At 41.1% G+C, this 66114-nt stretch overlaps 2 protein-coding genes across 4 annotated transcripts; both read right to left on the bottom strand.

Moving 5' to 3' along the window:
- Positions 1 to 10855: 10855 nt before the first annotated feature.
- On the bottom strand, positions 10856 to 44327 carry zbtb44 (zinc finger and BTB domain containing 44). Of its 3 annotated transcripts, none has more exons than XM_060912224.1 (6): positions 43998 to 44327; positions 33678 to 34764; positions 27692 to 27776; positions 26747 to 26898; positions 26184 to 26484; positions 10856 to 14081 (listed from the first exon to the last, which is right to left on the bottom strand). In XM_060912224.1, exons 2-6 carry the CDS (start codon positions 34735 to 34737, stop codon positions 13712 to 13714), a joined length of 1968 nt encoding a protein of 655 aa, XP_060768207.1. In that variant the 5' UTR covers positions 34738 to 34764; positions 43998 to 44327; the 3' UTR covers positions 10856 to 13711. The 3 variants fall into 3 exon arrangements, with proteins under 3 accessions (XP_060768207.1, XP_060768209.1, XP_060768208.1); XM_060912226.1 differs by lacking the exon at positions 43998 to 44327 and adding an exon at positions 33502 to 33584 and having other exon boundaries at positions 33678 to 33764; XM_060912225.1 differs by having other exon boundaries at positions 13958 to 14081; positions 26401 to 26484.
- A 751-nt stretch (positions 44328 to 45078) lies between these two features.
- On the bottom strand, positions 45079 to 60674 carry adamts8a (ADAM metallopeptidase with thrombospondin type 1 motif, 8a). Its single transcript, XM_060912982.1, has 9 exons — positions 59705 to 60674; positions 54407 to 54646; positions 52904 to 53036; positions 52179 to 52346; positions 50043 to 50338; positions 48297 to 48483; positions 47972 to 48144; positions 47450 to 47625; positions 45079 to 47338 (listed from the first exon to the last, which is right to left on the bottom strand). The coding sequence occupies exons 1-9, from the start codon at positions 60392 to 60394 to the stop codon at positions 46603 to 46605; spliced, it is 2799 nt and encodes a 932-aa protein (XP_060768965.1). The 5' UTR covers positions 60395 to 60674; the 3' UTR covers positions 45079 to 46602.
- Between the last annotated feature and the right edge of the window lie 5440 nt (positions 60675 to 66114).

Here is a 66114-nt window from a genome sequence, read left to right as displayed (position 1 = left end):
CATACAGCTTGATGTCATCCATGTAGAGGAGGTGGCTGATGGTTGCTCTCTTGAGCTTACTGCACTGTCTACCAGTAGCTGATGTTTTGCGCCTCTGGTGTTCCTAACAATTCCTTTCTGGGCCTCACTCATGTATTGTCATGTGCCTACTCATCTTATCTGCTGTGATGCCTGACAGGAGCTTCTGACCTTCCGTCAGACTTCCAGGTGAGTCCCATCCACATGCATCTGGTTCATCTGTGCTGCCAACTGCTCATGTAGTGAGGTTAGCTTCTTTAGCCAGTAGGCATGAACCATATCCGGGCCTGGTGCTGTCCAGGTCTTCATTTTTGAGACTCTTACTTGGATAAATGCTTTTAGATATGCATCTCTATGTTATGTTTCTTCTTTAGCAGAGTAGTTTTGTGTGTGGTGTTGCAACAGAGATGAGTGTGATGCAGTTTATTGCTCATTGTTCTGTGTCTATCTATTACTCTTGCTGATTTCCAGTCACCCTCATGCTTTTTTCAAGTGACTATTGGCTCTATGAACATTCCACCTGCATATTATCAAGCCAACTGTACTAACAAGGATGTTTAAGGTCTTTCCTATGGCTATGCCTACAGTAGCTTTTTCCACTTGAATGTTTTTTGATAATGTAGTCCCTGAGAACTTGAGGATGCTCCTTCTCCTTCACCATAATTGTTACTTGTAGCTTTAAATCTTCCCCACCAATGGCAACATCATTTATAAGCACAAAATCAAAATATATTATATGTGTAAATTTGAAGAGGATATATGCACTGGAAGTACAGTATAACAAAAGCAAATGTTTCTGAAAACTTATTTCCCTTCACAGTAATGTGTGGCAAGTGGCATGTTATGCATTTTACCCTCATCACACACAAAAGCTTGTATATAATTGAATGCTTCTCTCCTCATCTAATGTTCTCTCATTCTATTGTTTTGTCTTTACTACCCAAAATTGGACTGTGGCTGGACAAACAGAACGCTCTGCATTGCTTTAACACCTCGTTGGATTAACAGTAAAAGAGTGTTTATATTGACTAAAACCAAGCCAGGATATTTCTATTCATCTTCTTGGATGAACAAAACTTGACCTTGTTACTATTGCCTCTTTTTGCACAGGAAGTTTCTTGTTCTTATAATGAGCGAAGCAGACCAAGCTCAATTTGTGCATATATGGTAATAAACATACTTGAACACAAAAATGCCTGAGTATGCACTCTGATCCTAAAGTGACGTTTGAAATGAAAAACAGACCCATGTCTTGTTATTCACTGGTGGACTCTTTCTAGATGTCCCAGTATGTCCTGGTACATTGTCTAACACTCTACTGCTGGCCCTTAGCCTAATCCTACACAGGTGGATATATGTACATTCATTTTGTGCGAGGAAGTCAAAACCACCATCTTAATAACAACAGCAGATAAATATCAGATGAGCTATAACAATATAGTTGAGATAACCAAGAGCTGAAATTAACTGTTTGACCAAAATCAGCTGTGTTTGGTCCAGTTTGCTGGAATTATGGATTTTAGATTTCTAAAAAGAGCACTTTAATGGTGATTTAAGACCTTCTGTGCATATCTGAGGCATTTGTCTTGTCATTTAGACAAATTAGGAGCCAAACCTAACTAGGATAATACACTGTAAAGTTGCATATCATATGAGTATCTAGAGTTTTAGCAAGAGAAAGATGTCTGCCAAAAACAAAGAGAACACACTGTTTCCAGTGTTTACAGGGACTTTTGCGTACATCTGTTCATGTGTCTGTTCTGTTTAATAGGGCCATGTTTGATAGAAGACATGATTTTCTTGGCCTCCATCCTGGAACTTTTATTAGATGTTTCCACCAGACTGCAAGGGCTCCTTGGATTGTGGTCGATATACGAACACGGTAAATTAATCAAGGTGTTGAAGCAGTCCTGTTGAAAGTGGCAATCATTGTGGCAAGAAACTTGTGGAAATGCTTATATAGCCCCATTTTGGTCTGGACATAATAATATAAAGGCTTTGTTCTATAGTGTTCAGTATGTGCACAATCCAGGTACAAAACGTTCTTCACATGCTGTGAACAAAATCTTTGAAGAAGTGGAATGCATCGAAAGTGTCACAAGAATGATGGAAATCCACTATTTCAGCAAAATAACATATGGACTACTGCACCATGTTTTGTAGTATGATAATAATTCTTCTCCACAAGAAACAGGCTGTAGTAACCTGCTGTATAAACCTACTGCAAACAGATTCCAGCCAAGAAGAGCAGCCTGCACCGCGGTAATTTAACTGATTGATGGTTAAACAATATATAATGGTCACATGTCATAGACAACAAAACCAGCCAAGATGCCTCCAGTACTCCAAAGAGACTGGACTTATAGTCCCCTCTAAAAGTATTGGAAATGCAAGGGTATTTTTTTTTTCCTAGACACTAAGACATTTGGTTTTGAGCTCAAAAAATGAATATGATATGATGGAGCAGAACGAAAGCTTTAATTTCCTGATATTTACATCTAGATGTGTTAAACAAATTAGGACATGGCACCTTTGGTGGCAGACCACTCAATTTTTAGGTGATCAAAAGTATAGGAACAGACAGACTTGAAGTAAATTAAAATAAATAACACGATTTTAGGTTGCATATCTGTTGCTTGGTAAAAATGCATCAAGCAAGCGACTCACTGACACCACCAAATAGTTGCATTCTATTTTCAGTCTTGTACTAGTGCTTTTTTCAGTTGTTGTTTGTTTTTGGGGGGCAGGGGGTTTCTTCCTTCAGCATCCGCTTCAGGAGGTGAAATGCATGTTCAATTGGGTTAAGGTCTGGTGATTGGTTTGGCCAGTCTAAAACTTTCCACTTTTTTCCCCAGATGAAGTCCATTGCTGTGTTGACTATGTGTTTGGGTCATTGTCTTGTTGCATGATGAAGTTCCCAATTAGATGAGATGCATTTCTCTGTAAATTGTCGGCCAAAATGTAGACTATCAATAGACTTCAGAATTAATTCTGCTGTTACCATCATGAGTTACAGTGCTCAGCGTAAATGAGTACACCCCCTTTGAAAAGTAACATTTTAAACAATATTTCAATGAACACAAACAATTTCCAAAATGTTGACAAGACAAAGTTTAATATAACATCTGTTTAACTTATAACGTGAAAGTAAGGTTAATAATATAACTTAGATTACACATTTTTTCAGTTTTACTCAAATTAGGGTGGTGCAAAAATGAGTACACCCCACAACAAAAACTATTAAATCTAGTACTTTGTATGGCCTCCATGATTTTTAATGACAGCACCAAGTCTTCTAGGCATGGAATGAACAAGTTGATGACATTTTGCAACATCAATCTTTTTCCATTCTTCAACAATGACCTATTTTAGTGACTGGATGCTGGATGGAGAGTGATGCTCAACTTGTCTCTTCAGAATTCTCCAAAGAAAATAATTTCTTTACACCACAAAGGTGAAGGCTACAAGAAGATCAGCAAAGCTTTACTTATCAGTCAGAATACTGTAGCAAAAGTGGTACAAAAATTTAAGAAAGATGGAACTGCAACCATCTCACAGAGATGTTCAGCTCATCCACGGAAGTTAACACCTTGACAGGAGCATCTTCTGATGAGAATGGTTGAAGAAAATCGGCATGCAAGTTCACTGCAGTTATCTAAAGAAGTAGAAAGCCAAACTGGGGTGACTATTTCCCGTGACACAATACGGCGTACACTGCAGAGGAATGGCATGCATGGATGCCATCCATGAAAGAAGCCTCTCCTAAAGCCCAGGCACAAAAAAGCCCGCCTAGAGTTTGCCAGGGCCCATGCTGACAAAGATGAAGACTACTGGGACTCTATACTCTGGAGTGATGAGACCAAGATAAATGTTTTTGGAACTGATGGCTTCAAAACTGTATGGCATTGCAAAGGTGCGGAATACAAAGAAAAATGCATGGTGTCTACAGTGAAACATGGTGGTGGCAGTGTCCTTATGTGGGGCTGCATGAGTGTTGCTGGTGTCGGGGAGCTGCATTTCATTGATGGCATCATGAATTCACAGATGTACTGCTCTATACTGAAAGAGAAGATGCTACCATCACTCCGTACCCTTGGTCGTCGTGCACTTTTCCAACATGACTAAACACACATCTAAGGCCACTGTTGGATTTCTGAAGAAGAACAGGGTGAAAGTGATTCAGTGGCCAAATGTGTCTCCTGATCTGAACCCAGTCAAACACCTATGGGGAATTCTGAAGAGACAAGTTGAGCATCATTCTCCATCCAGCATCCAGTCACTAAAAGAGGTCATTGTTGAAGAATGGACAAAGATTGACATTGCAAAATGTCACCAACTTGTTCATTCCATGCCTAGAAGATTTGGTGCTGTCGTTAAAAATCATGGAGGCCATACAAAGTACTAGATGTAGTAGTTTTTGTTGTGGAGTGTACTCACTTTTGCACCACATTAATTTGAGTAAAACTGCAAAAATGTGTAATCTAAGTTATATTATTAACCTTACTTTCACATTATAAGTTAGACAGATGTTATATTAAACTTTGTCTTGTCAACATTTTGGAAATTGTTTGTGTTCATTGAGATATTGTTTAAAATGTTACTTTTCAAAGGGGGTGTACTCATTTAAGCTGAGCACTGTACATCAATAAATATTAGTGAGCCTGTTTCAGAAGCAGTCATGCAAACCCAAGTCATGGCACTATATCATGACTTTGACACAAAGTTTTGGATCATGACCAGATCCTTTCTTTCTCCATACTTTGGCCTTTCTATCACTTTGGTAGAGGTTAACCTTGGTTCCAGATTTTTTTTTTCTCCAGAACTCATCTCTGTATTTCTTAGTGAATTCCAATTTGGCCTTCCAATACATAGGCAACTGCAAATGAGTGGTTTACAACTTGTGGTATGGCCCCTATATTTCTGCTCTCAAAGCTAGAAAAAGCTGTGGCACAGCAGTTATGCTCATGTCGACATAGGAATAACATCCATGAAATGTATCAGTCAGTAGTTAGACCTCATTATAGCACAGAGACAGCACTGGTTAAAGTAGTAAATGACCTACTGTTGGTTTCTGATCAGGCCTGTGTCTCTCTGCTTGTATTGCTTGACCTTAGTGTAGCCTTTGACACCAATGATCATTCCATTCTCCTGGATAGACTAGAAAATGTGGGAGTTAAGGGAATGACCCTCTCCTGGCTCAGGTCTTATTTAACTGATCACTATCAGTTTGTTGATGTAAATGGTGATTTTTCTATGCATACTAAGGTAAAGTTTGGTGTTCCACAAGGTTCTGTCTAAGGCCCACTGCTTTTTTCTTTATATATGTTACCTCTGTGTAATATTATTCATAAACTTCCACTGTTATGCTGATGACACACAGTTGTATGTTCATGCAAAGCCAAATGAGAGACACCAGCTTAATAAAATTGAGGAATGTGTAAAGGACATTAGACACAATGCTTATTAACTTCCTTCTACTTAACTCTGACAAGACAGGAGTACTTGTACTAGGACCACATGCAGCTAGAAGTAAGTTTTCTGATTACAGAAACTCTAGATGGCCTTTCAGTTTCTTCACATGCAGTAGCAAAAGACCTCAGGGTGATCATTGACTTCAGTCTTTTGTTTGAAACTCATATCGATAACATTATGAGGATAGCTTTCTTTCATCTCAGAAATATTGCTAAGATAAGAAATATAATATCATTATATGATGCAGAAAAACTAGTTCATGCTTTTGTTACCTCTAGGTTGGATTATTGGCTTACTGTCCAGATGTTCCAATAAGTGCATAAACAAGCTCCAGTTAGTTCAACATGCAGCTGCAAGAGTCCTTACTAGAACTAGAAGATATGACCACATCATCCCTATCTTATCCACATTGCACTGGCTCCCAATCAAATTTTGTATTAATTATAAAATACTACTATCGACCTTTAAAGCACTGACTGGTCTTGCGCCACAGTACCTGAGTGAACTTCTGGTCCTTTATGACCTGCCACGCCTACTTAGATCAAAAGGTGCAGGCTATCTGTTGCTACCTCATATAGTGAAGGCTACAGTGGGGGGCAGAGCCTTTTCTTACAAAGCCCCACAGTTATGAAATAGCCTTTCAAGTAGTGTTTGTGAAAAAGACACAGTCTCAGTGTTTAAGTTTAGGTTGAAAGCATATCTTTTTAGTCAATTAGTTAATAACTTTTTATTAGGTAAAGGAATAGATCTGGAGGGTCCTCAGGCATAGAGTGTTTTGGTAAACTGGAATATATAGATGCTGTTCCCCCCTCCACCCACTTGTTTATTTGGGTTTGTTGACAGTGGAGTGACTAGCTGCTTTATGTCCTGGGTTCCCTCATGTCTGTGTTAACTTCTGGCTCTCCCCTTTTAGTTATGCTGTCATAGTTAGTCTTGCCGGAGTCCCTGCTTGCACTCAGCGCAAAATGTATACTGCTCTTAACCATTAGGTGACACTGGGCATACCTAACAACCTGTGTTTTCTCTCTCTCTCTCTCTCTCTCTCTCTGTCGAGTTACATGTCAATCCTGAGACACCAGTGGTGCTGACCTCTTCTCCTCAGACCTGCCTGATCCATCCTGATGCCTTATGTCTGTCTGGAGTCTCATCACATTGCTCCTGTGGAGAATGGCCCCATATGGACAGTCGAAAGTTGCACTTGGAAGATGGCTCTGGACAATTACAATTTTGCTATAATGGCTGAGGACTACAATTGACATGATAACTTTAGGACTGCAGTTGTCATGAACAGTTTTGCACTCAAGTCTCCATCAATGAACAGTTGATATTTTCAACAAAATAGACTTCATGCTGAAACTATATTGTATTTTCTGGTTACACAGTTATAGAAGCAAGTTATTTATAATCATGCTATCTGTTATCACTCAAATGAGGATGGATTCCTTATCCTCTCACAGTTTCTTCCTCATGTCATCTGAGGGAGTTTTTCCTTACCACCGTCGCCACAGGGATATCAGGGATCAATAAATCAGGGATAAATAAAACCTAAATTAGGGATAAAATGAGCTCATTTGTTTAAATTCTTAAATTTTCTGGAAAGCTGCTTTGTGACAATGTCTGTTGTTAAAAGCGTTATACAAATAAACTTGACTAGTACTGCTATATATTTCATAGATAGAAATGGATTTCATGCTTGTCTGGCAAGTTTTGGACAAAATTATTCAAGTTGTTCACCAGACCATTTTATCAACACTCAGTACTATGTTTTGCAGATATATGACTTTTCATAGCTGTCTAAGTGCAGTATTCTGGAGGGTTTACCATCTATCAGCACCCTGGTGCCTTGGTCTTGGAAGGAAATCATCCAGGATTATATAACTGGTGGAGTGAGCAAAGTAGGTGTCGACTCTTTTTGGCACATAATTTGCCTTTACAAAAATCTAATACATGCCATGTAGCAGATCTGATATAGTGAAAAAAAAATTAAGATAAATTTACCTTCTTAATTCATTTTCATTAAGAATTTCGTGTTAAAAGTATCAGTGACGACTTTGTCCATTTAATTCTCCAATATATCCGGACACGTCATCAGATTCTGACCTGTTTATTGGAGCACATTCAATTTCCAAGTCCACCAAACTCATCCCTTCATTCTTTTCACTCTCTGGGCTGACACAGGTCACAGAAATTAAAGGACACAAAATTACTAACAGGTGCTTGGAGTCCATGACCAACACTCTGTGTCGTTTAAACCTTATGTGGAAGGCCAAGGCAAAGTTAGAGCTTAAGGGTTTTTTTCCTCTCATCATCTGTTTGTGCAGCTGGACAGTGTGCAGTAAAGATTTTCATCTTGGGTCTCTCTCAGAATGCTGAGCTTCTACATCTGTTGTCTGAACTTTATAGGTTATTATAGCCCCAAATTAGAAAATGTTGGGACAGTATCTCATCTCATTCATCTCATTATCTCTAGCCACTTTATCCTTCTACAGGGTCGCAGGCAAGCTGGAGCCTGTCCCAGCTGACTACGGGCGAAAGGCGGGGTACACCCTGGACAAGTTGCCAGGTCATCACAGGGCTGACACATAGACACAGACAACCATTCACACTCACATTCACACCTACGGTCAATTTAGAGTCACCAGTTAACCTAACCTGCATGTCTTTGGACTGTGGGGGAAACCGGAGCACCCGGAGGAAAGCGGACACGGGGAGAACATGCAAACTCCGCACAGAAAGGCCCTCGCCGGCCACGGGGCTCGAACCCGGACCTTCTTGCTGTGAGGCGACAGCGCTAACCACTACACCACCGTGCCGCCCTGGGACAGTATCATGAAATTTTAATTAAAACTGAAAACAATGATTTGTAAATAATCGTTGACCTGCATTGCACACAAAACAATACAACAGCACATTATTTGATGTTTTCCCTAATGAACTATGCGGAGTTTGCATGTTCTCCCCGTGTCCACGTGGGTTTCCTCCGGGTGCTCCGGTTTCCCCCACAGTCCAAAGACATGCAGGTTAGGTTAACTGGTGACTCTAAATTGACCGTAGGTGTGAATGTGAGTGTGAATGGTTGTCTGTGTCTATGTGTCAGCCCTGTGATGACCTGGCGACTTGTCCAGGGTGTACCCCGCCTTTCGCCCGTAGTCAGCTGGGATAGGCTCCAGCTTGCCTGCGACCCTGTAGAACAGGATAAAGTGGCTAGAGATAATGAGAATGAGATGAATACTTATTTTGATTCTTGCAACATATTTCAAAAAAGTTGGGACAGTAAAGCATTTACAACTTTATAATGTTGCCATTCCTTCTCACAACACTTAAAAGAAATTTATGGACTAAAGACACCAAGTGATGAAGCGTTTCAGGTGTAATTTTGTCCCATTGGCTCTGCAAACAGGTATTAAGGTATGCAACAGTATGGGGATGTCATTGTCATATTTTTCATTTCAAAATTCGCCAGACATTCTCTATTGGTGACAGAGGGGACAAGCACCCTCTTCTTCCACAGCCATGCCTTTGTAATGTGTACAAAATGCTGTTTTGCATTGTCTTGTTGAAATATCCCTGGAAAAGTTGTCATCTTGGTTATATCAGCTAGAAGTGAATGATGATTCTTGATGCAGTGGTGTCTGAGAGATCAGAGGTCATGGATGTTCAGCTTAGGCTTACACACCCTTGCACTTTATGCACCAAAATTCCTCCACATTCTTTGAATTGTTTAATGATTAAATCGTTTAATGCACTGTACAGGGTGAAATATCCAAATCCCTTTCTATCTTTCTTAAAGGAACACTTCAATAACTTTGCTACACATTTGTTAACAAACTGGAGATCCTTGGTCCATCTTTGCTTCTTAAAGACTAGGCCTTTCCTGGATACTGATTTTGTGCCAAATCATGATTACAATCACCAGTTGACATCACCTTTTTCAGATCACATTATGATTTGTTTTACCTCATTATTGGCCCTAAATTGCCTGCCCCAACTTCTTTGGAATGTGTTGCAGGCCTGAAACACAGGAATGGATGTATATTAACAAATGAAATGAAGTTGACCAGACAAAACATGAATTATTCTATCCCCATTCACTGGATATGAGCAATCGTGTGCTCTGAGTGGCTACTCTACTACTAGGATATCAGCTCAAACAAAATGGCAGAACATGTTGCTGAACCAACCAAGGACGAAATAAAAACTCTACTTGAAAACAAAATTCCAAAGATTATCAAGTATATAAAAGAAACAGAAATAGCTAAAAGAATACAGTTCCCCTCCCCAATATCTCCTGTTCCACACTCCAGCCCAGTCGGTGGTGGTAATGCACCTTTGCCAACCGCCAAAAAAAACTAAAGAAGAAGACACCCCCCCCCCCCCCCCAAAAAAAAAAAAAAATACAGAAAAAAACTGAACAAAACATGGAATAAAAGTATTAGAACACATCTTTATTTTTCAAGAATTATAACATTTTTCACAAAATGCTAGTCATTTCACCAGTTTGTTTACATTTGATAAAATCATTTCCACTTAGAACGTTTTGTATAAAGTTTTTATTTATCAAATTTGCAAAAAATAAAAATGCTCTGCCCTGCGATGACCTGGCGACTTGTCCAGGGTGTACCCTGCCTTTCACCCGTAGTCAGCTGGGATAGGCTCCAGCTTGCCTGCAACCCTGTAGAACAGGATAAAGCGGCTAGAGATGATATGAGATGAGATGTTTCTCAAAATCCAGTGAATGTGGATAGAATAAAACAGTTTTTCCAAGAAATCGAGTCGTACATGGCTGATAGCCTACTCAGCGCTATGCGCCTTGTGAGCGATCAGCTCATGTACGACTCGATTTCGTGGAATAACGGTTAAATATCTTGGGTTCATACTATCTGCAATGAAATACAAGTCAAAGTAAATTTAGAAATCTCTGCTGTCTCTTCTTTGCATTTTCCTTACCATCCCCATCCCAACTTGTCCTTATTTGGGGTTGTAGATGGTTGCACAGTAGCTCAGTTTACAATCTTGTAATGTAAAGGTGGAGTCAGTCAGAATGCAGTTTGTGATTTTATGTAAATTTCTCCTCACATTCTGACAGATTCAATAAAATTTCTACCAGGGATTCAAAACTTCTGTCTCAAGGGTACCCAGCCAATGTATTTAAAAAAAAAAAAAAAAAGGACCAATTTATCTTAACTTACCTGCATCAAAATCATTGACTTTTACTGTAAAATTTTATAACTTATATTAGCTCACTCCTGTTAATACAATTCGTCAAAATTGATACATACATCTCCAATGCTACGTACAATAGCAGCAAATGTAATACGTCCTGCATATAAAAATGGTATTTACATACAACAGAGACAAAGCCATATTTTGCTAGGTTGTAACCATTTAATTTCAGTTGCAACTTGCTGACTTTACAAAACATCATTCAGCAAATCTGTCTTGGCATAAGGACCACCAAAAAGGTACAAAACAATAAAGGTACATTTGTCATTATCAAAATAAACACAAGCACACATATTAAACCAATAGTATAGCACTTCAAAAAATATTTTCAAATCACTAGCTACATCGTAAGTCTAACAGCATTCTGTCTACAAAATGGTATGAAGTCATATTAATGTATGTTTTAGCCATTAAAATATACTACAGATTTAATATCCAAGGCACAAGATACAAAAAAAAAAGAAAAAGGTTTGAGTAAATACCATTAAGACATTGTCACAAAAGCAGACACTACAAGGCTCAAGTCAAATAACAATTCACACTCACATTGCTATAAGAAAATGTACAAAATTTCACTTTAAGGTGAATTGTAATATAATGCAGGATCAGAAAGAGCATCATGACCATTAAAACACCAAGTTTTCTCTCTGTTGAAACATTTCAGACACTGAAGTTTGAATATTGTACATAAAAAAACAAACAAACCTGCAGTTCCACACACATCCAAAACATCCAACAAATAAAAATCAACCCATGCTATATTAATTTTGCTCTTATTTCATTTAGACTGGGACAACATGCAGATACCACAGAAAGAAAGCGGATACAGAAAGCTGTGTTATGGAAAATGCGTCACTATAAATGCTCAGACTAAAGACACTGGTGTTTCAATCTACCACAAACACCCTGTTGAGATATAGGAAGTGAGATTTGACCGAATGTATTTACTCAGTATACGGACTCAAAAGATGAAGTGATAGAATCAGCCACCATATCCTATATATTAATATATTATGAAGTTTGTTTTTTTTATTTTGTTTCATTTGTTGTTCATTAACTGCATTGTAGAAATGAAATGAAACTGCCGTACAAAGGACTTCATAAAGTCCTTCAAAAGAAATGTATTTCCTTGAGAACGTGCAAAAGCCAATCCTCCTAGCAATTATCCTTGTGTCCTTGATTTTATCTGTTTACTGTCTGTTGGCCTTGGCGTGCGCGCACACAAAAAAAAATTATATATATATATTATACACATACACACACATATATAAATCACATTCTTTTGCCATATTTGGAAAAACGGGTTGACATCTAGAAGCTGGATATTGCACAATGCATACCAAACAATTGACAGTTGGTTTATTGAGAACATCACACTGGAATGGAGCAGCTTTTGGCCAAATGATTGCCTTGTGCAATGTCAAATATAAGTGGGGAAGGAACCACTACCACCACACACACACGTGTGCATTTGTTAATGACCAAATTGAGCAAGTGCTACATACAGATTTCACAATCATGTCATATTTCACAGATTTTACTGGAAACATATTAGGTACCTATAGTTAGGCGTTATGGAGAAAAATTCCATTGAACAGCCTAACTAGTGGAATTGGGGAAAGATATTTCCTTTCTTCCATTTCATCACCTTCTTGCATGTACTGAAGTTCTTAATAGAAATGCTTAAATGGTTTCTATTTGTGAGGCATAGCTGTCAAAATCTAGCAGCGTGATATACAGTAGAAAATAAACTGGAGGGTTGGTGGGGGATTGCTAGCTTCTCTCTTTGTTACCCTAAATACAATGCATCTCTCAAAATGCCGACTTAACCTCAACAAATTTACTCATTTGGAAAAAGGAGACAACCAACAAAGGATTCCTTAAATGGACTCAAAGCTTATTTGACCAAATCAGGCTACACAGCACACCATACTGGACAACTTCTGCTTAAATAATAGCACAGTCTTTCACATTTCAGATTGTTAGCCTCAAAAGTTCAGGTTGCAGGCCAGGAAGAGCAGTGTGCTACAGTTAAGGCGCTCTGCTTTACAAGACTAAATACATTGCTTCAAAGGGACAAGAGGCAAGGAAAGGGGGGGGGGGGGGGGAATACAGGGTGTTTCAAAAATAAAATTGATATTATTTGAGATGTAAATATCCCAGAAACTACATACTCTAGGCAAAAGAAACTGAACAGGCTTAATGTTGAGCAATAGAAGATTTATTCCTCAAAATTTGAATGAGAAATTCAAAAAGGTATGTGGATTCCATGAACGATTTCACAAATTTTTGACTTGTTCGACTGTATGCCAACACACAAAATGCCTTTTCTTTTCCAGTGAATGGCATTCCTATACCTAAAAAGATAAACAAAAAACAAACATTCAACATAAAATTCTGACCAGTTTCCAAACATGGTGTGAAAATTTGAGGTCAATTGAACGAGAATTGGTAAAGTTATTAGATTGTGAAATATCATCAAATTTTTTTAAAACACCCCATATATCTTAGAGGAACAACTTTCCCAGTCACTGTCTAGCATGATCCAGCCTGACTGAATAAGGCGTAGGTGTAATCATCTCACAGCTTTTACTCATACACAAAATCCTTTGACATATGGCCTCATAGAGGGTCATGATTTAGCTGATAAAGCTTCAGAGGGAAAAAAAAAATCAATTAATTACAGGACAGTTAAAAACAACATCTAAACATTTCAAGTTTACAATGTCTGAATTTCAGAATACATGACATTTTAAAACAATCACAACATATAACCTTATGTTCCTATACAAAGCAAACGAAAAGAATAACATTCCTATAAAGAACTGTTCACAACTACATATGAAGCTTTTTAAAAGTCAACTATAATAAGTATCCAAACTTGCATTCCCCACACACAGTCCAGTGTTCACTTTATTTATTTTGCATTATACTGATTTAGGCCACAAGATCTGAAAAACACGTACACAAATTCCAAAATAATTAAATGGAATGTTTCTCATTCGATTGTAATTGACATAAGTGCTTTCTTTTGGTTCTGTCCCTCACCCTCTTTCTCCCTTTCCTCTTTCTCCGGCTCTGGTAAAGAGGTGACAGCTGTGGTGTTTTTTGCCTCCTCTCCTAGTGTTCCCTCCTCACTCCCATGGCCTGCTCGAGAGCCTGGTGAATTCTGGGCCATAGAAGCAGAGGGTCGCGAGTCGTAGTTCATGGTTGAGGAGACCTGGGAGATGACGGGCGTTTGTACTGAGGAAGAAGAGGAGGAGGAGGTGGCGGTGACATCAAAGGCTTGCTCCGTCATCTCAAAATGGGCCAGGTTCTCCTCCTCTTCCTCCTGCATGTGGCTCAAGTAGTCTGGGAGGAGGAACTCACTGGGGGAAACAGAGTACAGAAGGTTAAATATAGTCATTAGACATAAATTCTGAAATGACACTATAGATCAAATTCATTACACATTTTAAAAGCACACAATTTGAAAGAAGCAGTAGCAGACAGGTAACAGGTCATCAGTGAAGTTGCATCAAGCATCTTCAAAATCAGTCAGTCATCAGCTGCTTTTAGAGGTAAGAAGGAAGTGTTAATATTAGTGCAGATTATCCAAAATCTGTCACTCAGAATAGACGATTTATAAATTGCACTTTTTTATTTAATGAGGTAAATGATGATCCACACCACGGATTCTCAACCATAGGGTTGCCTGATATGCAGATGTGGTCTGAGCCAATTTTTACCAACCAAGTTCTATGCAGGTAAACTTCACCTACGGTGCCCTCCGAAAGTATCGGAACAGCAAAGCCAATTCTTTTGTTCTTGCTATACACTGAAGACATTTAGGTTTGAAATCAAAAGATAAATATGAAGTGATGGATCAGAATTTCAGCTTTCATTTCCTGATATTTACACCTAGATGTGTTAAACAATTTTGAACATGACACCTTTTGTTTGAACCCACCCATTTTTCCAAGCAATCAAAATATTGGAACATATGATGACCGAGACATTGACTTTTGGTTTGGGCCATGTTTCATCTATAAAAGACTGTGTTAGTTAATAAAACAACATGAAGACCAAAGAGCTGTCTATGGGAGAATGACAAGCCATTTTGAAAATAGGGAAAATGGATCACAGCCATTGCACAAGCATTGGGGCACAGCCAATACAATTTGGGATGTCCGGAAAAAGAAAGAAACCACTGGTGTAGTAACAGCCAGAGACTGAACAGATCAGCCAAAGAAAAAGCAGCAGTTGATGACAAAGATTGGGAGCGCTGTGAAGAAAAGCCCCAAAACAACAGTCCACATCACCAACAACCTCTGCAGGGCAGAGGTGAAGGTATCCACTGTTCAAAGAAGACTTTGAGAGCAGAAATATAAAGGAAATGCCATACTCATCAGCACTAAGAATCAGAAGGCCAAATTAAAATTCACAAACAAATACAGAGAGCCACAAAAATTTCTGAGACCAAGATTAACCTCGACAAAAGAGATGGAAAGACCAAAGTGTGGAGAGAGAAAGGATCTGTTCATGATCCAAAACACTGTCTCAAAGGCATGACATCGTGTCATGACTTGGGTTTGCATGGTTGCTTCTGGAACAGGCTCACTAATATTTACCGATGATGTAACTCATAATGGTAGCAGCAGAATGAATTCAGAAGTCTACAGAAACATTTACAGAAAAATGCATCCAATATAACTTCATCATGCAGCAAGACAATGACCCAAAACACACTGCCAACACGGCACAGAACTTTATCAAGGGAAAAAGTGGAAGGTTTTAGACTAGCCAAGTCAATCACCAGAACTCAGGCTTGTAGTACTCGAGTCCAGGACTTGAACTCGAGTCCAACTCGTGCTCTGATTTTAAGGACTTGTGACTTGACTTAGACTTGAGCACTGATGACTCAGACTTGGACTCGAACTCGTGCATTAACTGCATTCCGACTCATAAATTGGAGACGAGGACTCCGATTTTTTCTTTATTTTTTGAAACATGCCATAATAATTTGACATAACATTTATATCTACATTAATTTTTATACTAATTTTGTGCAAGAAAATGCACATCCACCTGTTCATGTGTCAGGTTCAGGAACAAACCAAATGTTAATGGCGCTAAAATGCCTGGAGAGAAGCCCCGAGGATTGTCCGTTTTGCTTATGCAGACTTCTCGTGCAGTGGGGAAAAAAAAAAAAATGCACTGCTACGTGTTCCATATTTAAAAGAACCATCGAGGAGACGACGGGGACAACCTCGAACTTCAATCGTCATTTGTCAAGACGAAGGAAGTGACACGCTATGTTCATTGCTCTGTTGATAGCGGGGCTTGCTGACCGATGAACTAGCTAGTGTTAACCCTCTCTCATGTTATTTGCCCTGTTGATAGTGGGTGGGGCTTGCTGAGCGATGAGCAAGGTTTGTAGTCTATTAACTAAAATGGGGCAGTCAAGCAGTAATGTTAATCCAACACAGTAGCAGAGACGGTTTCACATGAGGGCAGCAACGGCCACCGTCAAATGGTGCGGTTGGAGTCTTGTTCTCAGACTTGACTCAGATCAATAGTGGACTCGAATCGAAATTTTCTTTAATGACTTGGACTCAAACACTGGGAACTCGAGACTAGACTCGGACTTGAGGTTTAGTGACTCGACTACAACACTGCCAGAACTTAACCCAAATAAAGTACACATTTCACCTCCTGAAGAGACAACCCTAACAAGTGAAAGAAAAATGTGAAAAGCATCACAAAAGAAGATTGCTACAGTTTGTTAGTGTCAGTGAGCTTGATGCATTTATACCAAGCAGGGGATATGCAATCAAAGATTAAGTATTATTTATTTTAACTCTATCTGTTCCTATACTTTTGTTCACCTAAAATTGGTTGGTCTGCCACCAAAGATGCCATATTCCAAGTTTGTTTTTTCTTTTTTTTTTAAATACATCTAGATGTAAATATTAGGAAATGAAAAAAATTTGATGCACCAACTCATATTCATCTTTTGATTTCAAAGTTGAATGTCTTCAGTGGATACTAAAAACAAAAAGCACTGGTCTTGCCTTTCCAATACTTTCAGAGTGGACTGGAGGCCTAACAGTTACAGAACACAGAAACTGAACTGTTTTGGATTAATTAACTTTGTGATCATATAAAAGTAACAATGCATGTTTATAATAAGGCAAGACAGAAACGGAGACGAATGTTCCATGTTCTGATAAGTACAATCCATACTCACTGTGAAATGGTAACATATCGAAATGAGATGATATACTATGTCATTTTGAACACAGAGTACCAACTGTTGTGGGCTCTTACCCAGAAAGATTTTTTTTTTAAAGGATCCACTTACAAGCTCTCCCTCTCTGATGTATTACAATTAAACGCGCTACGTTACGGCACATGTGCAGAAGTATGAAATAACGTATGTGTAAGAGGTCCTGGTATGCTCTGTTCATGTTAACCCTCAGAGATTTGACAAAAAAAGTAGTCACATTTTCTTTTAACAAATTAACGTTTTTACTGTTTATAGCTCCGTTTAATGTTGTGGAACATCCGCAAGATAAGTTGATTCCAGTCACGTACGTTGTAGCAGCTATAAACAGTCGTTCCCTCACCCACCTGACTTTTTCCACTCTCTTGAAGTTAGGACAAAACATGCAGAAATGTCATATTACTGAGAAACTGGAAGGCTAATCAGTCACCAGTCACGAAGACACTCCTGTGCGAGAAAACTTACTGAGAGTCACAAAAGTGCCGATACCCACAAATCCATAAATGTTAAACACGGAAAGCTTCACCATATCAATGATTATACTTTCTTTGTGAAATAACATTTTTTAATCTACTGATTATTAAGCTTATGTTATGTGGAGTGCTTGGACTACAAGTCCCTGTGAATGTATTTTTGCTGTGGAAAGCAAAAACATTAGAAGGACGGCATTAAAGGTGACGTACCCTTTTCCACAAGCTGACACAGGTACGTGAGGTCTTAATGAAATGTCTGACACGATCTGGTCAAAATACCACAAGGATAAAAACACTACAGCTCCCTTCTCACCCTGTTCAAAATGGCTGATTTGAGCCTGTTCCTTTAAATGATCATGAGCCACTGCTCACCCCACCCTCCTCTTCCACCAGCTAATCAGGCAGTGTGTTCCTCATGAATATTTATTTGCAAATGCTGGTCTCAAGCCATGAGTGGAGATAGACAGATGAGGAGGCAGCATAATTCTAATGGGCTTGTGACATAAAAAGAGGAGCCAAATCTGAATGGCTTGTTGAAGCACGTTTTCTGAAACAGGCAGTTGAAAAGAAGCTGACTGGGTGTCTAATTTCAGAGTTTGTGGGTCGGTAGGCTCCAGATACCCAAATGTACGTCAACAAGCACTGAAAAAGTGAGTTTTCCCATAATGTTGCCCCTTTAATTGCTTGAATTTGAATTAATCAACACCTTCAGATTCGAGAATTCAACAATACTGTGGTAAACAATACAAAACCGATGCAAGCTGTTTCAAACTTTAAATAGACAGATGAAGGAATAAGTATTATTCTATCCACATTCACTGGATATGAGCAATCACGTGCTCTGATTGGTTACTCTACTACTAGGCTATCAGCTCATATACATAGTTTTCACTGACATCACGGCATTCCGGGGAACGCCCTCCAGCCGCCATCTTGTGGGGCAAACAAAACGGACCATCGCTATTACCGGCTACGTTATCTCGGACGAATTTATGAAGTTATATAGTCAGTTTTCTAAAATAAAGATCAATGTTGGCAAAATCAAGCAAACGGAAGTACAGTTGTGCTCATAAGTTTACATACCCTGGCAGAATTTTTGCTTTCTTGGCCTTTTTTCAGAGAATATGAATGATAACACAAAAACTTTTTTCCCCACTCATGGTTAGTGGTTGGGTGAAGCCATTTATTGATAAACAACTGTTTTCTATTTTTAAATCTTAAATCATAAATAATTTTTTTTGACAACAAAAAACATCCAAATGACCCTGATCAAAAGTTTACATAACCCAGTTCTTAATACCGTGTATTGCCCCCTCTAACATCAATGACAGCCTGAAGTCTTTTGTGGTAGTTGTGGATGAGGCTCTTTAATTTCTAAGATGGTAAAGCTGCCCATTCTTCTTGGCAAAAAGCCTCCAGTTCCTGTAAATTCCTGGGCTGTCTTGCATGAACTGCGCGCTTGAGATCTCCCCAGAGTGGCTCAATGATATTGAGGTCAGGAGACTGAGATGGCCACTCCAGAACCTTCACTTTGTTCTGCTGTAGCCAATGACAGGTCGACTTGGCCTTGTGTTTTGGATCGTTGTCATGTTGGAACGTCCAAGTACGTCCCATGCGCAGCTTCCGGGCTGATGAGTGCAAATTTGCCTGCAGTATTTGCTGATAACATGCTGCATTCATCTTTCCTTCAACTTTGACCAAGTTTCCTGTGCCTTTGTAGCTCACACTTCCCCAAAACATCAGCGATCCACCTCCATGCTTTACAGTAGGAATGGTGTTCCTTTCATCATAGGCCTTGTTGACACCTCTCCAAATGTAACGTTTATGGTTATGGCCAAAAAGTTCAATTTTGGTCTCATCACTCCAAATTACCTTGTTCCAGAAGTTTTGAGGCTTCTCTCTGTGCTGTTTGGCATATTGTAGGCGAGATACTTTGTGGCATTTGCTTGGTTTTAACAGAGCCCCTGATTTTCCATTTGTTAATCACAGTTTGAACACTGCTGACTGGCATTATCAATTCCTTGGATATCTTTTTGTATCCCTTTCCTGTTTTATACAGTTCAACTACCTTTTCCCGTAGATCCATTGACAATTCTTTTGCTTTCCCCATGACTCAGAATCCAGAAATGTCAGTGGCTGGATGAAAGATGCAGGAGTCTGTCTGGATCCCAGAAACTCACTCAGCTTTTATGCACACACACTGATTACAAGCAAACAGGTCACAGGTGAGGATGCTACCTTTAGTAGCCATTCAAACCCATTTGTGTCAACTTCTGTGCATGTTATCAGGCCAAAATCACCAGGGTATGTGAACTTGTGATCAGGGTCATTTGGGTAGTTTCTGTTGTCATTATGATTTAAAAAGAGAAAACACAGTCGTTTGACAATAAATGGTTTCACCCAACCACTAAGCATGAGTGGAAAAGATGTTTTTGTGTTATCATTCATATTCTCTGAAAAATGGTCAAAGAATCATAGATTCTGCCAGGGTATGTAAACTTATGAGCACAACTGTATATAGATATTGGACGACATCTCACGACAACGGTATGCAGCCAAACTGGCCTTGATTGGGGGAATTGACTGACCCCTACGAAGTGGACAAAGATGCATTTTCAAGTGACTATGCAGGGCTGCCATCCATATCGTACCCTGATATTATGAACTATTTCGTGAATAGTAAAAGTGCCTACACACTTGACGACCTCAAAGCATACAAGTCGCTGGAGTCATACAATTATTTTGTCTGTGGCTGGGTCCGTGAAGTCCACCATATAAAAACAAGTGACAGTCATGTCCTAATTACAGCCAAGGTATGTAAACATTGGAATTTTAGAGCTCTCAACACTGCATATAAATATATGTGTGTGTATAATATCGAGTTGATTTAAATCAGAATTGATTTAAATCAGAAAGCTGCCCACATTTGCGCGAAGCTGCACAAATGTGCGCAGCTTTCCGATTCACTGTTTTTTTCTCATCCTTATACTTTCTATGTTTCAGGGACTGTAACGGATTTGCAATTGATTGTTTATTTAAACAACTTACCACTTATAAAATGATCGGAGCAGACTTTGCTTTGTTTGGAAGGCTGATAATTCTTGCGGTTGATTCTCGCAAGCCATAGATTTCTCCTTTGTATGCTGAGTTTGTTTGCTCACCTTCGTGCTCCCGTACAGTGGGAATTCCATAAAAGCTCCACTTGACGTCATCATCTGACCTATTACGACAGCCGTGAATACAACAGGTGTACACCATTGCTAGCTTAAAATAGCCTGCCTGGGTTCTTTTGAAGACTTTGTACTCGCGCGTTACAATGTGTGCTCAGTGACCCGTACGGTAAGCTTGACCCGCAAGATGGCCGCCACTACGGAATCCCCGACTCTGTGACATCATGTGAAAACTATGTATACTGCGAGTAGAGAAAAACACAAATGGCGGAGCGTGCTGCTGAACCAACAGAGGACAAAATAAAAACTCTACTCAAACAAAACCGCTCAAAAATACAAAAAAAAAAGGAATAAAAGAATCTGATTGTAAAAACATTATGGCATTTTTCACAAACTGCTACTGTCATTTCGCCAGTTTGTTTACATTCTAAGCAGAAATTATTTTGTCGGATGTTTTGTACAAAGTTTTTATTTATCGAATGTGCAAAAAGTAATAATAATAAAAATGCTCCATTTCTTAAAATCTAGTGAATGTGGATATAACAAAACAGTTACTCCACTCAATCTCATCGTACATGGCTTATAGCTGACTTGGTGTTACGCACCTCGTCGGCTATCAGCTCATCTACGACTCGATTTTGTGGAATAACTGTTAAATATACAGTGGACTGTGCACTATTTGACAGCGATGCACTATAAATCTCCAAAGAAGGAGTTGTATGAAAATAAAAGAAGAAAGGGAATGGAGGGATGAGGGACCTGTAAATTGGGGTCACATTATCATTATGGTTCTACTTGAAACCCTCATAAGGAAACACTGAAAGGGATAACCATACTGTTAACTAATAGAAATGTTCATTACATTTATATTTTTGGACAGATTAGCTTTGAAAAGGAATTAGATTTTGAAAATGAATTTTTATTTTGTCATCCATGTCTGGCTGTCCATGAATTTTAGGGCATTTTATGATATGTTTGGCTATTGTTCATCACAAACAAATAGTTCTTTTATGATTTCCACTGAGATATCATGGTAAAATTTTATTTTAAGTCAAGTTGGAATTAAAACAAACAAACAAACAAACACAAACAAACAAAAACAAACAAACAAACAAACAAACAAGTGAATACATCATTATTTAATACTAACTGCTTAGTATTGTTCTATAAATGGTTTGTTTGATGGCTTGTGACCATCCAACTTCCTCTTGATCACATTCCAGAGGTTTTCAGTGGGGTTCAGGTCTGGAGATTGGGCTGGCCATGACAGGGTCTTGATCTTGTGGTCCTTCATCTACACCTTGATTGACCTGGCTGTGTGGCATGGAGCATTGTCCTACTAGAAAACCTAATCCTCAGAGTTAGGGAACATTGTCAGAGCAGAAGGAAGCAAATTTTCCTTCAGGATGACCTTGTACATGGGTTGATTCATGTGTCCTTCACAAACAAAAATCTGCTCCATTCCAGCCTTGCTGAAGCATTTCTAGATCACCGATCCTCCACCAAATTTCACAATAGGTGTGAGACACTGTGGGTTGTAGGCCTCTCCAGGTCTCCGTCTAACCATTAGACGACCAGGTGATAGGAAAAGTGTAAAAATGGACTCAGAGAAAATGACCTTACTCCAGTCTTCTACGGTCCAATCCTTATGGTCTTTAGCAAACCTCAGCCTGGCTCGTCTTTGCTTCTCATTGATAAAGGGCTTTTTTCTAGCTTTGCATGACTTCAACCTCACCCAGGAGTTGGTCTCAAACCGTCCTTGCTGTGCACTTAACCCCAGCTGTCATTTGTCATCCTTTTTGTAGGTCACTTGATGTCATCCTACGATTGCTGAGTGACATTCGAAGGAGTTGATGATCATCCTGGTTTGTGGAGAGTCGTTTTCACCCTCTGCCAGTCTGTAACTTTTTTGTCCCCAATATCTGCTGCTTGACCTCGTTCTTATGAATGGTCATCTTTTAAATTTTGAGGATGGAAGCAACCTGACACTCACTGTATCCCTCTGCCAGTAAAGCTAGAACTGAGCCCTTCTTTTTCCTCACTCAGAACTTTTCTTTTTAACTCTTTTGGCATGATGAATAGATATTTTTGTATTCCAATTAAATTGAACGCACTACTAGCACTGTTTTTGCCATCCAAACTGGTCCTATTGCAAGAGGATAGTGATGACCACAGTAGTGGTTTTTATACTTTTCCTCATTAAATAAGATTCGGTTCAGTTGATTGCCTAATCAGTACCTCATTAAGTAAAATGAGGTGTGCTTGTATTGGAATTCCAGCACAGATACTGGAATGAAATGGCTGCCGTACACAGAGATGCTGATTTAAGAAAAAAAAAAAACTGGAGTGGTCTCTTAATTTTTTCCAGAGCTGTGTGTGTAAATTTTTATTTTTTACACAGACACGAGTGTTTTACTGGGAAATATGCCACTTGTATTTTTCATACGAGCTACATCCAGGACATGTAGAACCAAAACCATGACAAATCTCTATAGGTCACTCGTGAGGAAATCAAGGAATTGTTTTGATAAATTTGGGTACATTTTGTTTGTGTCAATATAATAAAAAGAAAATTTGCTTAAAGATATGAAGTTTATCATCTCGTGTTAAAAAACTCACATTTTTCATGTGAAATATATCGCAGATCTGAATGACAGATTTCCCGATATTTCACTCTGATGACATCACTCCTAGTGTTTTTCCGCTGACTAGACACGCATTGTCAAAATGGTGAACCGGTTCAAAATGAAAATTCTTTTGATTTTTTGTTTTTGTGGATGTATCTATAGATTATATCATATACAGTGCCTTGATATATTCATACCCCTTGAACTTTTTCACATTTTTCCACCTTACAACCACGAACTTAAACGTTTTTTATTGAGATTTTATGTGATAGACCAACACAGAGTAGCACATAATTGTGAAGTGAAACGAAAATGATAAATGGCCTTCAAAATTTTAAACAAATAAAAATCTGAAAAATGTGGTGTGCATTAGTATTCAGCCCCCTGTACTCTGATACCTCTAAATACAATCCAGTGCAATCAACTGCCTTCAGAAGTCATCTAATTAGTTAATAGAGTCCTACTGTGTGTAATTTACTCTCAGCATAAATACAATTGTTCTGTGAAGGCCTCAGTGGTTTGTTAGAGAACACTGAAGAACAAACAGCATCATAAAGACCAAAGAACTCACCAGACAGGTCAGGGATAAAGTTCTGGAGAAGTTTAAAGCAGGGTTAGGTTATAAAAAAAATATATATCCCAAGCTCTGAACATCTTAAGAAGCACTGTTCAATCCATCATTCAAAAATGGAAAAAGTATGGCACAACTGCAAACCTACCAAGACATGGCCGTCCACCTAAACTGACAGAGCGAGCAAAGAGAGCACTGGCCAGAGAAGCAGCCAAGAGGCCCATGATCACTCTGGAGGAGCTGCAGAAATCCACAGCTCAGGCGGGAGAATCTGTGCACAGGACAACTATAAGTCGTACACTCCACAAATCTGGCCTTTTTGGAAGAGTGGCAAGAAGAAAGCCGTTGTTGAAAGACAGGCATAAGAAGTCCCGTTCGCAGTTTGCCAGAAGCCATGTAGGGGACACAGCAAACATGTGGAAGAAGGTGCTTTGGCCAGATGAGACCAAAGCTGAACTTTTTGGCCTAAATGCAAAGCGCTATGTGTGGCGGAAAACTAACACTGCTCATCACCCTGCACACACCATCCCCACTGTGAAACATGGTGGTGGCAGCATCATGCTATGGGGATGCTTTTCTTCAGCAGGGACAGGGAAGCTGGTCACAGTTGATGGGAAGATGGATGGAGCTAAATACAAGGCAATCCTGGAAGAAAACCTGTTGGAGGCTGCAAAAAAGACTTGCGACTGGTAAGGAGATTCACCTTCCAGCAAGACAATGACCCTAAACATACAGCAAGAGCTACAATGGAATGGTTTAGATCAAAGAATATTCATGTGTTAGAATGGCCCAGTTAAAGTCCAGACCTAAATCCCATTGAGCATCTGTGGCAAGACTTGAAAATTGCTGTTCACAGACGCTCTCCATCCAATCTGGCTGAGCTTGAGCTATTTTGCAAAGAAGAATGGGCAAAAATTTCAGTGTCTAGATGTGCAAAGCTGGTAGAGACATACCACAAAAGACTTGCAGCTGTAATTGCAGCAAAAGGTGGCTCTACAAAGTATTCACGGAGGGGGGCTGAATACTAATGCACATCACATTTTTCAGATTTTTATTTGTTTAAAATTTTGAAGACCATTTATCATTTTCGTTTCACTTCACAATTATGTGCTACTCTGTGCTGGTCTATCACATAAAATCTCAATAAAAAACTTTTAAGTTTGTGGTTGTAAGGTGGAAAAATGTGAAAAAGTTCAAGGGGTATGAATACTTTTTCAAGGCAGTGTATATATAAAAATATAAAATAAAAAAATAAAAGGTTCTCACTATTGTAACAGAGAAACATGCATCTCTACACAAATTGCAGACACACTCTCTCAGCAATTGCTCTCTCTTTGGACGCCTTTGCTTCATATCTCAAGAAAGTGCCAAATTATTGCCTCATTCTTGCAGGCTTGTTCACTGTTTATTTGTGCTGGATACACACAGATTGGACAGGGAGACAACGATGGAGAGAGAGGAATGGGTGACGAAATAGTGGATGCTTGTGGTTTAGGAACTGAAGACTCAACATTTCCAGGAATCTAACAAGGATGCTTGTTCAGGATTAATATACTGGTCCTAATAAGTGGTCTTTTTTTAGACCACCACTAAGCTTTTAAGAATTGGTTTACAATAGTTGTCCATTCTCTCCTTCACACCTTTGTATGTAACCAAGTGTTCAAATCCAAGTCCTTCAAATATGGTATCGTTTCCCTGCCTACTCTAATGCTGCTCTTTACAGTGACTCATTTCCTAATAAAGCCCATTTTTAAGAACATTTCAAAACCACCATCTGGAAATACAACACATAACTGTTTCATTGTATCAGTGTTATAAAATACAGATTTGCATCCTGGGAACTTAACATCTGAAGACCCCATATACTGCTGTCAACTGAAAGAATCCGTAATCTTTTGGGATGCGCGTAACCCAAGGATAAGAACATTTTGATGACCATAATGAAGACTGTAGATCAAATAATGTAGAGATCCAAACAATAAAATGCAAAAACGTGTGCCACGTCATAGAGTAAGAACGAAATTATGAAACCTAAGAGCAGGTTCCTCATCAAAAGAAGTGAGGGAGGGTAGATTGGTGAAAGAGATTTCTGATGAAACAGCAAAAATAATTTTTAACTTATAAAGTGAAAAAGAACAAACCGCTTTTCCGCTTCTAATACTGGGATTTTGTAAATGAAAGATGAGATTGGTCGAGATTAATTACTTCATCTGTGTATACTGTATTATAGTGTATATTGTCATTATAGACTAAATGACATGTCGCGCCTTAATCATTGCCATTTTAAACCCTCATGACTGACTAAGCCTACATTGGGGTTTCTGTTCGCACAGACATTTCTAATTACGTTCAACTCCTCCTCACCTGGTCTGGAAGTAGTTTGCTAGCTCTGATGCCTCATGGTTCAGACTCCTCAGGTGTACGATTAAATTGCCGGAGTTGGTAAACATGGCGCCGCACGTTTTGCACTCGTAAATCCGAGGCTTGCGGATGATGTGGCGGGACACCCTCATGTGGTGCTTATATTCACCGAAGGATGTGAATGTGGCGCTACAGATCTGGCACCGGAAACAGCGTTTACCTTCATGCTTCAGACGGTGCATCTTTAGGGAGTAGGCCCGTGTGAACTTTTTCCCACAGCGGTCACACTGGAATGGCTTAATGCCTGCCAAGCAAATGAGTCACAAGAAAGTCCACAGTTTAATATTTGAATAGTTTAACCGAAGCTTTGATCCAAATTTTGAATGTATAGATTGGAGCAGTTCTACTCCAAAGAAAGCCACAATACCGCCAATGAAAGCAAGCGCATTAAAATTCTTCATTTTTGTTTCTTATAGATTATCTTATCTTTCTTATAGATTACCAATCCTGAAGGGATTGATACCAAAAGGGACCCAAAGCTAATTCTGGAAAGCTCTTGCTCTCACCGGAGTGGATGAGCATGTGCTGTTTAAGGTTCTGGATTCGAGTAAAGCGAACTCCACATGTGGGGCACTGGAATGGCCGCTCTGGCCCGTTGAGTCCCGGGCGTGTGGAAGGGCTGATGTACAGGTGGTAAGGGTACTGAACATTTTCCAACCTACAGGACAGTAGGGTACAGAAGGAAAGAGGAAATGAGAGAGAGGAAAGAAAACACAAAAGACAGAATAAATGAGGAGTCATGAATACAAAAGAGACAATGAGAATAATCAGGTCAATATTTGAGATGCAAGAGCATTTGGAAAAATCACTGTTAAAAAAAAAATCTATTTCAATTCGATAAATTATCAAGTTCAACTCCTTAACCAGATGCTTTTCCAAGTTTAAACAGTGTGCATGTGTAATACACAGGCTATTAATAATTACTAAAAAGGTTATAGGCAAATAGTTTAAACTGGCAGCTTGACAGTGTTTTTATGCTTCCAAAGTTCCACACATTGCAGCCCAGAGAGGTTTCAGACTAACATATTACACGTTTACTCAGGCATATCAAGCTATCCTATAAAAATGAAAAGTTCATTTTCAGAGATGTACAGCTGTGCTTCTTCCTTTTGTTTTGCGTCACGACACTTCACTTTTCTCCCTGTGTTTCTACAAAATTCAAGAGCCAACAACTTTCCAGACAGCAAGCCAACTAGCTTCTGTTCCTTTGGCAACAAACCTTGCCAAAGTCTAATAGCCACGACAACACCGCGTAAGCCACCTCCACTTATAAATAAGTAGAAGATGGAGACTGAAAGGATGAAAAATTATAGCCCTCCTCTTAGTTTTTTTTTGTAAATAAAACTGTAAAAGTGAGACATCATAAAATGATACTTTGTTTAAAAACAAACAAAACAAACAAAAAAAAAAACAAAAAAAAAAAACACTGCAATCTTGCAAAGCAGATGTACCTTTCGTCCTCCTCCATGTGGCCAGTGGTGTTTGGAGTGCCCTGGATGGACTGGAGGCCCTCGGTCACCCCCTCATCCATGGAGCCTAGGAGAGCATATAGCCGTTTGTTTTCATGTCTTAGAATAATGAATAAGATAAATATGAATAAATGTAAATTCTTGTGGTTAGGTATATAGAATTAGGTAGCCAAATATGATTTAAAAATATTTATATCACAAACAGTATTGTGCAAGTCTTAGGCCCTCTTTTTTTTTTTTTCCATACAAACTGTTATAGATTATGACTTCTTCTACATTATCGAGTCAGTACAAAAACATTTTAGAGTTCCAAACGTTCATTTTCCAGCACAAAATTAAATGTTACAGAGGAGAAAAAAAATTTATCTGAGCAGCATATTACATAAGAGAGCACTTTCCAGATTAAAAAAGAAAACATAATGAAGGCTGCTGGGTTTTGGTGCAAAATTAAGAAGCGAGTGTGACAAAGTGTCCAGAAGAACTGTGGCTGGTTCTGGAAGATGCTCAGTAAAACCTACAGCTCATTTCCTCATAAAACTGCACTCACTGTCCCTGAGACTATTTTTTTTAAAGCAAAGGGTCGTCTCACACCAAATATTGACTTCGTTTCATTTATTATGGCTTACTGCTGTTTATAGTAATGTTGAAACATTTCCTTTCATTATTTTTTAAGCCATTTTTGGTCTACAGCTGACAATGTTATGGAATGTTATGATGTCAATGCATGGTAGAGCATTTCATGATGTCTGGAGAGCAAGTCAGTAACAGTTCTGGCAACCATAATGGAAAATATAAGGGCATACTGCTACTTTAATTGGGAATGTCTACGGTCAACCATGCGGAACACTGCAGACATGAGCAGGCCTTCACATCATTATGATCTACCCTCATATTTTACATACAATCTATTGCATACTTAACTGTGGACAATTTAAAAATGTCATGAACTTTGTGTTCCATTTGAGATGTTCCTCTTGAATGATTTTGGGAGCTTGCTCGATTCAGAATTGAAGCATAACATGTTGCCAGTGTTTTGGTGCTCTGTGGTACTCTTTGCACATTGGTAACTAGTGCAACTTATCAAGGTTTTGAGGATGTTAACACACACAATGAAATATCGTACCAGTCAAAAGTTTGGAGACACCCAATTCAATAGGATTTCTTTATGTCTTAAAGTAATGGTGGTCTGTGGTTTCTCTTAGCTGAGCGGTTCTTGAAATAATATGGATTACTACGGTTGTGGAATAGGGCTATTTACTGTATTATCATCATTTACTATTTGATCTCAAACACATTAAGAAGGCAAGAAACTAGTCCACTAATTAACTTTTGACGAGACACATCTGCTGATTAAAAAGTATTCCAGGTGACTACCTCATGAAGCTGGTTAAGATAACGCCAGTAGTGTGTAAAGCATCATCAAGATAAACGGTGACTACTTTGAAGACTCTAAAATATGAAACATTTAAACAAACACTTTTGTTATTTCATAGGTTTGTAGAACAATACTGAAGACATCAAATGTAGAAAATAGTCAAAATACAGAAAAACCTATGAATGAGTAGGGGTGTCCCAATGATTGGTAAATTTCACGTTGAAAAGTTTCATCTATGCAGATAATTTGCATGGATGCAAACGGCGAGCCTTTTGGCGGATGCCGCCTTTTTCACGGCTGTCTGGGGGACTTGTGTGAATCATGCAGATCCGATGAGTTTTTTTTTTTTTTTTGAGGGGGGGGGGGGGGGGGGGGGGGTTGGAGTGTCTGATTATAATTTCATCAAAGTAAATTCTGTATTAAAATTACTAAATAAGCAAATGCCGTTACAGTCCATGAAACATAGGAAGTATAAGTATGAGAAGAAAACAGTAAATCAGAAAGCTGCGCACGTAAAGCCAATTACGTAACTTGCGTTGGACTGATGGAAATCCTTGCGCGTGCAGTGAAGTGCAGCCAGCAGCAGATAATGGCGCGCAGCCAATTGGCTTTACGTGCGCAACTTTCTGATTTACTGTTTTCTTCTCATACTTATACTTCCTATGTTTCATGGACTGTAACAGCATTTGCTTATTTAGTAATTGTAATACAGCAGGGTTTTTTCTAGAAAAATTTAGTATGAGGACGCTCACCATGGCGAGGGAGCGAAGCGGGGGGGGGGGGGGGGGGGGGGGGTGCCAGTTGTCGTCCCCCCCCCGCCGTGCGAAGCCTTTGAAAAATTGAGGCTACAATGGGACATTCTGAGGCTATCTGAGAGGGAAATTGTAACAAATTGTCTGTCAACACTGAAAAAGAAAGAAGTAATCATCTTCTGCCCTGGACAGTCTTTGGCTTTCTTCCGCTTCGTGCCGCGGGAAGACATCTTTAAATGCCCAAGTGTCAACAAAAACAACTCGCGAACTACTTGTCAAAAGCTCCCGCGCCGGTGGGTGAAAGGTCATTGAGTCTCGCTCTACAAGTCAGCTGACCTTGTATGTAACCCATGTCAAATCTCGCGAGAGCAGCCGCGAGAAGTAAACAAACATGGCGCCTCAGTCTGGAAAACGCCAATTCGGATCGTTTTTGCACCGTCTGGTGGTGTATCTACTATGATTGGAATATTTTTGGAGTAATTATAACGTATTTGATGATCAGACACATTGTCACGTGGTGTTGCTGGGATGTTTTCATGGAGAAAAGATCGTTTTGAGAGATTGCATGTTGTGCAGTAGCATACAAGTGCATGGCCTCAGTGTGACTTGGGGTTCAATCGGCATTTCGGTAAGAGGGCGCACGCCGAGAGTAAGAGGGCGCAGCGCCCCTGTTCCCCGGTTTAGACGAAAGTCTGATACAGAATTTACTTTGATGAAATTATAATCAGACACTCCAACGCCCCCCCCCCCCCCCCCCCCCAAAAAAAAAAACCTCATCGGATCTGCACGATTCACACAAGTCCCCCAGACAGCTGTGAAAAAGGCAGCATCCGCCAAAAGGCGCGCCGTTTGCATCCATGATTTGGCAAGTGATTTTTTAAATACTTTGTACTGCATAAAAAGCTTACCTACCCAAGCTTTCAACTCTATCCAGAGTCTTCGTCGGGGGAAATGACGTCACTTCGAGCATGCATTGCGCATGCCCGAAAGAATGTTATCCCAAATCTCCGGAAGCTGGTACCAACCACCATCTCAGTTCAGGGAGGGCTTGAGGGTTCTGATGTGGATGGTTTGTCATACGCCTTGTTTAAACCAGTCCGGCTCCTGGTCTAGAATTTTCACATTGTCTAGCTGTATCCTGTGTCCCATGTGGTGTTTGTGAATATGTTGTGATACCTCTGATGATGTCAAACTTGGGCGTCTATGTTCCATGAATCTGGTTCGAAGACATCGTTCGGTTTCACCAACATAAGAAGCATTACACTTCTCCTGGTCACTCCTCTCACACTGAATGAGGTCCACAGGTCCACATCGTTCACTGGCAGGAGTAGGGTCCTTAGGGCTCACCAGCAACTATTGTAAAGTGCTGGAGGGCTTGAAATGCAGTTGTACCCCACACTTCTGAAACACCCGTCTTAGCTCCTCTGACAAGTTTTTGCAGTGTAACATGAGAAACAGTTATGGGTTTGGCTGTCACACCCTCCTGTGTTTCAACCATTGGTTTAGGCTTCCTACCTGACGAAGACTCTGGATAGAGTTGAAAGCTTGGGTAAGCAAGCTTTTTATGCAGTACAAAGTATTAAAAAAAAAAATCACTTATGATTGGTAAATTTATCAGCACAAATCAGTTACATGTACTCAGGCACCCCATTTCAAAAGCAGGTCTTAGACAAAAATTACGTAGCCAATCGTACTCGGGTTAATGAGTAATTTTTCTTACTTTCGAGCCAAGTTGTAGCCCTAATGCTGCTGCTCAATGACAACTCATCTCATCTCATCTCATTATCTCTAGCCGCTTTATCCTTCTACAGGGTCGCAGGCAAGCTGGAGCCTATCCCAGCTGACTACGGGCGAAAGGCGGGGTACACCCTGGACAAGTTGCCAGGTCATCACAGGGCTGACACATAGACACAGACAACCATTCACACTCACATTCACACCTACGGTCAATTTAGAGTCACCAGTTAACCTAACCTGCATGTCTTTGGACTGTGGGGGAAACCGGAGCACCCGGAGGAAACCCACGCGGACACGGGGAGAACATGCAAAGTCCACACAGAAAGGCCCTCGCTGGCCCCGGGGCTCGAACCCAGGACCTTCTTGCTGTGAGGCGACAGCGCTAACCACTACACCACCGTGCCGCCCCTCAATGACAACTTAAAATAATAATAATTTAAGACACTGACTTTATTTATACAGCTTTCCTTCCATTAATGGCTTTAATGTAGTTGCAACCATCTGGTTCTCTGCTGTCAACAAACCCTTCTGCCATTAATTAAGGCTGTGATTATTAGTTACAATTTAGAGTCACCAGTTAACCTAACCTGCATGTCTTTGGACTGTGGGGGAAACCGGAGCACCCGGAGGAAACCCACGCGGACACGGGGAGAACATGCAAACTCCACACAGAAAGGCCCTCATCGGCCACGACCTTCTTGCTGTGAGGCGACAGCGCTAACCACTACTATGTCTATGTGTCAGCCCTGTGATGACCTGGCGACTCGTCCAGGGTGTACCCTGCCTTTCGCCCATAGTCAGCTGGGATAGGCTCCAGCTTGCCTGCGACCCTGTAGAACAGGATAAAGCAGCTAGAGATAATGAGATGAGATTAGATAAATACGGAGGTGATTATAGAAAAATCCCATGCTGATTGGTTGAGAAATTCAGACTATTTCTCGATAATCACCTCGAGCGATTTGGCAAAATGGTAGCCAATTGTTTCGTCACTGTAAATGAGGAAGAATTACAAACTATGAAAGAAAATGCTGTTCCTAAAAGCGCTAAAGATGCTACGAGGTTTGGTCTAAAACTATTCAAAAGTAATGTGAAATTGTGATTTATTTGATTTCAAAACAAAAAAAGTATTTTATGTGACTCGGTGCAGATAAGTGACAAGTCTGCGCCGCGTCTTTCTTACCACTTTTGAAGTTTGAAATAAACTCCATAATATTAAATTTTTTAAATAAAATCACCTTCACGCTTGTACTAAAACAATTATCCACCTCAGGCTCAGTGATTATCAGTGAACAATAACCTTGACTTTGTCTCCATTATTATGCATCGAGATTCACTTCACCTTCGGTAAATAATTGTTAATTATAATGGGCTATGCCGAGTCTGAAAAATTATTGATGTGGATTTCTATACGAGACACATTTTTGCACTAAATCAGCAACAAAAATAAACTTTCTTACATTAAAGACACTACTGAAGGCAACTGCTGTAGCCTGATCTTAATGGTAAGGAAAGGGGTACGTGCAGGCGACTGACCAAGCGCTATTTGAAAGGGGGTGTGGTGTTTCAAGTTTCTTTTTTGTAATGTTTATTTAAGTAGTGTCATTGGATTGGAACATGGAATGTTGGTTGGATTAGTCAGTTTAAAATAAAAATAATAATCATAATTTCAATTAATTGATTCATTTCAATTAAAAAAAGTACCAGTCAAAAGTTTGGACACACTCAGTTTTTTTTTCCTGTATACTGACTATTTTCTTAATTGTAAAAACAACAGTCCATCATTAAGATTAAGTATCTTAATTAATAAAAAAATAAAGAAAAACCATTGAATTAGATGGTGTCCAAACTTCTGACTGGTACTGTAATTGTTACCCTACTACCTTTATCACGCACTGCATCAAGGTATACTAAGGCTGTAGTGGACATACCAAAAGGGAACCCAAGATATTTCATGTTTTGTCTGGTCAACTTCATTTCATTTGTTACACATCTCCATTCCTATGTTTCAGGTCTGTAACACATTCCAAAAAAGTTAGCATGGGGTCAATTTACCGCGAGTGATGAGGTAAAACGATTAACTAAAAATGCATTAAAAGTGTCCTACCTATGGATGAAGACTGAGGGCTGATGAGCAGATCCTCCTGGGTGTGCTCACTGCCAGGCACATTTTGCTGGTCAGTCAGCGAGCCATGCGAGGCACTGACTGGCTGTGATGCCTCTTCGTGTGCCTCTTCGTCACTTAGCCTCTCCACCTTCACTTGCACATCCTCCTCTTCCTCCTCTACCACGACTGTCCCACCCACACCCAGCGCCCGAGGGCCCTCACAGGACAAGTACTCCACAAGTGCCCGACTGCCTCCATCTTGTCCGGATGCTGCACTAGACTCCAGCAACCCCTCAGGAAGTTTGGCTTTTTCTGAAGTGAAGCGGCGGTCTACACCAAATGGATAAGTCCAAGAAAAAGCAAGGGAAGGTTCCAGGGTCTGAGCAGAGCTCTCGGGGAAGGACGATGATGAAGGTGAAGGATTTGGGACTTGTGGTGAGGAAGAGGAGGTTGGTTGTGGGCTGGCGAAACTTTTACGCTTGCGGCGTGACTCACGGCACACAGGGACAGGCCGCTCAGGTGCACTGCATTCTGAAGACACTGGCGAGGGTGAAAGTGCATCCAGGGGAGTCAGAGTGCAAGTTGTGGCGCCTTCTGGAGCTTCCTGGGGCCGGTGAAGAGTGGCGGTGTTACTGGAAGCTGAGGATGAGTTCCACAAGATGCTGGACTTCATAAATTCTGAGCAAGTGTTGGCCACTGCAAACATCTGCATGTAGCTGGCGGCAGCCAAGACATCGATGATGTTCTCCGTGCTGATAGACAGTGTGGATGTGTAGGCATATTCCAGCAGTGGAGCGAAGCCCGCTACTGTAACATGGTGGAGGTCCAGAACTGCCTTATTGTCCTCTGCACTGGCTTCGTCCTCGCTTGGCTTCCCCGAGAGCTTAGCTTTGAGGAAGTCGCTGCAGCAAGCCAGCACCACCTTGTGGGCAGAGAATAGCTGGCCCTGAACACGGATAGTAACATCGCAGAAATGGCCCTCGCTGCGCAGCGAATTGAGCTTGTCCAACAGCTCTTGACTGTGACTGGGTGAATTGTGTGTAAACGTCTTCACTCCCATCTTTGTCACTGATAAAGGATGGATTTCCTTGGAGACAGAAAGAGATTTAATAGAACAGCAGCTAAAATGCTCCACTAAAATGCAACAAGCTTCGTTAAAAAGAACCAGTGAACATCTCTTGGAGAAAAAAAGAAGCCAATTTTCTTCATTTACTCCAAAAATATTACAATGCCAAATTAAAATATTCTATCCGAGTTTGACCTGACCCACAGCTTTATGTTTAAAATCAAAACCCAACTATTATCCCACAAAATTCTTTCCATACCCAACCCTTTCCAGAGTGCTGCTGCTTTAGTTCTTTTGCACTCATGCTCGCTCAACTATGCTGTAATGTTGGCCATGACACACAACACCATATGTGACTCTAGTGTGCCTGGTGTTCAAGTTAATTAAAATAATTATTTAAGTTAATAAAAGTACAAGGAACCCTAATTTGAGGGGAAAGCAGACCAAAATTCATTAAAATGGGAAAATAAGCTATAAATACCTAAAGGGAAGATTATAACATGAACCAAGCAAGACCAATTAAAAAAAGTCCAAAACACACTGACTCATGCAAGTGAACTGGTGGATCCCATTAAGTCTGTAGAGCCATCTTACAATCTAGCCCAAACAAGCATGTCAGAGAGGGAGAGAGGTTTTACATTCCACTGATCCCCATGACTCAGTTTTTTAAAACCGGAATCCGTATGATGCTACAGGAAACAGATACTCTCCAATGATTATGTGTTGTGGAATGCGCAACATGGAGATTCTGCAGTTCTACGGAACTCAAATAAACTGTAGAATAGCGATATTAAGATCTGTTTAATATCACTGCTGCCTGATTCACATGACAGTTAACTGAGGAAAGGCCAACTCTGACATGCTAAGAAACTAACGTTCTCAAAATGCAAGTGAAAAACAATTCATACTTCCACTGTGTATTGGAGTTAGAAACTTATATTTTATGGTTTTAAGTCAAGAGTGAGGCGGCACAGTGGTGTAGTGGTTAGCGCTGTCACCTCACAGCAAGAAGGTCCGGGTTCGAGCCCCATGGCCGGCGAGGGCCTTTTCTGTGTGGAGTTTGCATGTTCTCCCCGTGTCCGCGTGGGTTTCCTCCGGGTGCTCCGGTTTCCCCCACAGTCCAAAGACATGCAGGTTAGGTTAACTGGTGACTCTAAATTGACCGTAGGTGTGAATGTGAGTGTGAATGGTTGTCTGTGTCTATGTGTCAGCCCTGTGATGACCTGGCGACTTGTCCAGGGTGTACCCCGCCTTTCGCCCGTAGTCAGCTGGGATAGGCTCCAGCTTGCCTGCAACCCTGTAGAAGGATAAAGCGACTAGAGATAATGAGATGAGAATGAAGTCAAGAGTGTGGCTGACTAATTGTAACCGAGTCGGGAAATTCTTTTGGAATTCAATATCCGTATGCAGAACAGCCAAATCCTCCGCGGCAAAAGAATAAATGATTCTGAGGGAGAAAACTGACATAAAAGAAGAAATAAAGTCTGCATTGTAATGAAATTTTTTAAATCAATTCTGCACTCTAGTTACTTAAAGGTAGTGTGGAGTAGAAGTACACTGAGTGTTATTCGAACAATTCAGATTTGACCGATAATCTGCACTGTTTACAAAAGTCACGGAATACAGATTCATGGAAAATAAAATATAACAAGGTACGGATCGTTTATTCACGGCTATGCGATATTTGTGAAATATCAATAGTAAATTAATAAAGTAAACAAATGCAGGTAAGATATTTTAATTGTCAACTTTGGCAGGCCAAACATTTAATTGTTTCAGACTTCTTAATTTGTTTTATCTGTGATACAGCATCCGTATGAAATCCGTAACCAATCTGTAATATACTGAAACATCCGTGACCAATCCGTAAATTGCTAGCATCCGTGATTTTCCTTTTTTAATTATAATTCCGTAATCCGTAGTCCATGACCTATCCATATTTTGTCAACCACCGATATTCTGTTCTAATCCACTGATGTATTTTATGCCATGAATATTTGTTCGATACACCTTGCTTGTACACACAGGATGAAACTGGTCTTAAAACCCACTTCCATCAAAGCTCTGATGTATTCCATAACTTAGCAGCAGAAGCTTATTGAGAGGTTGTCAGTATTGGGCCAGTATCAGTTAATGGCCGATACTCATTGCTGTGATATCAGTATTCAAAGTCCTTCCTGCACCATACATGGCACGTTTGGTGGCACCGATCTCCATTTTGTAGCCCTTGGCCTCTCGCCTATATTACATAGCTAGGGTTACGGTGGGGGGCTGGTCCTCTGGTAACCGTGAGAGTTTGACTCCCCACTTGCATCTGTATTGTCAGATAGCAGTAGGCACCATTTTTATGATGGTCTTTGGTATGACTCAACTGTAAGTAGACCTCATGATCGAGAGGCGGACACACTAACCACTAGGCCACTCGCCGGTGTGATATCAATATTGTATTTTATAAATTCATGATCTCAAACCAAGCTAGATTAATAATCCACAACTGAGATTGTTTTACAAAAGATAGATAACCAGCTAGAACACATGTATGAGTAAAGACCACAGACGGACCATAACGTTAGAAAAGTATAGAAAATAGTGACGGGGTAGAGTGACATTACCACCCTGAAGTTGTCCCAGAGCATTTTAAACCTCCAAAACCATAGCAAGTTGCCAAAGATTATGATTTCTAATTTGTTAATGAATGATGGCATACTTTTTAAGTGTTTGTTAAATTTAATGTTCTGAACATTCGAAAAGCATTATAGCAGCTATAAGCAGTCATTCCCTTTCTTTTTTTTCCCATCTGTTGTATAGGTAACAAAACAAAGTGTAGCTTGTCATATTACTGAGAAATCAGAAAGCACAATGTCCTGTCTGTCCTGAAGACTCTCCCGTGATGGAAAACAACTTCTTAGAGAATGTTTCAACATCAACAATTTTTAATCATTTGGCTTAAATTATGTGAAGCGTCTGCCATACACGGACCTGTAGGTGAGCCGTTACTACAGAAACAATAACATTAAAATAAGCATGTTCATAATATCTTCTTTTTTCGGCAGCTCCCGTTAGGGGTCGCCACAGCGGATCTGTTCCGCATATTTGAGTTGGCATAGTTTTTACACCAGATGCCCTTCCTGACGCAACCCTTCCCAAGCTATCCAGGCTTGGGACTGGCACCAAGTATGCAATGCCTTATAAAACCCTAGTGGCTGGGTATTTTACCTAATCTGCATGTATTTGAACAGTTAGGGAAACCGGAGCACCCAGAGGAAACCCACGGGCAGAACGTGCAAACTCCACACAGAAAGTCGGCCGTGGGGTTAAAACCTGGAACCTTCTTGCCATTGTTGCTTAAGCATGTTAATATAAACCAGTGATTTTAATTGCATCCAGCACTACTATTAAAGAAAACTGATAAACATTCTGACCAATCAGATTCAATAGTGCTGTGGTGTGGTATGGTATAAGGCAAAAAAATATCATCACAAGCTGAAGAGAAATACAAAAAAGAGTAACAGGTGTTGGAACAAACTGGGGTGGGTTTCCTAAAAGTCTCAACACTACAAGCATCTTAACGAGGAGACAACCATTGCGATGCTTGCTCAACCATTTAACGATGATCTTTGTGCTACAATGCTTTTGGGAAGCCCACCCTACACAAGATATTTGCACATGCGTAATTCACTTTCACATGCCAATATAGCCACACTTTGAAGAATATTTTAATGCGCAAAGGGATTTTCTGATCGCAAGATCGAAATCTACATCCATCCATTATCTGTAGCCGCTTATCCTGTCCTACAGGGTCGCAGACAAGCTGGAGCCTATCCCAGCTGACTATGGGCGAAAAGCGGGGTACACCCTGGACAAGTCGCCAGGTCATCGCAGGGCTGACACAACCATTCACACTCACATTCACACCTACAGTCAATTTAGAGCCACCAATTTACCTAAGCTGCATGCCTTTGGACTGTAGGGGAAACCAGAGCACCCGGAGGAAACCCACGCGGACACGGGGAAAAGATGCAAACTCCACAGAAAAAGGCCCTCGCCAGGACCCAGGACCTTCTTGCTGTGAGGTGACAGTGCTAACCACTACACCACCATGCCGCCATACCTGTGCTTAATAGTATGTCAAAATAGATATCAGCAACAGGCAGCCTGCTCTGGTCTGTGATCCCTGTATACATCTCATTTACTGTATGTTTGCGTAAATGAACTCTGTGAACACATCATACAGCTCCGCATGAGCAACATCCCACATCTAATACACTTCAACATGAATGAATACAGCCTTTTTTTTTTGTCCTGTGAGCTTTTCTGTGTGCAAACTCCACACAGAAAGGCCCTCGTCGGCTGCTGGGCTCGAATCCTTCTTGCTGTGAGGCGACAGTGCTAACCACTACACCACCGTGCCACCTCGAAATCTATACATGGCGCCTAAAAGTTTTAACGTTTTCTAACAAGGTCACAGTAACTCACTCACTTACTCAGTCTTGTACAGGCTAGGACATGTGAGGACTTGCACAAAGTGTTTAAAGACCAGCAGACCTCGTGCGAAAGAATGAGCCAGTCCCTCTGGGCTGAGAAGAGCCCGGGTCTGGTGGACGGCACGGGGTCATACGGCCGGAGGCTTCTCAGCTGCCCCGCGGTACCCGGCTCACTTGGGTTTGTGGTCCCTGCCGCTGCCTCGGAAAACCAAGGTCATCTGCTAGGCACCCGTTTGCTGGCCGGTATCTTCGTAATCTGGAGATCGCCCAGATAAACACATCTCTCCCCGCTGCCGGAGAGGGGACCCAGCCAGTTTTTTGGCGCCGGCAACCCACCAGTCATGGTGAGGGCTTCAGTGGTCTTCTGCAGGTATTTCATGGAGGCCAGTTGGGACTTACTGGCCCCACCCACAACCTTGACCCCACTACCTGGATTCAGTTTAACGTCGTACCCAGGACTAAGGGCGCTTTCACACCGCTAGTTCGATTATTTGGTCCGCACCAGGCAGTAAAATTGTTACATTGTAGCATACAGACTGCGTGTGGTTCACGTTCACACATGCAAACAAACCAAATTGGTCTGAATGACGTTTCGTCATCTTCCGGTGGAAATAAGCGCCAATTTGGACTTTCACAACGGAGTGACACGTTCGCACACTGTGCTGGTCCTTGCTTTTTATATCGTCAACATTACCCATTCTTGGCAAAATATCCAGTTCCGGAATGAGTCGCGGCTGCAGCTGGAGAACAATCTTCGGATATACTGAATTCGCCGAAGGCGTATAGCGCATCATTTCAGGCAGAAGAGATGCGCTATTTTCACCAATGCTGTCCTGCTGATGATGAGACAAGCACCTTTCCAAAGACCCACAAGGTAGGCTATACTCCGTTAGCCTGACAAGCCAGCCAGCTTTTACTGTAGAATCTGTTATGCTGTAGGTTAATACAGGGCAATCTGAATTTCCCACTGACAGAATGCTGACAGAGATGGAGCACGCGCGTGTGCCTGATGCCGCTGCTTACAGGACGTTATAATGATCACATTGTGTAGATGCTCACATCATTATCTTTATAGTTATTAAAATAGCTACTATTCTTAGTGTGGGCAGCCTTTTACATTATATCCAGTGTAGACACACCCCACTTTTCAATGAAAAAATGTACGTATTTAGACCAGAGTTGGTCCAGGTTCGCGTTCTCACCAGAGGTTGATATTTGGTGCGGAATCAAGCAGACCGAGACCACTCCTTTTTGGAGATCTCGGTCCGCTTGATTTAGTGCGCACCTAGGGTGACCAGACGTCCCAGTTTTACTGGGACAGTCCCGATTTGGGGTTGCGTGTCCCAAGTCCCGACAAAAGTCTGTTGGGACACGGATATGTCCCGGTTTTCGCCACTCACGACATTTGCGACTGAGCAGCGTGGGAATCATTAGCGGAGAAATGTCTGCATTTACTATTTTGATGAATTGACAGGAATCGCAAACTTTCCTGGTTACTGCCCCCTGGCCCTGTGGCATGGGTGTTTATTTAGCCACATTATTCCAGACAACAGAACGTGTTGCCATGCAACAATAAAATAAACATTAACTGGCGCAAATGTTCTTTGTCTAGCAGCAGTAATGCCGCAGCAATTATGCCGAAAAGAAAATGTACCTTTTCCAAAGATTTACAGGGCACCTACCCCTTCCTCCGAGAGGTGCAGAACAATGCGCACGAAGCCTACTGCACACACTGTAAGTGTTCCTTCTCCATAGCCCACGGCGGTAATGCCAATATACAGGATCACATTAAAACGGCTAAACAGTTGCCTTAGCTTTGTTCCTGTGTTTTGTTCTTGTACTGAGTTGGGTAGCCTATGTTGCAAATGATGTGCACTCCTGTGGGGGCTTTCCTCGGGCTGTTGCCCCTCTCCTCCTTTATTGCTGTTTTGTTTGAGTGTATATTCTCAAATCACTTGTCTCTTTTTTGTTTCTGTTTAACATACCATTCTGACAGTTTGGCCATATTGTTGTGTTGAACAGCTTGTTGCACCTTCCATTAAAAAGTGTTCACTTTTGTACACATCATCTTGCTTTATTCATTCAGTTGTGGGGAATGGTTAGTAAGGTTGATTCTGACCTAGGCTATGTTGAGGTCACATATCTACTTTTTAAGTTCATGCTATAGTGAATACAATTTTAGAGATATAGCCTACATGTGCATATGCATTCTTCTTGGTGTTCTCACAAACAAGTGAAATAAATCAGTTTAAATGTGGCCTATGGACATAGCCTGGCCTATTCTCAGCCATTACAAAATCTGTTGTCTGACCATAATTTAACTGATCTGTATACCACTATTCTACTAGATAACAAAATGCCTGTTTGTTTTATTTCATGTGAGATGTTGATAAATGTGAGCTTCAACAAAATGATAAGAGCACCTCTCTGAGTGTCACGTTTACGTAAAAAAAAGGTGTGCGTGCATGAGCATGGTCGCGCTCAAAAGTGTCCCGGTTTCAGACTAGGGAAATCTTAGCCTGGGCCCGCCCATCCTAAGTGTGACGCAACACGGGGGCCTGTTGCGAACTTAGTCTGGCAAGGCAAGCTATCTCCAGCTCTTCCAAGCTCCCGAAAAATCAGGAGCCAATCAACTTTGAGCATCTCCAACGGCCCTGGGTAGAGGCGTGTTCAAGGCAGTGACGTAGTAGAACTGCGACCGGAAGCCATAGATTGTTTACAGAATCTATGCCGGAAGCGCTTCATTCACTAGAAACATTACGAACATGGAGCAGCGGCAAGCCTTTGACACAGTGGTAGATGCTGTATTGAAAGCATTCAACAGGAAGTTCTCATTGAAAACGGAGCAAAGAGCAGCCCTGGAGGTATTTATCTTCTCCCTGTTACTCAAGCAGTTTCCATCGCATCACATACGTCAGAGGAAAGAGTGATGTGATTGGTTTAAGCTTCGTCACAGCCTTTTCTGGCTTCGACCAGTAGCAAACTGAGGCATTTCAGGGAGGCGGGTCAACCACGGGCTTTGGGAAACGGTTGGGCTTAATATCTTTGCCAGACCAATGCTCGCAGAGCTTTGAAGTTGCGTTAGCCAGACTAGGGAAATCTGGTCACCCTATGCGCACCCGAGTGCGATTGATGCTTTCACACCGACGAAAACGAACCGAACTTAAGCCTAGGTCACAACCGGACGTACGATTTTTTGGCCATGCAATTTTTGCCGTTTCCCAAATCGCTGAGTTTTTTTTTGTTCATGGAGAAAGACGCGGGTTGGCCGTAAGTTTGTCTTGCAACCTGGAAAAAACGTAAGCGCCCGTAGAGTTTGTTTGACATGACAAAGAACCTCTGCGGCCGGTCTGCGGCCAGTCTACGGCTCGAAAATCAGCACGTCACACACGTGTTCTCCGTGCGTTTCTTGCACGTAGACCGGCCGTAGGAGCACGTACGGCTGGTTGTGACCAAGGCTTAAGGGCCTCTGCATGCTCTTGCGACAAGGCTTTCGCAGATAGCTTTTCGCAGACAGTTGTAATTTATCGTTGAGCGGGGTGCGCGATGTTATTCACCGCCACAACGCAAGGGGGCGCGAAGTCGCTAGGAGTAGTTGGTGGGTGTAGTTAGCGGAGTGTTTATCCTCTGGTTACTTATGATGACTAGAACTGGAGTTGTATAGATGTACGTACTTCCTCACTTCCTCGATCAACCGCTCTTCGTGCTGCTCCATCTTCGCTCGTGTTTTTAAAAATGGCGGTCGTGAAAACAAACCAAACCGGGAAAGTAGGGAAGCGGAAGTGCGTGTACAGCGGATGTAGAGTGGACCAATCAAAGCCCTCTTGTCTGCGACGCTGTCTGCGAGGCTTCTGCGGTGGTCACAATTTTTGGGAGGTGCGCGCAGAGCGTCTGCGAAGGGGGGGCTACGCAGACGCTATCTGCGAGGACTGCGTTGTCAGCATAAATTGGCCTTAAGAGCTTTTGGTTCAAATGGACTGTTTAGTGCACACCAACTGCTGTTGGTGTGAAAGCACCTTAAAAGTAACGAACTAGACAAAATACCTCACGGGGTTAATAAATCATTAACACACTGGACTTGTATTTTCAAGAGGTTGGACAGGGGCCTGTAAGCACGGCATTTACACATGGCAATGAAATTCTGTGTAACACCACTGCCAGCATGACTGTGTGTAAAAAGAAAAAGGAAAAAAAGAGAGAGAGAAAGAAAGAAAGAGAAAACAGAGTCCTTAAACTTGTAACTTGTGGATTCAGGTCTTGTGAGAAGAAGGCCTGTTTAGGGAAAGTTGAAGGGGCGTGGCTGTGTGCGCGCGAGCTGCTTTTGTTTATGCGCTGATCCTGAACAGTAAACTTGCCTCGAGTCCAAAGCGCACGAGCTTCACTCAGCTCAACTGTCGGGTTTGTGCGCGTGTGCACGAATATTCATCATTTCTAGCACCTTCTCTTTCCGGAGTTTATTTTAGCCTAGCTTGAGGCGACGCTCAGGCAAAACTGAAACGGCCTCTTTGAACAACTTAATTCCTGTAAAATAATAACGAGGAAAAAAACAAGTACAACTAAACGACTGTCCGTACCGCTGCGGGTGAGCTCATGACATGTCACAGAAAAGTGATAAACAGCCCTAATCTCCTCTAACTAGCTGGTTAGCTAACTCATTAGCTTGCTCGATGAGTAACATTATGTGACGCCGAGCATTAAAAAGTCTAACTCTTTTCACGGCCCAGCAACGACATGATACGTAAAGGATATATTAATGTCTAATTTACTCACCTTTTCACGAAAGCAGGATAAACACGAAGGTTTGTCAAGAAAAAAAAAATATATATATATATTACGTGAGCATGAAGCTAACCAGAGAGCTATCCATATTAGCGTGGGCTAGCTAGGTCGGCTGTGGTATCATTGGTGCTGCAGTTTCAGCAGGAGTTCGCTCCCCTTTTCTTTCAGGGGGAAACGTCACATTCCTGCCCGTCGTGACTAACTGCTGTAACTTGTACCGAGAAAAGTCTTTGAAAATGTACCCGGTATATTAAAAAAATATATCTATATCTTGCCGTATCGGAGCTACAGCTCCTTTTCTGGGCCAGTTGATGTTTACATGTTCTATCCCAGCATGCTGTTCGCGTAGCCCTCAGGATACTACTTTGACTGACGAGCCCAAAAGGCTCTGGCTGACTCCCAGGGAGCTCCTAATTTAAAAGTGGAACCACGTTTAATCACAATCCGCATAAGTGCATTTCTGTAGACAGGAAAACATTATGACAATCAGTTATCAGCATCATGTAAGTAAATCTGTACGTGCTGAATTGTATGTGAGTCCATCAGATAGTGGTTTTATTCAGACACCAAATGAAACAACACACTGAACATGTTCAGACACATTTTAATTAATGATTCCAGTTCATATCAGTTATATAGGACAGCAACAAGAAATAAAACACAACTTGGGTGTTTTAAGTTAGAAAAAAAAAATAAATACCTTAAAAAGGAAGCTATAACAATAGCATCATACAGACCTTCACTGAAGGGATAGAATGCTCTAGTTTCAGATCTACATAATTTCAGAATATCTCATTCAGAAGGAATGCAAATCTTTGGACTAACACGTTTAAATTAGGGATTATGCAGTTGTTTTAGTTTTTCTTTTGGGTCCGAGCATAGAGAGGAAACCGTTTAAGCGATATCACATGAGCAAGAGTGTCCTACTGAATATCAGCACAAGTGTGATTTGGCCACAGGTAATCACAGCTGTGCTGATATTCAGTACAGGAGCGCAGTTGCGAGTGTTATATTGCTTTTATACAACAGTTCTATAAACAAGAATATCGAGTAACTTACATTTCAGACAAAATATGGCCAAATATTTTGTTTATTTTTGTTTCGTCAATGAAAATACTGTAGTTCTCAAGAAGCCACAGCTGGATAGAGTGGTGCGTGTTGCCAGCAACGGCCAGACTGACTGATGGCCTGTACTAAGTGTTGGCATGGTTTCAATGTAACAAACTATTGCTAGACTTGAAATTTTACGTAGGGAACAGACAAGCGGAGTGATGCACAGAGTCGAATGTACCAGTGTGGTTATACTCTTGGAACGCAGATTGTCTGTTGTATAATTTAATACATACTCTCTACTATTGACTTTGTTCAAATACTCATTTATCTCCAGCTCAAAAATCTGAAATGATTTTACCTATAACTGAAAAAGAGCCTTTTATTCAGTTGAGCAAGGTCATCACGCTCTTTGCTCTACACTACTTTATAAAACTAGTCTCAGATTTTTCTTTAATACTAATTCTTAGTTTGTGATGTATACATTTGTTTATATGTTTTGTGTAACAACAGATGGCGATAGAAAACACATAGCAAAAGGTGGCTTTCGCAAAGCTTGAGGCCATACCTTAACATAGTCGTTTAAAACAGTATGATGGCCTGGCTATAGTACAAAACAGAATTTATCATCTAAATCAAACAAGTTCACCGTGACACTGTAACAAACTAGAAAGCAGCTCGATAATTTTGAAAGAAAGCAGACAAAATGTTAAAAGCAGATACTTAGAAGTGAAATGCCCTCACTATTCAATAGCTCTCACATTGGCCTAGATGATGTCTGTTTTCCTTATGTGGCTAAGGACTGTACTAAATTCCAGTGTTGAAATGCATAAATCTGAAATAGTTCATATTACCCAGCATTAAATTATGAGAAGTGTTAACAGTTAATAAACACATTGTTACAGAATACAAACTGGCAAATAAATTAAACATGTGAAATAGCGCAGAAGCATGTGTATGAAGAATTATCTACTAAAAAGGCAGTTGGATTTGGACTAAGCCTAAAGAGAGAAACACTCCTGCTTTCTGAAGCCGGTAGGTTCATGTCTCAGGTAGCTTTAAATTTTGACTCAGTTAGATAATCTATCAGTCTCATGTGGACTGAAATGCACTAAAATGGAGGTATTTGACCAGTCATATTTGAATAAAATTCAGCAGGTTTTGCAAAGGTAATATTCCTTTGTTGTAACGTTTAAAACGGAATCCTTTCCTTTACTATTACAACAATTTTATGGTTTGAGGTAGATCTCAGTGGGGCAGGAAAATATATTCAATAGTGGTTAGATGATTAAAAGGTAAAACAGAAGAATATGAATAACAATGAGAATTAATCATATAGAATAAACCTCATATCTAATGCCGTTATTAGGATTGACAGGTGATTTCTGTACCCATCTTGTAAGTTACAATTTCCTAGCTTGCTTTTGAAGCATCATCAGCTTCCTATTTAAAAGGGAAGGTGTTGTTCTCTTAGCTCTCTTATCCACTACCTGCCCTATGGATCTTAAACCTCTGATACCACCTGTCCTGTTCTTTGTTGCCTGTTCTAACAGTCCTGGTAAAAGCACTCTGTGGAAACAGCCTCTGGCCGTTTATCTGGGTTGCACTTCTCTGGCTCCACGGTCTTGCCTGTGTAGTCTATGCACAGCACGCTGCGCTGGCGCTCACCGGCACCGCAAGTCCGAGAGCAAGTTGACCACTGTCCCAACTGCCATACAGGACAGGGCAGATCACCACACGGTCGGATGTCGGTTGGCCGCAGCTCCATGTCGCATGAGAAAGACGGGGCTCCTGTTCTGTCCTGACACTCAACACTCCTCCTGGACCAGCCAGCACCACAGCTCTTAGAGCACACAGACCACTCACCCAGGACCCATTCGGCCCCTCCAAATGGTAGGATGACATGTGGGGAGAGGCTCCTCTCTGCCTCTGGCTTGCTGAAGGGAAGGTCCCGGGGCAGGTAGAAGGTGTATTTAACCCTGGGTGGTGAGGTGTCACCTGCTGTTGACAGAAGCTGGATGGTGATGGTTTGTTGGAGTACCTGGAAGCTGAGAAGCCGCTCCAGAGTAGTGGATGAGCCACTGTATCGAAGGACAGCACCACGCACTGGAATGTCCTGTTCAGCCGTGGATACTGAGAAATTCCCGTTGAGAATGTAGGTTTCATCCTCGGCCTTCACTGCCAGGTAGTTACCATCATGCTTGATGCCATGGTGGCTACGCTGCTTGACGTCAATGTTGGTGGCCCCAGCAGGAATGGTAATTATGTCATTGTATCCAAAGCTGTGGAAATATAATACTATTTGTAAAAGAGCTTCATTCTTTTTATACCAGCAGAAGTACTTTTCCAGCTGTTCCAATCTTGTAATATTTTGAGAGGTTTTCTTCACTTACGTAGCTTTGTTTAGAGTGCCACTGATTTTTCGGCAAGTTGCCCCGTTTCCACCACAGACGCCACACTTGTCCAGTCTAAGATTGGAGCCTATGACCTGGTCACAGCCAGCCTTGATGCACTGTCCTTGGACACAGATTGACGTAGTATCTGGACCGCAGGTTGTACCATCCACGACCTGATTAACAACATCAACAGCAGATGTTTTCATGTGCTTACAGTTAAAAGTACAAAAACAGCTGTTCAGGATCTACATTTCAACAATGTACAAAATATCAGTATTAGGAAACTGAGATTATAGACAGGATTATGGGGCTCAGATTTCACATTTTGCTACAGAGCAAATATTTAATGCTTTTGAGTTTAATGGAGTGCAGAAATATCATCAGTGCTGTAGAAAGAAAGGAATCTCAAGAAGGATTCAAATATCAAGTTTAATAATTTGTTAGACACAGTGAGAAAGAACAGGTCAACATGGTTCATATATTAAAACATTGAATCAAAGACTAGTGAGAAAGTTGCACCTTGGCTTCAAAGACTTTAAATTCATTGCTGTGCTTGGCTTTGCAGAAGAGTTTGCACCGATCCCTGGGTGAAACACCAGCATACTTTGGGATCCACTCCTTTATTTTGCCATGCACATTTAAGTAACGATCACTGTTGTATTTCTCACACTGTTCCTCTCTGAAGCTCTTACCTGTGGAAGTAAAAGTCTATTAATGAGCTAATACACACAGAATGAAATGTAAAACTTTGAAATATATTAACTTTTACCTAAAAGCATTTCTGCACACAATAATGTTTCCCAAAAGAAGACAGAGTAGGACTACAGTGTTTATAAAATGCTACCATGATTTCCTGGGCAGGGTTGAATGTTGCAAGACTGGTATTTCACTCTCTGACCCACACAATAGGATCCTCCATTCTGTGGCACTGGATCTGTGCACTCACGATGAGAAAACTCAACCCCACCACTACAGGTTCGAGAGCATGGACCCCAGGCACCCCATTCACCCCAGCCACCATTGACTGGTTCCTGAAACACAAGTAAATAAATCATGCAGACACATCTCACTGACAGTTAAAATATAGAGGGACTGAGGAAACAATAATCAAGTAAGTGACAAGCAAAAAGCATGGAAGAATGTTTAGAACAGACCACTGCTCCAAACATTTTTATATGCTTTTTTGCATGTATAATTTTCTCAAGCCTAACTTGTATAATTTACACGAGGCTAAAGCGCACCAATTTATCACACCTGATTTATCTAATTGCCCAGGCTTACCATGGGTTGCATTTGGTACGCTGAAAGAAGTATAATGCAAATCTCTACAGGGTTGACACCCTTGGCTTTGACCAATACTGACAAAAGCAGGATGATCAAAATATCTGTGTCCCCTTTTTTAACTTCACATCCCTGTTTACTTATTTATATACAATCACTGTCCACTTTCATAGGAATACCTGTACATTCATGCAGTTTTCCAGTCAGCCAATCATGTGGCAGCAGCACAATGCAAAAATCATACAGATACAGATCAAGAGTATCAGGTAATGTGCACATCAAAATAAAGAAAAAGTGCAATCTCTGTGACTTTAACCGTGGTATAGTTGTTGGTACAAAATTGGCTTGTTTGCATATTTCAGAAACTACTGATCTGGGATTTTCACACACAACAGTCTTTAGAATTTACACAGAATGCTGCGAAAAAAAAATGTTCTGTGAGCGGAGGGTCTGCAGGCTGAAACACCTTGTGAAGAGAAGGAACAAACTGGTTTGAGCTGACAGGAAGTCTATAGTAACTTGAATAATCACTCTTTACCACCGTGGTGAGCAGAAAAGCATCTCAGCATGCACAAAATATCAACCCTGAAGTGGATGAGCTACAATAGCAGAAGACCACATCAGGTTCCACTCCTGTCAGTCAAGAACAAGAATCTGAGGGTATCGTGGGCACAGATTCATCAAAATTGAACAGCTGAAGACTGAAAAAAAAAAGACCAGGTGATTTTGTCTAATCTTTTCAGATTCAATGAGCCTGTGCCCATGATAGCCTCTGATTCCTGTTCCTGGCTGACAGGAGTAGAACTAAATGTGGTCTTCTGCTGTTGTAGCCCATCCACCTCAATACACTTCTCACTCTCTTGTTGCGTTTCTCTATCTCTCTGGCTACAGGAATGTCTGGCATTCGTGAACAGGATTTTAAGTAGATTGATTATTTTACAAAGCTCTAAGAAAGGACCTGGATGGGGTCAACTGCAGCAGCTGGTTGGATTTCTAAAAGTGAATAATGAAGTCTGACTCATTATCCAGACACATAAATGATATGCTTAATATGTCTGACCAGGTAAACAGTAATCTTAATTTGACATAGAATTTGAATATATTGAGACATTTCAGAAAAAGAGTCTGTGGTACATTTTCAGACAGTGAAGAATGAGAGTAGTAATAACAATACAATTAAAAAAGACAGCATTGCCCATATAGGGATTTGTATCTACTTATTACTAGCCAATAATTTGGCAATTACTAGAATTTTTGTTCTGATAAATCAAAATGAGTCTTACTCAAGTTTGGCTCATGCTACACATACCTCCTCTCCATTCACTGCCAATAGGCTTGGCACACACACACCCCCACGGCAGCTATGGTCTTCACCACAGGGTGTGCCATCAGCCCAGGGCAGGCTCCCATTACGAGTAGTGCATTGCAGTTTGCCCTCTTCACGACACCACAACTGGATGCATGCTTGGTCCTCTGGGGCATTGGGGCAGCGGGCAAACTCCTCTCCAAATGCTTGCTGGCACTGTTGGTCCAGACCAAACATTTGGCCTGGAGGCTCAGCCCTTAAGGGGATAGTCTGGTCTGGCATATCCAGTAAGCAGTCACCTAAAGACAGTATTTACACACACATAAAACTGCTTTGGCAATAAATTACACATGCCATTCTTCACAAATCAAGAGATAGTCATGCCCCTTTAATTATACTCTTTAACAGATCTGCTCTCTTTTATCCACCATTCATTGACATCATCAGCACTAGCATCTATAAATTAAGTTTGTTGAAACCACCTTTTATTTGGAGTAAACAGGTGTGCACATTTGAAGCTGGAGGGAAGTATTTTCATGATGTGCGTAAATCAATATGGTGTCATCTGGAGATTTCCATTGTGTAACCTATAATAATATAATTGCAGCTCCAGTCAAACTCACTTCAGAACAATCGTTAACACCGGTCCTTATACAGCTCTAACTCGCACAATACCATCATATCTCATGTGTGTCTCGTGTACAATGGCAGTTACTTCTCCACAGGGCATTTAAGCCCCCAGACTCGTATTTGAATTCTTAAGTGCTTCAGTCCATAAGTATTTGGACTGTTTTCAGCACTCATTTTTACTGCTTGCATGAGTAAAATAATTTTACAAATTTAGACTTTGCAGTTTTATTAGTGCTCTTGTGTACCTGTGGCCAGAGCAAGTTCAGCAGAGGCCGCCTATGCCTGCCAATAGCGGCATCTGAGTGAGGGAAAACAGCTATTAAATCTGGAATGTGTTAGTCACTGAGGATGACACAAGGAAGCGGGAGTGAAGAGCTCAGACTGAAATACTGACAGATAAATCAGTCTCAGGCAAAATATGTTTGCTATTTTTCAAATGCACTCTCTTTTTCTGGCTTTGTGGGAGTGCCCTACTGAAGCATGAGGTATTCTCCTGGGAGACTGTATAGACAGTAAACATGGGAAACTTTGAACAGATCCCTGTAACAATATCAGACATGCCTGGCATGTGTCGGTCACCTGACTACATTACGCTGTGGTAAGGGCAAAAACCACCCAGAGAGAGAGAGAAAGAAATGAAAAAAGAGAGCATACTCTACATAGGTGGTTAGTTTTGACATTCTCAGCAAAATTACACAGTGTGGTTTTCCAGGTCTGTTATTAGTGGTTAGGGAGCAAGTACAGGCAGAATAGACATATGAAAAAAGTGTGACTGAACTTGTAAAACAGAGACCTCCATTTTATAGATTTCCACTGCACTGTTTGTTTTCTGTGGCAAATTTCCATTAACTAAATAATGACAACTTTAAGATTTAGGATAACTGTCTTGAAATGGTTACTGAATTATTCTGGGGTGTTTTTTTTGGATCTTTAAACATGAACTGCTCTTGTGCCAAAACCAAAGGACCACTCAAAAACCTCATCTTAAAAGGAGTCAAGTAACTTTAAAATAGGCATGGCTTTGTTTACATTTGCATATTATTAAATACTTTCACACATACTTAAAATGCTGTTCCTCCAATGTTCTTACATGCATCTTAAATATTCAACATGTTCTTATACCATAAAAAAAAAGAAATTGCTCAATGCAGTCTGCCCCCTTGTTTGAGTGATATGGTCACTCTATCATCAACTTCTTGGTAAAAAAAACCAGTGTCATATCTCTATATGTCTCTAATATCCCTTTTCAAACATAAGCATTCTTCAGTCCAATAATTTCTCTCAATTAATGTCAGAGCAGTGTTTTCCTTTGTTCCTGTGACTTCATTGTCTTCAGTCACGATACTTGCAGCAGCTGCATTTAGACATGCAAAGACCAACAAAAGTAATTTGGACGACCAAATGACTGAGACAAATTGTTTTTCCCAATGCTCATCAACACTGGCTCATGAACTGTCTGTAAACTTTCATGCAAACATGACTGAATCAGTATAATGATTTAGGCCATACCATGCCCATTGTCGAAGAACTCTGTGATGTAAAGGGCACTGCATGGTGACCAGGGAAGTGTCTTGTTGAGATGGACAAAGAAGGGAGCCATTAGGTGGTGTCCATCAATATCACCAAACAATTTCTCACATGTTTTGGAGTCATCATGGGGCATGCTTAGTACGTGGCCTGTGAGAAAGAGAAAAAAGTTTGTGTCTAAATACTACGACACTTGGACCATGAGGCTCTGTATTAAACACACACACACACACACACACACACACACACATATATGTATATGGAGACATATGATAACTTTCATCAGAACATCTGTCCTTTAAAGGCAAATATCATAACCACATATGAAGGAATGCCTGTTTAGCACAGCTGCTACTGAAACTGGTTGTTGTTTGGCAAGATGTTTTTATGTGAACATAATCATCTGTGACATACTTACTGGGAATTTAATTCCAACAGCTTTGCAATTAAGGTGATCTAATGGAATAAAAATATTCCCTTAAGCCATTACAGATCAGCGATTCTGTAATGGTGCAAATGTGATCATGGAAACTGTTCAAGTGAAGCTGAGACGGTTAGAGACACATTAATGAATGGCTAAGTCTAAATTTGGACCGTCCACTCTGGTCCAGACACTCAGCGAGCGTGAGATGTCAGACGGAGGCATGGGGTGGAATTTGGTGGCATTTGAGTATGCATGCATGTGTCTGTGTGTATGTGACCTGTACCAAGCTCATGTGACACTGTGAAGGCTGCCTGAAGGCCGTTGTCCTCGATGACTGAACAGCTTCTTTTGGGGTCACACATGGTTCCCACATCAGCTACACCAAGGGTGTCACAATGCTGATGTCCACAAATATCCTGGAGGGGCAAAATACAGACAGCACAGAAAAAGAGACGGAGTGAATAAGGGATTCATTAGGAAGATGAACAGGTTGAGACAGCAACCAGAGGAGAAAAAAGAAATGAGGAGAGGAGGGACAGATTTTAGACACTGATATCCAGACATCGCTCCATTAATTCCAGACAGACCTTTTTCCCCCCAAGTAGGCTCTTGCCAGCAAAACATATTTGTCAGTGTTTCCATCGTAAAATGAAGCAAATACATGGCAGACTAAAAAGAGTGAGGGAGGATTTTTAACTGTGTGATGGCTAGTCTGCACAGTGTACTTCCAGAACCAAGGTCTTTATCAAGTGTGTGCCACTCCTGACTTGAGCAACCTTGCCCATGAAAGAGGGCTCCACAGAAACCTTTGGAGAAAAGTAGGGACAGTTTGCATCTGCTAAACATCTGGCTCATCCAACTGAGATAAACATGAATTTTGTTGTTTTTAGTCACAGGATGTCTGGCCAAACATCAGCTTTAAATTCAGCTCTTTTACTTCTGCACTTGGCAGAAGTATAGTCTCACACATTCTGTCTGTTCTTACTGAAGAATTAACTCTCCGATTCACCATGTGGTAAAAATTCTGCTTTTCTTTTCCTCCTGTGTTGGAGTATCTTGGGTCGAAAATGCAAATGGAAAGGTGTAGTTCCTGAAACGATTAGGATGATTGTTGCTGTCCACTGTTTATGATAAATTTGTTTAGTTCTCAGAGAAATGTTGTAGAATTAAGTGTTATTTATTGTCCCTCCCAACAGTCTGAGTGATTGAATGACCTAGATAATATGAATAGCAAATATGAGCTGGGATGTTCTACTTCTCACATTACCAGAATCTTTCACAAGTCCAAAGCTAAACTTGAATCAAAACCAGCAGGCAAAACCTGATCACCACAGCAATCATAACATCATTATTACCTACCAAATAAAGAGAGTAATCGAGGAATTAGGAATGTATGGTAGCACAGCAGCTAGTATTGCTGTCTCACCACTCCAGAGTACCCATTTTGATACCAAGCACTGGTTACTGTTATAAAGAACTTGGATTCTCACAGTGTCCATGTTGGTTTCCTCAGGGTTTTCTAGTTTTCCTCCCAATACTCAAAAGCATGCCAGTAGGTTTATTGGCTACTCTAAATTGCCCTTAGGTGTGTGTGTGTGTGTGTGTGCACGCGCACAATGGTGCTCTGTCATGGACTGACCGGGATAAAGTGGTCGCTGAAGATGAATGAATTAAGGAATCTATAATATTTAATGTTAAAGACTGTTCTTGCATGAAAAGGGATGACACCATAGACCAAACTAGTTTTTTAAAATTTGGCACATTTGAAACAGAGATAATGACTCACCTCCCTTGTAAACAAAATGGCTGTGTCATAATGCTCAGGGTGCCGTGGACTTGCTGGGTTAAAGAGCTGTTGCCAGGTGCAGAAGTTGCGTAGGGCCATTCCGCCATTTCTGGACACCTCGGGTCCAACATCCTCATCCTCCACCACCAACATTTTGACTACCACTAGGCTCACTGCATTCTTAATGCTGGGGTGGCCAAAAAGTTGTGCAGCCATCCCCATAACGGTTAATAGGTAGTGCTGCAGAGAAATAGCAGAAACAGACAAAAGTAGAATAGTTACAATTTAGTTTTTTGAGGGTTCAAGCACTCTACAGCTGGGCTGAGTTTCCCAAAAGCATTGCAAAGTTAAGATCACGTTACCTGGCAGAGTGAGTGTTCAATATGATGCTTATGCTACCATTTAATAATGATCTTGGCACTGCAGTGCTTTTGGGAAACTTGACCCTGATCAGTCCAGCCTCTAAGTCAGATATTTATATATAAACACAAGTGATTTTCTCTGTCAATACAATGCACAGAAACAGCTCCTCTTGGCCTCCCCTCTCTTCCAGATGGTGCTGCATCTAACTCCAGTCCCTAATTCCAGCATTTTTTTTCATGGAGCTCTTAAGTTCTTTGTCTCTAGATATTATATCACGGCAGATAGACATTGCATGTTTAAGACCAAGACAGTCTAACTGACTAATTCTGGCAATAATTTCAAACCAGAAGCATATGGTGAGAGTCACAGTCATAATTTATTAAATGGTCTGCGTAGTTTAAATGGACGGCATTGTGACATAACAGGTAGCATTGCCACATTGCATGTGCAGGGTCCCTAGTTTAATCATGAGCTTGGGTTTCTGAGCATGTTCTTCCTGTGTTTGTGTGGGTTTCCTCCAGGTTCTGCAGTTCATTCCAGCTCCCTAAAGCATGCTGGTAGGTGGATTGGCTATGCTGAATTGACCTAGGTGTGAATTAGCAAGGGAATGGGTGAACCCTGAGCAGAATAACACCACTCTAAAAAATAAAGGTGCTTCAGTGGTTCTTCAAATCTCTGGATGGTTCCATGGAGAGTCAAAACTCTGTGATGAACCATTACATTATGCGAAAGGTTCTTCACATTGGAAATGGTTCTTCAGAGCCTGGCATTCTCTTACCATTTGCTGGTCAATGCACATAGGCTATGTTTACACAAATCTGTCTTCACTGCTCAAACAAATGGTTTAAATGGTTCTTTAAAGAACTGTTGCATGAACGGTTCTTTGAAGCCCTGAAAAAGGTTCTTCTATGGCATCACCCTGAAGAACCGGTACTGGCCCCATTATTTTTTAGAGTGCAGTTACTGAAGATAAAGGAATTGAAGATGTTTTTTTTTTTTTAAATATCAATTACAGTGGGAAAGATGAATGAATAGTATTTTATGCTCAGACAACTAGATAAGCTAACATGCAATATGAGAATTGCTGCTTGGAAAAAAATTACCTTATTATAATGTAATACAAATTCTTAATGTTATTATACAGGAAACTGTTAAATGGCACCATGTAAGCAATTTTTAAATCCATGATATGTTTTATTTCTTCACAGTCTGAAATGATAAAATTTGTTCTGCATCTGACATGAAGAAAAACTGCTACTCTCCTTACAATATTATGAAAGTTTCCCAAATACTTGTTCATTCCGATTAATATTTAAAAGGACAGATGTTCTGTATTATATTATAAAGAAGAAGACAGAAAAAGTCTGTCTCGGACAGCCCTGTCAGGCATCATCTTCAGGTAATTACACTCCGTTTGGAAGTATCAACAGCACAGTTTGAAAGAGTCCTTCCCTACATCCTCTGTTTACAGGGGGACATGATGATAATGTTTTACCATCAACAAGACATGGAGCATGATAAACATGTTGTGATCACCGGCTTCATGTATAAAGTCTGAGATGATAAACATGGATTGTGTGGTCTCATTCATGCAAAGAAGTGCAATAAAGACCCTGTTCTTATTAAACAGATAGGGATGTGCTGGATGAGCATCAGGCCTGACAGTTGCATGATGCACAGGAAGGAGAGCTGGAAAAGTCAGCCTGGAGACTTATACTATATCTAAAACTGATACTACTATTTAATACAGTAGAATGTGGTAGAGGTGTGCTTTGGGACTGGAATACTGTTTCCACCCAGTGAGTGGGTAGACAGATATGAAGCTCACAGACCAAAAAAAGGCTGTATTCATTCATGTTGAAGTGTATTAGATGTGGCATGTTGCTCATGCAGAGCTGTATGATGTGTTCACAGAGTTCATTTACGCAAACATACAGTAAACGAGATGTGTACAGGAGAACAGAGACCACAGAGCAGGCTGCCTGTTGCTGATATCTATTTTGTCATACTATTAAGCACAGGTGTATAATTGTATAGGACAGCACGGTGGTGTAGTGGTTAGCACTGTCGCCTCACAGCAAGAAGGTCCTGGGTCCTGCGAGGGCCTTTTTGTGTGGCGTTTGCATGTTCTCCCCGTGTCCACGTGGGTTTCCTCCGGGTGCTTCGGTTTCCCCCACAGTCCAAAGACATGCAGGTTAGGTTAACTGGTGGCTCTAAATTGACTGTAGGTGTGAATGTGTGTGTGAATGGTTGTTTGTCTATGTGTCAGCCCTGCGATAACCTGGCGACCTGTCAAGGGTGTACCCCGCCTCTCACCCATAGTCAGCTGGGATAGGCTCCAGCCTGCCTGTGACCCTGTAGAACAGGATAAGCGGCTACAGATAATGGATGATGGATGGATGTGTCCTACCAACCGCGAGCTGGCTTAGTGGTTAGTGTGTCCGCCAAGATTGTGAGTTCTACTCACAGTTGGGTCATACCAAAGACCATCATAAAAATGGTACGGTACCTACTGCCATCTGGCAAGGCTGCAATACAGATGAGGAGTCAAACTCTTGCGGTTACCAGAGTTTACCCTAGGTACTAGGGTTAGCACCTCACTCTAACCCTAGCTGTATAATAGGGTGAGAGGCTGACAACTATAGAAGCAGAGATCAGAGCCACCCAGTGCACCTTAAGGGCCTGGTTAGTACTGGAATGGGAGACTGCCTGTGAAGACCAGGTCCTGGCATGGGAGGAGCTTTGACTTTTGATATGTCCTACCAGTTTTTGAAAGTGTAGTCCATTAAAAATTATTTTTTTTATAATATGCAGCACAAACTGATCCAAATGTTTACTAAAATGATCACTTCATCATTCATAACTTAAGTAACAACAGCTCCTAGTCAGTGTCACTGAATCTGAAGCTTATCCCAGGAACACTGTGTGTGAGGAGGGAATTCATGCTGGACGGGATCCCTGTCCATTACTGGGAACCCAGCACACATACACTGGTACATTCATTCACACCTTTGGACAATTTACCCAGAGTGGGCATTCTACCCACTCACTTTTTTTTTTGAGGGGGAAGTGGGAGAAAACCAGAGAACCTGGAGTAAAACTGAAATGTACAAAAGGAGAACATGCACAGAGAGGATCCAGAATTCAGCACTGAACCAGGAACCGTAGAGCTGTGAGGCTGCTGCCTGCTGTGTGACAGAATACATCATGAATGCATAAAAAAAAAAAAAATCATGATATGGTAGATATTGGGGCGGCATGGTGGTGTAGTGGTTAGTACTGTCGCCTCACAGCAAGAACGTCCTGGGTTCAAGCCCAGTGGCCGACGAGGGCCTTTCTGTGTGGAGTTTGCATGTTCTCCCCATGTCTGTGTGGGTTTCCTCTGGGTGCTCCAGTTTCCCCCACAGTCCAAAGACATGCAGGTTAGGTTAACTGGTGACTCTAAATTGACCATAGGTGTGAATGTGAGTGTGAATGGTCGTCTGTGTCTATGTGTCAGCCCTGTGATGACCTGGCGACTTGTCCAGGGTGTACCCCGCCTTTCGCCCGTAGTTAGCTGGGATAGGCTCCAGCTTGCCTGCGACCCTGTAGAACAGGATAGAGCGGCTACAGATAATGGATGGATGGTAGACATTCTATATCCTATGGCAAATAGCCTATTTGACCAGTCTGCATGCTCAATCTGAGTGAATTACTTTCCTTTTTCCTTCCAAGGCACTCAATATAGCTTATATAGTATGTTAAAATCCATCCGTGATTGTGAGGTGTTTAAAAACTGATCTGGCTTTAAGAGCTGGATAAAAATGTTATCGTGGCCTATCAGAAGCACTTTCGGATACACTACCATTCAAAAGTTTGGGGTCACTTTGAAATTTCCTTATTTTTGAAAGAAAAGCACTGTTCTTTTCAATGAAGATCACTTTAAACTAATCAGAAATCCACTCTATACATTGCTAATGTGGTAAATGACTATTCTAGCTGCAAATGTCTGGTTTTTGGTGCAATATCTTCATAGGTGTATAGAGGCCCATTTCCAGCAACTCTCACTCCAGTGTTCTAATGGTACAATGTGTTTGCTCATTGCCTCAGAAGGCTAATGGATGATTAGAAAACCCTTGTACAATCATGTTAGCACAGCTGAAAACAGTTGAGCTCTTTAGAGAAGCTATAAAACTGACCTTCCTTTGAGCAGATTGAGTTTCTGGAGCATCACATTTGTGGGGTCGATTAAATGCTCAAAATGGCCAGAAAAATGTCTTGACTATATTTTCTATTCGTTTTACAACTTATGGTGGTAAATAAAAGTGTGACTTTTCATGGAAAACACAAAATTGTCTGGGTGACCCCAAACTTTTGAACGGTAGTGTATGGTTTTATCACGCTGGCCTGTCACCATTCTTGTCTACACCCATAGAGTTGAGTACAACAGTATACTGTTTTTGATCTAATCCCATCTGCTCGGGTTCATTGCGCGAGCGCCGCGGGTTCCTCTCCATTACGCACTGCTCTTTACTTCCGCCCACGCAAGTCAGACCAAGTTTCTTGGAACCTGTCATATCTCTGGAAATCTGAAACTGGAAATACCACAGTGCGTAACTAGACATGTTTGTCAGTACAAATGTTAAAAGATTTAAGCTCATAATACACATAAGAGCAACTGTTTGAGTATACTATATAAACACCCCCCCTCCCTCCTTTCCAAAAGTTACTCGATGGTGGATACTATTCCTGCGTGTAACCCACTCCCATTTCTCCTCTTCCTGAAACAGCAATTAAAAATGACATTAATGTTAGACCCAATATCACAGTGATTAAACAAGTTTAAAACGCTTCGACTGTATTATAAATAAGGAAATACGTTTCAAGGCAGTCGACTGTGCGTAGTGCAAGTGCGAAATGAAGTAAGCGCTTATCAGAAGGTGACTGATACTTTACCTTGATCTCGTCTCCATAGAAACGCGTCATTGAAGCGTCCGCGACAACCAGGGTCTCGATGTACCTGGCTGCTGACACGAACCTCCGCTCTCGCTTTTGCTCTCTTGGTTCATATTCGTCACCGTGCTTCACGTAACTGTCGTCCTCTTCCTGTGTCTCGACGCCGGACTTTGTGGAGAACACTCGCCTTTGAACGACGTGAGGCTGAGAGAAAGTCCCCGTCGCGTCTCCAGTGCGCGCGCCGACCGGTTCAATGAAGTACTCTTGACCGCGCGTGACGAAAGTTCCCCGGATGCCACGACAGAGACTGACGGAGACCAGAGACTCCTCGTCCTTGTTTACCGTACCTGTGTGGAAACAGCCCCTCAGCTCCTGCTCGCTCTCTCTGGGCTGGGACAGTAGATCCTCGAGCACGCGCTCGGACCCGGAGCCGTTCACACCAGCCGAGACATGGCTCACTTTTACGCGCTGAACGTGTAACATAGGAGCCATGAAACGATCGTCTGGCCTCAGGTACAGCGTGAAAACCTGCCCGAACGCCTTAATTTGGAACACTTGCCAGTTCTCACGTCGCCAAAGGCCGTTTCTTTTGACAGGTACTGTCTCGGTCTGGTCCAAATCCACGCTTTTACATTTCACGAGTCCAGCAAACAAAACAGTGGCCAAGATAAAATGTGCGGTGAAAAGCATGGTGACTGGTGATATGCAAATAAAAACTGTGCATAAAATACAAGAACTTAACTAGCTACTTACGTTCAAATATAAATGCAAAAAAATAATAATAATAACAAACTACAGAAATTGCACTTGATGAAACTAGATGAAATCACCGGCTTGAGTTTCCATTCACAGAAAAGACCAAAGTGACACTTTTGAATATGAGGTCGCCATTAAGGAAAACGATCTTCGACCTGTGTACACTCGGTGTGTGTGCGTGTCCTTGTCGGCGGTATTTATACACTCGCAATCTTCTTGAACTTGTGCGGTTTTATTTCCGATCCAATAGAGCCTCCCGGCCACGCCCACTTTTAAACAGCGCAGCGCTGCCTATTATTACTTGACTGCGCGCCCACACACACACACACAAACGTGTTCTGGGGCTCAATATGTAGCACATACAAGCACACACACACACACACACACACGCTGCTCTGATGCGTGGAATGTTGTACCCCAGTGATAGTGTTTCCCGACTGAAATGTTTCCCGCAAATTAGTCTATTTTTAATCATAATGGGCTGGGAATAAAATGGCCTTGGCCCTATATATATATATATATATATATATATATATATATAGTCTGGCATCGTTAAAGCTCAGACAAGTTTATAGTGGTGCGAATTTTTAAATCGTGGGCGGGTTTTAAGCCGTGACTGGCTGGAAAACAGTCAACACATGCAGTCTAGCAATCCCAACTACTCATCCCTGGAGTGAGTGAAGCTGATTTGAACAACAGTTTGAAAAAAATAACATGAAACACTCGCCTACTGATAACCGATACAAGTTATGCTCTTTATGGCAATACCGATTATCAGAATATTTTTAATAAAGCAAAAATGAATGAGGATATGCAAGTTAGGCAAAATATGATTTTTGTAAGTTACCCTATTGGAATTGTGAACATATAGGCCTACAACTTGGTTTTTATGGCACATAAAGCGGCTAGAGATAATGAGATGTAATGAGATCTTTCTATTAATCTCTCTCTCTGGAAACAACAAATTGCTTTCACAGACTACTATTAAAATAAGCAAATGCGTGAAAAACAAATACCTTTAACAGATACTGACGTCCAGTAGGTGGCGCCACTGTATCATGTTTTATTTATTAATGTATTTTTACTGTGGCGGTCTCCTTTGACATAATTCTTATTAAATAAATGAAGAACAAAGTAAACAAAAAAAATCAACAAAAAAAATTCAGAACAAGCACATGGGCCTGTAAGATGAAAATAAAAGATCCGTAATGTCCATTGCTGTATCAAACATCAGGAAATCCTTAGCTCGAGTTCAGGTTCGTTTACCACCAGATGGCACGTTTGTATTGCAAAGACTACATGCAGCTGCTTCAACTTAATTTTCTTGGCTGCATTGTGAAGAGATACATACAATTTAATGAGCTTACTTATAGTGTTTTGTTGGTGTTTTTCATCAACACCTAGAAAAGTATTCTTTTTTTTAAACGGTTCTTTGTATAATTAAGGGTTCTTTCATTCCTTAAAAAAGTTCAGGTTTGAAACCCTTCCTGGTGGGAACCACTTGGTTGCAGGATTCTACACAGAACCTTTAGTGACTCTCCTATACCCCTTATCAACCAACAGGGAATGAGTTCTTCAATTGGTTCCATTCAGGATTCTTTGAACTTTAGTGCCAGCTCGGGAACCGGCCCATGTTTTCACCAGTTTTGAGCAGAACCATTGTAATCAAGGATACGTCATGAACGGAGGGTGTTGCACAGTTCACAATGGGCATAAACAGTCACAGCAAAATGGCGGTGCGCATTGATGACCTGCGAGCTTTTGTAGTGTTATTACAGATATTTGTTGTCGGTCCATTTTTTTCTAAAGATGTATCCTTTTCCATTGCGTTCTCCATTGCTGCGCTCTGCTTCCTGTCCAATCTAATGACACACCCACTAATGATGTTGTCATGGTACACGCTGTAAAAACCAGCTATATTTTGGTTCCAGCTGGGAACCAACTTTTTAGGTTCTGAACGAATTCATTTTTGGTCAAAATGATTCGAACAATTCAAAATTTGGTGCGTGAATCAGAATGGAACCTGTTCTCTGTTGGTTAAAAAGGGGTACTAGCATGACAATTAAAAACCTTTAAAGTTTCTGGATCTGGTGGCATGGTGGTGCAGAGCTGAGCACTCTCACGTCACGGCAAGAAAATCCTGAGTTTGAGCCTGGTGGCCGCCTGGGGTCTTTCTGTGTGGAGTTTGCATGTTCTCCTGGTGCTTGCATGAGTTTTCTCTAGGTGCTCTGGTTTCCTCCCACAGTCCAAAGACATGATGATTAGGTCAACTGGCTACTCTAAGGTGGGGTTTACATTAGACCGTATCAGCGGATCATCAGATTAACGTTTTTAAAACGATTAGTGTGCACACAGCAACGCCAATACACGATTCGCGTGCACATAGCAACGCCAATACACGGATATGCTCGGCTCCGCAGGCATCCTGCGCTCCAAATCACTCCGCCCTGAACAGCGAGTGCCCTCTGGAGGGTGCGCACTCCGGCCCTGCGCAGCTCACAGAGCACGCGAGTGGAGCGCACACGCAGTGATTTGGGACTGAGCCGCTGTGTGTGTGATCTCAGTGCATGTCGGGCATGCGCGTCACTTACCACTTGCAAGTGGAAGGATGGCAAGCCTAAAGACAATCATAACTACACAATGGGCAGTATTTGCATCAGTATTTGCAGTATTTTCATACTTTTATACTCTTTAATGAAAGGTGATACAAGGCGGAAGTCCGCGCCGTTTTTCAGCAGTCGCGTCACATGACCAACGCCAGCGAATCAGGAAGGTGGATGTCACAGTGACGTTGTCCAATGACGACGCCAGCTAGAGCTCAGCACAGCGTATCCGCGTATTCTCAATGTTTACACAGCACCGGACCAGACACGATCTAGATTGAATACGTGGACCCTGGCGGATTCCCGTTTCCCGGAGTTTCCAGGCGTTTTAATGTAAACGGACAGTGCATTAACGAGAACAGATACGGTCTAATGTAAACTTGGCCTAAATTGCCCACAGGTGTGAGTGTAAATTGTTGTTCATCTCTGTGTTATCCCTGCAATAGATTGGAGACCTGCCCAGGGTGTACCAGACCTCTCGCCCAAAGTCAGTTGGGATTGGCTGTAGCTTCTCCCATGACCCTGCTGGATAATGGATGGATTAATGGTTCAAAATCTGGCCTTTTATTATTGTCTGGAGTCTCATCACATTGCTCCTGTGGAGGACGGCCCCATATGGACAGTCAAAAGTCGTACTTGGAAGATGGCTCTGGACACTTACAGGAATGCTTTTATGGCTGAGGACTACAGTTGACTTGCTAAGTTTAGGACTGAAGTTGTCACAAACAGTTTTGCACTCAAGTTTCTATCAATGAACAGTTCATAACTTCAACAAAACGGACTTCATGTTAAAATTATAATTAATTTCCTGGTTTCACAGTTATACTTTGTGACAATATAGGACACTGTTATAGAAGCAAGTTATTTATAATCACGGTGTCTGTTATCACCCAAATGAGGATGGGTTCCCTTCTGAGTCTGGTTCCTCTCGAGGTTTCTTCCTCATGTCGTCTGAGGGAGTTTTTCCTTGCCACCGTTGACACAAGCTTGCTCATTGGGGATAGATTAGGGATAAAATTAGCTCATGTTTAAAATCTTTAAATTTCTGTAAAGCTGCTTTGCGACAATGTCTATTGTTAAAAGATCTCATTATCTCTAGCCGCTTTATCCTGTTCTACAGGGTCGCAGGCAAGCTGGAGCCTATCCCAGCTGACTACGGGCGAAAGGCGGGGTACACCCTGGACAAGTCGCCAGGTCATCACAGGGCTGACACATAGACACAGACAACCATTCACACTCACATTCACACCTACGGTCAATTTAGAGTCACCAGTTAACCTAACCTGCATGTCTTTGGACTGTGGGAGAAACCGGAGCACCCGGAGGAAACCCACGCGGACACGGGGAGAACATGCAAACTCCGCACAGAAAGGCCCTCGCCGGCCACGGGGCTCGAACCCGGACCTTCTTGCTGTGAGGCGACAGCACTAACCACTACACCACCGTGCCGCCCTTGTTAAAAGATCTATAAAAATAAACTTAACTTGACTTGACCTTTTATTATGAGTGTCATTTTTATTGAAAATAATTTCTGTACTTTTTAACAGCGACATAACAATCATTTTCCTTGACATGATTTGATAATTAGCCCTGCAATAACCTGGTGACTTGTCCAGGGTGTACCCTGCCTCTTGCCCATAGTCAGCTGGGATAGGCTCCAGCTTGCCTGTGGCCCTGTAGAACAGGATAAGCGGCTACACATAATGGATGGATGGATGGATGGATGGATGGATGGATGGATGGATGGATGGATGGACGGATGATTTCATAATTCATTGTTCTTGTGGCCACAAGCACCTTATCAGTCATTGTGACAGGAGTTTGATTAAATGGGTGATGTGGTGGTGCAATGGGTCACATTGCCACCTCACAGCTCCAGCATCCCAGGTTTGGTCCCAGATTTAGTTTAACTGCAACCTTGACCAGGATAAAGCAGTTACTTAAAGTGAGTGAGTTACTGAGTAAAGTTCAAAGCTAGTGTAGCTGATAATGAAGTGCAAATGTTCCATAATCCAAAACATGATCTGTCACTATATATATGGAAACAAGTGTTTTACTGGGAAATTTGCCACTTGTATTTTTTTCATACGAGCTACATCTGGGGCATGGAGATTCAAAACCATGACATATTCTATATGTCACTCATGAGGAAATCTATGAATTGTTTTGATAAATTTGGGCATTTATTGTTTGTGTCTATATAATAAAAAGAACATCAGACATTGACTTGAAGATTTGAAGTTTATCTTCTCTTATTGAAAAACTCACATTTTTCATACAAAATGCATCACAGATCTGAGTGACATACTTAAATAATACTGACTGGCGTTGAGTGGCATATCAGATATATTCCATTCAGCTAGCATGATACTGAACGAGTCGAAGACGAGTTCAATATTGTGCTAGCTGAATGGAATATATCTGATATACCACGGAAAAAAGCCAGCCAATATTATTATTATTATTATTATTATTATTATACATACACATTCCTTTGAGGTGTTCAACGTGTCTTTCTTTTTCAAAATTCTCTCAAAATCTTCCGTATTTAATGGAGCAAACCTGGCAGCCATGTTTGTTTACAAATTGTCACAGTCTCCAACGTGTGATGTCATGTTGTCTTGACAACAATGTCATATGGCAAACCATATTCAACGCTTATTCTCCACTGGGTACAGTGAAGTAATACACGTAGGATAAGCTAACAATATTGCATGCGATCAAACCAAATGAATGAAACCCACTAGAAGGGAATAGAACATGTTTTTATTCTATTAAAAAAAGTGTCCTGTACGGTATGTATAATAATTCTTGATATTTCACTCTGATGATGTCACTCCCAGTGTTTTCCCACTGACTAAACGTGTGTTGGCAAAATGCTTCAGAATGAAAATTCTTTTGATTAACTTCTGTATTTTTTTTGTGGATGTGTCCATATAATATAAAGAACATTATACAGTTGCACGAAGATATGAAGTTTATCTTCTTGTGTTGAAAATATTTTTACTCATTCGCTTCACTCACTCATGAATATGTTCACCAAAAGTCAAA

Source organism: Neoarius graeffei, chromosome 28, assembly GCF_027579695.1.
Source record: "Neoarius graeffei isolate fNeoGra1 chromosome 28, fNeoGra1.pri, whole genome shotgun sequence".
In the NCBI taxonomy this organism is placed as follows: Eukaryota; Metazoa; Chordata; class Actinopteri; order Siluriformes; family Ariidae; genus Neoarius; species Neoarius graeffei.
This window is presented reverse-complemented; position numbering and strand designations above follow the sequence as displayed.

What these genes read in the sequence shown, in the direction of transcription:
- zbtb44 (XM_060912224.1), bottom strand. Translation starts at nt 34,737, where the DNA reads ATGGGAGTGAAGACGTTTACACACAATTCACCCAGTCACAGTCAAGAG. An exon ending in CCCTCAGTCTTCATCCATAG is followed by an intron (nt 27,777 to 33,677) that starts GTAGGACACTTT and finishes ATGCTCTCCTAG; the next exon opens with GCTCCATGGATGAGGGGGTG. An exon ending in GCAAACTACTTCCAGACCAG is followed by an intron (nt 14,082 to 26,183) that starts GTGAGGAGGAGT and finishes TGTTTCCCCCAG; the next exon opens with TGAGTTCCTCCTCCCAGACT.
- adamts8a (XM_060912982.1), bottom strand. Translation starts at nt 60,394, where the DNA reads ATGCTTTTCACCGCACATTTTATCTTGGCCACTGTTTTGTTTGCTGGA. An exon ending in ACCCTGCCCAGGAAATCATG is followed by an intron (nt 48,145 to 48,296) that starts GTAGCATTTTAT and finishes TTACTTCCACAG; the next exon opens with GTAAGAGCTTCAGAGAGGAA. An exon ending in GGCACTCTAAACAAAGCTAC is followed by an intron (nt 47,339 to 47,449) that starts GTAAGTGAAGAA and finishes ATATTTCCACAG; the next exon opens with CTTTGGATACAATGACATAA.